At 38.0% G+C, this 72089-nt stretch overlaps 5 protein-coding genes across 5 annotated transcripts in view; 1 reads left to right on the top strand and 4 right to left on the bottom strand.

Annotated features, from left to right (window-relative positions):
* The window catches only part of LOC122658949 (kinesin-like protein KIN-6), an 18202-nt gene extending 11695 nt beyond the window's left edge, over positions 1–6507 (bottom strand). Inside the window, exons 1-10 of the mRNA XM_043854117.1 lie at positions 5812–6507; positions 5527–5720; positions 4974–5097; positions 4755–4849; positions 3071–3218; positions 2233–2298; positions 1983–2045; positions 1715–1765; positions 265–347; positions 26–140 (exon numbers count right to left, since the gene is read on the bottom strand). Of these exons, the coding sequence (XP_043710052.1) occupies positions 26–140; positions 265–347; positions 1715–1765; positions 1983–2045; positions 2233–2298; positions 3071–3218; positions 4755–4849; positions 4974–5097; positions 5527–5720; positions 5812–6354 (1482 nt within the window). The 5' untranslated portion in view covers positions 6355–6507. The remainder of the gene's footprint in view (positions 1–25; positions 141–264; positions 348–1714; positions 1766–1982; positions 2046–2232; positions 2299–3070; positions 3219–4754; positions 4850–4973; positions 5098–5526; positions 5721–5811) is intronic.
* Positions 6508–11639: 5132 nt separating this feature from the next.
* Positions 11640–14703, bottom strand: LOC122660566 (receptor protein kinase CLAVATA1-like). The gene is made up of 2 exons (XM_043855928.1): positions 12146–14703; positions 11640–12016 (listed from the first exon to the last, which is right to left on the bottom strand). Exons 1-2 carry the CDS (start codon positions 14673–14675, stop codon positions 11658–11660), a joined length of 2889 nt encoding a protein of 962 aa, XP_043711863.1. The 5' UTR covers positions 14676–14703; the 3' UTR covers positions 11640–11657.
* A 6292-nt stretch (positions 14704–20995) lies between these two features.
* LOC122658948 (amino acid permease 3-like) lies at positions 20996–25793 on the bottom strand. Its single transcript, XM_043854116.1, has 7 exons — positions 25637–25793; positions 24357–24590; positions 23261–23354; positions 22812–23026; positions 22562–22716; positions 22222–22449; positions 20996–21592 (listed from the first exon to the last, which is right to left on the bottom strand). The coding sequence occupies exons 1-7, from the start codon at positions 25791–25793 to the stop codon at positions 21170–21172; spliced, it is 1506 nt and encodes a 501-aa protein (XP_043710051.1). The 3' UTR covers positions 20996–21169.
* Positions 25794–39022: 13229 nt separating this feature from the next.
* Positions 39023–48862, top strand: LOC122659681 (proteasome subunit alpha type-7-like). The gene is made up of 3 exons (XM_043854782.1): positions 39023–39344; positions 40665–41079; positions 48391–48862. The coding sequence occupies exons 1-3, from the start codon at positions 39172–39174 to the stop codon at positions 48550–48552; spliced, it is 750 nt and encodes a 249-aa protein (XP_043710717.1). The 5' UTR covers positions 39023–39171; the 3' UTR covers positions 48553–48862.
* An 11154-nt stretch (positions 48863–60016) lies between these two features.
* Positions 60017–61318, bottom strand: LOC122657482 (myb-related protein 308-like). Its single transcript, XM_043852193.1, has 2 exons — positions 60787–61318; positions 60017–60679 (listed from the first exon to the last, which is right to left on the bottom strand). Exons 1-2 carry the CDS (start codon positions 61047–61049, stop codon positions 60205–60207), a joined length of 738 nt encoding a protein of 245 aa, XP_043708128.1. The 5' UTR covers positions 61050–61318; the 3' UTR covers positions 60017–60204.
* Positions 61319–72089: the final 10771 nt, after the last annotated feature.

The following is a 72089-nucleotide window of genomic DNA, read 5'->3' as shown; positions in this document are numbered from 1 at the left end:
TATCATAAAGAGAATGGTAAAATACCACAGAAACAACCCGATCACCAAACTTCCTTCTTTTAGGCTGCTCTATCTTAGATAATGTCTGAACATGTCTCTTCTGACCAAGCAAATGGGATAGTTCTTCGACATCATTAAACCTAAAAGAAAAAATAGATGGGGGGGAAAAAAAACATAATACCAAAGTTGTAAATTCAGCATCCTGAAACTTGTAAAAAAATAAAGAACTAATATAAAATAAGATAAAACAAAATAAAAATCTACTTGATTTTCATATAAGGAGAGGCCTGTCTGAGCAAATTGGCTGTATCCAGGTAATCATCTTCTCCTGGCTTTGCTGTCAAAATCTGCAAACAGGAAATATCATAAACCTCATTGAATTCTCCTCTAACGTCATTCAAAGGGAAAATCATGCAGAAAACCTATTATAAAATGATAATGTTATAACTAGCATGATCTTGGTACTTTTTCCTTTCACAGACCTCTTTGACACTCACTTTTAACGCATCTAACATCATCAAATTCTCTACATTGCCTCTTCCTTCATTCCAACATGACCACCTTAACATAATCAAAGTTTCCTCAATTCCAATCTTTTGTAAGACCTCTTAACATGGCCACCTTAAGCTAACAGGTGATGGTTGTTTGAACAATCCTCACTTCATCAACAACTATTTTAAATGATTGTCTTAGAAAACCATTTCTTCTAAGACATTTTTTCTGCTGTTTTAAAGACAAAAAGCAGTATATAAATACTAGAAAAATAATAGAAGTATACAGAGATTGCATCCACATATAGCATAAAGAAATTTCAATTTTGCATCGGATTAAAAAATAAGTGAAAATAAAAACAGACTTCTGACACTCACAGTACAGCCTTAGAATGGGCTAAAAGAATAAGATAGTGTCATCCCCCATCCCACTGAAGCACAAAAAAAAAAAAGCAAGGAAATGTGGAGGACCCCCTGAATACACCGTCACTGTTTGAAACTGATAGTATGAGTGAAGATGAAAAGATGGAATTTGTGATTCCGACACAGTTCTTCAAAGAGAAAGCTCGATGACTTGAAGACTACATTCCTAATGTCCAAGAGTTGGCAAAGTTTAGTTATGGTTTCAAGCTGGATGTGCACCAAACAAAGCTAATTTCTCGACTCTACAAAACTCGAGGACGAGTTTTTATTACACCCAGGAGAATTGATGCATTTCGCAGCCAAAAAGAAAGAAAAATATCTGTTTGATATTTCCGGTTTCCTTAAAAACCAAAGTCGGGGGAGATTCAGATAGGATATTAGTTTTTTTATTATTAACTTATTTCCTTATTTGTTGGTTTACTTTATCAGAATCCAATTTGTACCAGGTTACTCACATATCCAATTTAGGCACTTGGGTGGGCCCATAGCAATCCCAATGTGGGGTTTCACGACTCGGGATTTCATTAACTTTCATCTAATTCTTTTTCCTTCATATAGATTCCAGTCTTAAAGTTTCTTTATGCATCAACTACCGACCTAAAGAAAGATCTAGGAATTCCTTATCTAAAGGACAGGTTGAACGACCATGTCAATCAAGTATCAAAATCTGTTGGATGCATGATTTAATTATGCCTTATTGGTTTCACATTCAGTAGATTTGCATCACTACAACCTTTTTGTGCCCTTTTTTGGGTGGGGTTTCCAAAATTAGAGTTTACCAGAAGAAAAAATAGACATACCAGAGTCATTCTTCTCTTGCCTTCCAAATAATCTCTCAAATACCTGGTCAACTGTTCAATGAAAAACAATCGTCAAAATTTTATTGAAGGGCTCAGATTTCAAAAGACAACATCCAAGAGATCAAAACACATCAAAGGAGAAGATTTGTAGGAATCACGGAAAAGATAGAAAGGAAAATTCAATCATTTATTGGAATCACATTACAACTGAGAAACACAATACAATAGAGGTCAATGAAATATGAACTACATGGAGGGAAAGCATCACCACAGAGTTTTGGAAGTGCTTTTGTAATGGCTTCTTTGGGTTTTTTTGGTGCTCCAGCAATGACTGAAACAGGGAAGAGAAATGAGAATAAAGTCACTTAACATAAATCTTGCACAATACATTTTAGTGAAACATAACAGAATGACATTAATTGAAGGTGACAATGTTTGTCAAGATAATTATTATCATCCAAATTCAAAAGAATGCACAGAAAGGCTAGGACCAAAAAAAGAATAGATAAAACACATACCCTTAGGCAAAGCCCAAACACCATAGAAGTGTTATTGATGAAATTGCTTTCCAACAATCTTGCCCCCTGCATAATTATAGCACATCACAATAAATGATGGATCCATCGCATCAAAACAACTTCCACAAAAGGTCAATGAGGTAACCCCACACAATATAGTATTGAATTGCCCCCTCGCAATTTAGAAGGATCTTTTAAGACCAAATTAATTGCAGGGCCATCATTCATAACCCTAACTGAAAAGAAATAACCATACTAGCATAGCTCGAACTGTGCATTTTTAGTTTGCAGGTTAGTAAGCAATACAAATAGAGAAACTTATGAATGCATTAACTACAGAACTTATTTTAGTTTGTGAAAAACAAATGCACTATCGACATAAAGAACATCCCTGACAATTTAACTATCTCATTGTGCCCTTTATTTCCCATTCCATCTACCATAATAATTTAACTAAAGCCTGCACAAGCTTGTCCTATTTTGGCATGGGTTATGGGTATTGTCTCGACAGCTCAAATTAAACTTGATGACTAATCCATCTCCATCACAATTCTGTCCTTTAATTCCAAAAAAAATCACATTAAAACTTCCATGTTTCCAAATTTTCACCGAATAAATCCTTACATTCAATGAAATCTTATCACCATTCCTCTTCAAAAGCATTTCAGAGAAAAAAAATATAATAGGTGTGAAAATTCATCAGAATGTTCCAATCCAGTATGAGTGACCATGGCATCTACGCATAGTAATATCAAAATCTCTAAAAACAGTCTAACCTAGGTTTATACACTTACGCATAATACAAAATAACCCAATGACAACTGCAAAGTATGGGAACCTGATTTCCTGTCTTCCTTTCTCTTTCAGCTCCCGCAAGATCCACAATAGTTAAAACAGCATTACTTTCCTCAGTTTCCTGAACCTCAGCTTCTCCATCATTGATCTTCTTAAGAAAGGTATAAATATTAATAATGCACTGTGATCGACTGCAAGAATGAGAAAATTTCATAAATAAATATTACCTTGAAAAATGTTTAACAGAACTTTAAATATGAAAACTAGTAGTAGTGGAAGTGAAAGCATATTCCTTACACACGAGAATAAAGAAATCTGCACCCAGGTTCCATGAAAATTGTTTTAGCCTTTTAGGCCTTCATAGAGAATTCCTTTTCTTACATTGTCTGTGCATGTAACTTCTATAGCTGTGCATAGCACAAGGAATTTCAACCATTTCAACTGAATTGAACTTAGATTTTATATATTAGTTTTTTGGTTCCTCAAAATTAATAGATACGTAGAAGACTTGCTCAGACTTGCTTTCATGATTCCCAGAAAAGACAATGTAGTCATGCAGGAAGAATCCAATGCATGCACTAACTTACAAACAAAACCCCTATAGTAAAATTAGGGTCATTCTTTTACTTGGATTTGTCTTGGCTGAGACACAGAGATGACTTCTTCAAAGACTTACCAAGCAGTGGATTTGGGCCCTGGACATTGCTCACGGTGAAACCATGAGTCATTGGATAAGCCATAGATGATAATAACAATAGCTACTTATGGTCCCTACCCATCACTGGTTAGTCATGATGACCAGAAATCTATTAACCGGAAACCACAATGGAGAGCTCCCTGGTTTTCTCAATGATATTTGAATATTTTAAGAATTTTAAAACAACTTCCAAATTCAGTTTTCAGAGTGATACTTTTCCTAGTTGCCACCAGACTCTTTTGGTGACATTGTTCTATCAAAACTTGGGCAGCCAAGACCAACTATCAGTGGCTAGGAATGAATACCTATATACTCCATCACTGGAAACCAATGTGAGACCCAATTAGTTTTGGAACTAACAATCACATTTTTAAGTCTTGTTACCAACCAATAGCCATCATCTAACAATCTCTGGTTCTTAAAAAGCAGCAGCAAAATCTTTCTAACTAAATTATTAAAACTTAAACTAATCACCACAATTTAAATCATTAAGAAACAATAAAAAGCGGTCAAAATGCCTAAGGGAGCTAGGGAATTGACTGAGATGGTTGCATAGGCATTAACCTGTGATCCAAGTAAAACTCGGAATTTTCCAGAAACTTAACATTGACTCCTTTACCAGTAACTGAATACATGTTTTTGCAATGATTTGAATATGTAGGGCATTATATGTTTAAGTAGAATGTCATAAGAGTTGACTTCTTTTCTCTTTTTGTTTTTCCCCCTTTTTTTGGGGGGAGAGGGAGGCTCTGCGGAAGAAGATCTGAGAACAACAGAATACAATCCTTATAATTCGGCTTGAGTCAAATGAACAGAAGAAGAGACAAGAAGAGAGAAAAGAATGAAGTTCTTGCGATCATTCAAAATGATTACCAAGGGAAGCAAACACTTAAAATAGTTTTTATAAGAAAAATCTGTCAATGTGATGGCTATAACATGAAATATTATCGATAGAGGATAGAAATGGCTTTTTCAATAAAATTTTCATTAGGTTACCAGTCACGGCATTCTATCAATAAAGGATATGCACCTTGAGTGGGTATTCGCATTTGTGATAGCCGTAGCACGTTTCAGCATTGCACGTGCAATGAGACATTCTGCCTCTTTGACATCTGAAACCATATTCTGCAACAAGCATGCAGACAACCTTTAGGCATAACTGGCCTCAAATAGATATATTGTAATTCTACGGAGACAAAGATATCTAAATATGGGAGGGTGGGGAAGAAATAGAGAAATCAATAACTACCTCTCGAAGACCTTTTATGGCCGATTGCTGCAAGCACAAATCAGCTCTGTCGGAAGTCAAATCAAATATTTTCTCCCCTTTTCCTCGTTCAGAATATATTTCAAACACTGATATAGTGTAAGACCTGTGAATCCATCCACCGCAGATAACATTATCTAGATATTCATTGCAAACTTAATAAATGTTATTCGTATGAAGAGAACAGGGACAATTCATTGGCCAACTCTTCGTCCTTTTCAAAAATACAATACCTTTTGCTTTAGCCATGTTTTTCAAATGCCGAAAATAGCTAGCCGAGAAAAGGTTTGCTTCCAAAGTCAGTCCAAACAAAAAAGCAACTAGGGATGACTGACATGGAATCTGAGATTTGGCTCTTAATGGTAATCATTCGTGTCTAATTGAAAATCCCATCAATCTATACTTAATAGCATTAAATTGCCAACCCATTTGCTTGGATTGGTGAAGACTATCACATAAATTCTTTAAATAAAATTCATCAAAATCAAGAGAAAATTGCAACCAGCTCGATATGTGAACGTGAGTGAAATCTAACCTGGAAAGCTCTTCCGAACTGTTTTTCTCGAACAGCCTCCTGAGAGTAAGAGACACGATGCCAGGTTCCCTCGGACATCCAAAGATAGTGTGCGTCTTTCCTGAACCACTGGGGCCCAAAGCAGCCAACAATCCACTCTTTCCCCGCAGAAAATCCGAAACCAAAGGCTCCATTACCTTCCCATACACTTCTTCCTACAGGAGAATTTTGGGGAAAACGGATAAATGAGCAGTTCTGTTTCTGCAGTTGATGGGAAAGTGAATTAAGAAACCCTAAAATGATCACCTGAAGAGAACCAGGCGCAAAGACGTAGCTGAAGCCATCATAAACAACCGTCTGGGTACGCTTTGATTCCTGAAGGGACGCCGGTGGTGAAAGCGTCACAGATCGAGAATCTTTGACAACTAAGCAAATTTCCTTCTTCTTCTTCGTCTTTGATTTATCATTCTTCGCCACCGTTTCCTTTTTTAGCGATAATTCTTTGATCTTGTGTCTGCTTGCATTGTTGCCAGCCTTCGAGATCAGCTTGCTGATTTCGATAGGCCTAATCCTCAGAAAGACTTTAAGATTCTCGGAGATGTCATCCTCTTCCAGTGGATTTGGGGGTGCCACTGCTTCTGCCACGGAAGCGATTTGAGGGACATTGTCGTCGAGGATCTCCGGCAGACGAAATGGAGCAATCTCCCTCCGATTCCTATGGACGGAAGAAGATAAATGTGGGACGGCACCGGCGGTGGTGGAAGGAGTCGCCCTCGCTTTGCGCAGAGGGTTTCTTCTCACTGTTATGCACGTCCGGGGAGGGCTTGGACTCCTAATCGTATTCTCCATGGTTGCTAACTTGGTATCTCCGAGTTCACTTCTTCCAGTGAATAGTAGTCGACTCTTCACAGAACACAACTTCCCTCTTCCGCTTTACAAAGTCCAGACCGAGAGTGAACATTTGCCGGGAAGGCGGGAACTCTACGTCATTGAAGTTTAAATCTACGAAGAACGGATTGCCTTTATATAGCTCTGGTCAAAGGGTTCCTTGCTCTATTACCGAACAAAAAAAAATAGAAAGGGTTCCTTGTAATAAAAGAAGCACAGAAGAGCGCACCAATGAGGTGGAACCATTTTAATTTTTCTACATCAATCATAGGAGGGCAACAAGGTCATTATAATAAATAGAAAGACTAAAGGTCCAAGCGTATGTGCATATCGTAACTTGCTGCTACATAACCTTCAGATTTTAGACTTTAGATTTGGTATGATTTCTATTTTAATTTTCGATTGATTTCAAGAAATAGTTAACAAATAAATTTCCATGGTGGTTGCAGAGGATCGACTCCAAAACACCACTGCCCCACCCCCAACCCCTACAAGTTACTGAGAACCACCATTGATTAGTTGTTGATCATTGCTTTTGCATGCAAAACCACCACAACCAACATCTCACTTTGTTTATTTACTATCTATGCAAAACCTTTTGATTCCAAGATTGACGTCCATAAATCCATTTTTTACATGTATCTCAACATATGTTTAATCCATCAATATCAGCACAAAACATACACCAATGGGATCTCATCTTGAGTGTCCTTGTCAACTCATCTATGATAAAAACAAATAAATATGAACTTAAAGTTGAACCTTGGTATAATCCAATTGTTTTTCCTACCAAAAACAAAAAAAAAATCCAATTGTTTTGAAAATTTACTACCATGTCTCCTCGTAGTCCTTGCACTAGTCACTACATCATTATACATAAATTTAATTATTTTCATGTATTTACTTGCACTCTATTATAAACTTCTTCTTCTTCTTTTTAAATCAACAAAGACCATATGTAGATCTTTCCTATATGCTCTAAATTTTTCCATTAGTCAACATAGAAACTTAATGCAATAGTTTTCTTACTATTTTATTTTGGTTTCTCATTTATAGGATGTGGTTAGATCTTTTTTTTTTTTTTTTTTTTTTTTTGTCTCGAGTTTTTTATTGCTAGTTTGGTTCAATAAAAAATACTCTCGAGTTATAAACATTTTATTAAAGGAGAGGATTCTTTGAGCAAACAATATAGAGGAACTCACCAATGAGCTACGATGAAATGGTTTTATACATGGGAGGCAGTAAGGTCATTTTATGTGAAGAAGAGAGAGATAGAGCGATGGTGCCAATATACCCTCCTAAGTGGCAAAAAAATTTCCTGCACTAAAATAAATTTTTTAGCTCACATAGCATGCGGACTTCTTGGTTTTCAAATTAGAGGGGTCATCATTCATGCATGAATCTTCAAGTAGGTAAATAGTTCGGAAGACAGTTTTGTGTTATAATTACATAACTTGCACAAAAATATTTTTCCCTATAGGTGAGGGCAGCCCTCAGTGCAACGGTGAAGTTCTGAGTTTTTTCGGACCCTGCAGTGGCGAGAGCCTCTTGCATTTGATACATCCTATTTAATTCATAGATGATTGTTTGATTCAACTAAAGTCCACGTCTGGGTTCTTCTTTAGTTTAGTTTTAGGGATTTTAGCCTTATCGTGGGGGAAAAAAAAATCACGTTAAAAGGGGTAATCCAATTTTTTTTTAAAAAGAAAAATGTTCTTTGTGAAGGTCGGGGTGTAGGCCACGCCCAGACACAGTGGAGGGCGAAATGACTGCCTCGCCCCCATAAAAGGCAAAAATCCTGCTCCTGAGATGCCACTGTGCTCTCTCATTGAATGTCGCGCATGCCTAACCCCTTCAATCCACACAAAAAAAACATTGAAGGGAAAAGAGATCTATAATAGGTAGTGGTTTTCTTGGGAAGCACATCCAATATGCAACTTATGGACAATGCAAAGATTTGTCCTATGACTAGTTCGACCATTGAATGGAGTTGAAATTTTGTGTAGATAGATATATGTATATCTAGGTCGCCATCTAACATGTCCAATTTCAGCCTAGATTGTAACTAAGAGTAATTATTTTTTATTGCATAGACAAGAAAACCTTTGCTTCACAATCATATTACCTAAATTTTCAATACTATTTGATAAATCTCAATATAGAAAAGCTCTCTTCCCTCACACTCTTTATAGTTTATACCAAGATTATCTTAACACAACACCGGACATACTCCTGCGTAAAAAAAGAAACTCCAAATGCCAATATAAAACTACATTCTTATCAAATAAAAAATATATTATACTACATGTATTTATGCATTTTTTTGGGTTATGACCTTTGTCCATAATATAAAGACCCTAATGCCAATGTGCAAGAGATAAGAAATCGACTCATGTTCCCTGCCTATTCATGTTGATGAACCAAGATATTACTGACATATTGGGAAAAGACACGTGGCAACTAGATCAAGTCTGAGTCGACCAGGAACTAATCCGGGATCATAGAGCAACCGTGATATATATATATATTTTTTTTAGGCATAGGAGGTATCTGGCCTTCGGCCGACTACATCCCTTAGGGCTCGTGTATGACCCCATAACACTACAAACCGTGAACTACTGGGAGTCTAGGACCCCCATGTTCATCAGGGAGTTTCCTCTCAAGCAGGTGGCCCCAAGGGAGGAGGCGGAGTCAAACTCAGGACCTTTAGCTTCCTTAAGAGAGCAACCGCATTTAATGAGGCAATAGTGTGCCCAACTACCAGACCTCACGCATCAGGACGTATGGTTGCGAAGATCGTCACATAGCTAGTGAGAGGCAATCCAATGGTTTCTTGCCGCAACATATGTAGAATTTCAGCATGAGATAGAGAGACCATCATCGTCCATAATAAGATAAGATCAAAGTTGGAAGGAGCAAGGGGGAAGAAGAGTGGCATAAGTGAAAAAGAGATGAAGCTCTCTCTTTCTCCCCAAACCGACTATCATCAGATCAGCTATCCACATGCGGACAGTTTTGTCCCTAATTTTTTCTTAAAATTTTGTTTGTGACAAGTTAACCCGGACCTTTATCCGCCACTGTAATTAGAGTGCTGCTATGCGCATCGTGCGACGCAGCAGCAGCCATGTGTGCAAAGTGGCGCCCGCTGTACACACATGGCCATTGTTGCGCCGCAATATGCGCACAGCAGCGCTCCAGTTACAACAGCGGATAAAATTTGAGTTAACCCCTGGTCCGTACTGTATGCCTGTATGGTCGATGCTATACCGTCCAAGTATCAGTATTGGAGTTGCTCTATACTGATCCATCACCAAAAAAATAAGGGTTTTTTACAAATGTCCCCCTAAAAATGCCCATTTGTCCAAATGCCCCCTTACAATTTTTTTAATTATAAACTCCTCCTATTTTCAACAAATTGTAGTATTTTGGTCCAGTCCGTTAATTTGGGACGTTAGACGTTAGTTTTAGGGAATGAAATGACCAAAATGCCCTTATGGTAAAAACTAACAAAAATTAAAAAGTAAAGTGACCAAATTGCCCTCATCTTCCCCAAATGGTTTAGGGTTTGATTTTCAACCCTATAATCACCCATCAATCCAAAACAAGGAAGAACTAATCAATCCAAAACAAGGAAGAACTAAAATAGAGGTTTACATTGACACCTAAAAGAAATCTAGGGTTTTTCGAAAAGGGTAATCCATGAGATCATAAAAGATCAACGATATGCTTCACCTTGTACCAGCCTTTCTTGCAAGAGCTTTCAATGATCTTCATGAATTCCGCCATTGTCGTCAAAGACACGCAAAGCACAAAAACAGAGAAAGGGAGAAAGAAGAGAAAAAACTAACAAGAAACCCTGAAAACACAGAAGTACTTGAGGGGGGGGGGGGTAGCGAAAAGAACCGATTTTAGCTTTCTTTCTTTGTTTAAACCCCATTTTTAAAGGGAATTGAGAAGAATTAACTGTAGATTTACATTACCAGAAAGGTTTTCTCTAAAAAGATAACTGATGAAGAAACAAGTAGGAGTTGATCACGGGGATTCGTTTGTTACTCCAACAATCATCTTCAACTATGGGCCTACCTGAATTTTCCATAAGCCCAATTACCAAGCATATCTTTAAAACGCTTTTGCCCTGAGAGTTTTAATAAATTAGATGATGATATGCAAGGATCTGTCTAGCAATTCACTGAGGGGATCAATACCTTCCTCTATCGGAAATCTTAGACGGTTAAACTTTCTGCAAGTCTAAAATTGATATATCAACATGAATATGACTGGAAATAGTATTTGTAAGACCGACATTTCTTTATGGTGTTCTTATTCAATGCTATACATCTCAGGAACTTATCCATTAATTTCTTTTCTGATGTAATCCCAAACATTGGTAAGTTCTTCTGCAAATCGAAAATTCGAAGAGAGATGCAATTGGATTGATGGGTGATTATAGGGTTTATCTTCCCCAAATGGTTTGGTTTGATTTTCAGTTTCAAACCCTAAACCATTTGGGGAAGACGAGGGCAATTTGGTCACTTTACTTTTTAATTTTTGTTGGTTTTTATCACAAGGGCATTTTGGTCATTATATTTCCTAAATCTAACATCTAACTAACGTCCCAAATTAACAGACTGGACCAAAATACAATAATTTGTTGAAAATAAGGGGGAGTTTACAATTAAAAAAGTTGTAAGGGGGCATTTGTTAAAAATAAACCCACAGACCACAACCACACGGATTCAAATCTTCTACTACCAAGCTGCCCAGACATGGTGGGGCGTGCGATGACCGCCTTAACCCTACTCAGACAAGGCACTCGGGCAGGGATAAAGCAATCATTACATGTCTCGCCATGTCTAGACAGCACGGTCCTATCAAGCAGCTCGGCAGTAGAGGATCCAAATTGCAGCCGCACAGCACACTACATTAACGAAGAGAGCAAAGCCTCTCATATGTAATTCTTACAAAAATTAATACAAAAGGTCAGAATAGAATCCTTCAACAGTTCCCTGCTTCGAGATTCGAGAATCTAATATTATACTTGCCAGTTGCCACATATTTGGTTCTTTACTTCTTTACCATCAAGGGACAAGTGCAAAGAACAAGAACAGCATTTACATTTTGCAGTAGACACACAACAATTCGATAACCCATTAAACATAATGCTGTACTACTTACCCAGATTTACTTTTCTTACTGATACTCCCCCTCCAAGAGAATTTCTAATTCCACCACCCAAAAAAAAAACCATAAGAACCTTATCCGAGTCAGAGTTCAAGGAGATATTTAGGGCGCGGTGGAGGTGGGTTGGTGAGCAAATGAACGACTTCCCTCATCGTTGGCCTCTCTACGCTATTTTCTTCGACGCACCGCATAGCCACCTTGAACAAGTTTATCACCCCTCCCAATGGGTACCCACTTAGCCTGGGATCCACCACCACCAGCACCGCCGCTGCATCCGATGATGGATTTGGAATCTCCGACGTTATCTTCTGCACCCACCTCACTATATCCACCCCCTCTCCGAATTCCCCCACCGGCTTCCTCCCCGTGATCAGCTCCAGCAACACTACCCCGAAACTGTACACATCACTCTTCTCGTCCACTCGCAGCGTGTACGCGTACTCTGTTTTGACAATTTTCCACCGTTCACACACAAATCAGATTCCACCTTTTCGTGTGAAGTATAAGGACTAAAAAAATGAAGGGTAAAAGTGTCTTTTTATTATATTGATTCGAATGAGGGAAAACGAACCTGGTGCAATATAGCCGTAGGAACCAGCGATGGAGGACATACACTCCGATGCTCCAGGGGAATGCAAGAACTTGGCGAGGCCGAAGTCTGCAACATGGGCTTCCAAATCCGAATCAAGCAAAATATTGTTGGACTTAACGTCCCTATGGATGATCAGAGGAGAGCAATCATGGTGAAGGTAGCACAAACCCTTCGCTGCCTCCATTGCAATTCGATACCTCTTCTCCCACCCTAAATGCGCCCCTTTCGATCCGTGCAGCATCTCTCCCAAGCTTCCATTCGGCATGTACTCGTACAGCAACAAATTTGTGTCGTTGTTCGACACAAACCCTAGCAATCTCACGATGTTTCGGTGTCGAATTCTTCCCAAAGTCTGAATCTCGGCCGAGAAACCGTGATCGTTCCTCCCGTTGCTCCGTCCGACCAATCGCTTGATCGCAACATCAACGCCATCTGGAATTGATCCTCGGTACACGATTCCTGCACCACCTCTGCCGATGATGTTCTCTTCTTTCAAGCATTCGATTACATCTTCGACTTTGAAACCTAGTTTTTGGAATGGAGTTAGTTTCCAGGCCTTTGATTCCCGGAGCTCCTTCCAGTACCATTTGATCTTTAGAACAGCGGTGGTGAGCAATACCATACTTCCGACTACTGATACGACGACGACGATGATCTTCGAAGACTTCTTCCTTTCTGAATCCATTGCTGGGCCGGGGAGAGACGGGCATGGAATATGGTGTAGTGGACTACAGAGATTTGGGTTTCCTGCGAAAGAGCTGCCATTGAAAGCAAAGAATTGTCCATCAACTGGAATCGGACCTGACAAATTGTTGTAAGAGAGATCGAGCATTGTTAGGCTCGTCATCGATTGGATTTCACTTGGAATTTGGCCCCAGAATTGATTTCTCGACAGATTGAGAGTGTTGAGGATGTCTAAGCCAGCGATGTCGCTCGGAATTTCTCCAATTAGATTATTTTGACTGAAATCGATCGATGTGAGGGAAGAGCAGCGAGAGAATGCGCTCGGAATCGCGCCAGTTAGGTTGTTTCTGCTAATGTTTATCTTGGAAAGCAAATTTAGCTGGAATATCTCCGGTGGAACTTCTCCATTAAACTGATTTATGTCGAGGGAGAGAGTCTGCAAATTGGCCAGCTTTCCGATAGCGGCAGGAATCTTGCCAGTAATCACGTTGTTGGAGAGCGTCAGGAGAACGAGTTTTTCACCGGTAATCTCGTCCGGAAGTTCTCCGCTGAAGTAGTTGTCGCTGAGCTCCATTATATCCACCAAAGGCAGGTTGAGGAACCCAGATGGAATCGTGCCATTGAAGAAATTCTTCATGAGTCGAACCCGAGTCAACGATTTGCACTCACCGAGTTCTTCAGGAATCCGTCCAAAAAAGAAATTGTCCATTAGTATCAGCGTCTCCAACCTCTTTCCGGCACACAACCCTGGAGGTATCGTTCCGGTGAGATGATTCGAGGTCACGTCAAGATTTTTCAGCTTGCCATTGAGACCAAGATTACCCGGGAGTTCAAACGTGAAATTGTTCTCCCACACCTGCAAGACTTCTAGATTCGGGAGATCGGCGATGAACGGTGGGATTGGGCCGATGAGATGGTTGCGGAACAGATTCAAAAGTCTTAGCTCCTTCAACTCAGAGAAACTCTCTGGTATCTCTCCTGTGAGCTCATTGTTAGAGAGGTCCAGTGACATGAGACTTACTAGGCCGGAGAGCTCCACTGGAATCCGTCCTGAAAGTCTATTGAGTTGCAGGAACAATGAGTCCAATTGCTTCAAACCGCCCAAACTCGTTGGGATCTCGCCGGTGAGATTGCAGCTGCTGATATCTAGCTTCCGTAGAGAGGTTAAGAACCCAAACTCAGGCGGAATGCCCCCTTCGTACGTATTATAATACCCCAAGTAAAGCTCTTTCAGGTTCATTAGACGGCTTAAACTCGCCGGAATCCTTCCGGAATGGCTGTTACCATTCAAACCCAAGTATTCCAAACTCTGTAGCTCAGAGTATATAGCGGGGATTTCGCCGGTGATGAAATTACCGCCGAGATGCAGATGCTTGATCTGCTTGAGTTTCACGATTTGGAGAGGTAGACTGCCAGAAAAATTGTTGTTATAGATGTCGAAGACCTCCAGCTCGGGTAATCCTCCGGCGATTTCTTCAGGAAGCTCACCAGAGAGGACATTGTTGGAGACGTTGAAATGCTTGAGAGAGGTGAGGTTTGCAACCTCAATGGGGAGTTTTCCGGTGAGATTGGTGGAGGTGAATGTGAGGTTGGCGAGCATGCTTAGCATACCAATCTCCGGCGCAATAAAACCGAAGAGGGGAATGAATGAAACGTTGAGGGCAGTCACTCGAGCATCATTGTCACATGAGACGCCTGAGAAGGAGCAATGTGAGTTTAGAGTCGAAGAAGGTTTCCAGTCACCGAGTCCAGAACCTTTTGGTCCGATCAGTGCAGCTTTAATCTTCATGAGTACGTCAATATCTGTGGAGGATGTAGAAGACATGAAAAAAGCAAGAAGTATAGAAAGAAAAAGAGAACTGAAAAAGCCTCCCATTTCTGCGGCTTCACTGTTTCTTCCTTCTGGTTTTCTAGCTTCAGTGTGAGGATTGAGGAGAGTTCTACGCAAAGATGGGTGAGGGAGAGCTCCTGCAGAATAAGTACCAACTGCGCAAATGCTTCAAAGCATCGAATTGGTGAATCAAAGGAAAATGAGAGATAAGAGAGAGAGGTATTAGAGTCTAGAGATTGGACGTTGTAGACATGCCTGACTGGCCTACCCAGATGCCAGTCTCCAGTCTCCAGTCTTGAGCTGATAAGCTCTGATAGTTAAACGTAAGCATTAACGGTTGATAACGGAGGGTTAACGGGTGCCCTAAGGCAGAACGAACTCTTTATTCAGGCATTCTGGAGCTATTGTATGGGGCTAGTTTCCGTTACCGTGACTTCGTGAGCTTTATCGTGTTTTGTCGTGTGTAGTTCAGGGCCTGCTGACTTTGAGTGCGGCATCAGTGAGGGACGTCGATCAACGTGTTTTGACGGCGTGATCTGGTAAAATAAAATATAAATTTTCTCTTTCTTTTTTTTTTATTCATTTCTAGCCAAAACTCATTGACAGGCGAACCTGATTTCTCAGTTTGGCCCATTGGGGTTTGCCTGTCCAGTTGCTCAGTTGTTAGGAGTGAGTTGGCTTTTTCACACTACCAATGTCCGTGAGTGACGAGTCATGGGGTAAGGGGGGTCATGGACCACTGGGTTAGGATAGGGGTCCCACGCCAACCAGGCCAAAGGCTGTTCTTGTCTTTTCCCTAGTGGACAGTTTGTCTTTCTGAAAGTCGTCTCTTTTTGGATTCTTCTCTCCAGTTTACTTCTGGAGTCAGATCTTCTTCATCTTTCTATAATTTTTGTTCATTTCTTGTGGAGTTCTGTCTGCTTCTCGAGGTGATTTCAGAAGGTTGCCATCGTTAATATTCACTGGTACACCTGGAAAGACCTTCCACTTGTGGGCCAAACCCTACACTCGACGGGTGAATTGGATCTTGGGTCTACCAATAAATTCATCCACATCTTCATTAAGCCCGAGATCCCACGATCAAATGAGAATTTTTACAATCCTGATTTTGATACCATTTATTAGGAATTTAGATCTCATATTTAAAAAGCTAATAGTTAAAGAAATGATGTCCAAGTGCCTATTAACTTACTCATATCTCCATTCGATGTGAAATTATTTTTATGTCTTATGTATAGATATCTTAATAATCTTCTCCTATAAACTTTTAAAGGTGATTGTTCAATTTTCGTACAACCATTTGGTAACATTTTTGTTTTTTTGGGTAACTCATTTGGTAACATTTATCGACAATGATTCTAAAGATTTGTTGTTTCAAGAAATATTTGGACAATTCGCAATTTTAGATTTTGTTTTAATCAATTCAAATTTTCGGTATTGGTTAAGGTATCAATCAGTTCGGTTTTTGGTTTTTCAAGTAAGTTCAGTCATCAGTGTGGTTCAAATTCAATAATCGTCACAAATTCAAATCAAAATCAAGCCAAGTTGGTTTTAATCAGTTTCTATTTATTTTTTTATTCAATTTCATTTGGTTTGTATATTGTCTCAGTACTTCATTTTAACATTTGATTTTACTCGGATCGTTTTTTTGGTTCAGATAAAACCTGGGAATATATTCCCAAAAAAAAAAAAAAGAAGCTTGGAAATGTCTCGTATTTGCCTCAAAGAAATAATGCACGAAAGAGGAACACAGCAAAATATAGAATACATAAGAAAATAGTGAAGGGAGTTGATAGTCGAAGACAAAGGCGTGGAGTTCATTCCATCATCCGGTTCAAACTGACAGTTTGCAGCCCTAAAATCGAAGCCAAATCGACCAAAATGAAATTTCAATTTCCAGAACCAATTTAAAATGGCTGGTTTCGGTTCTTGTTCAAAATTTACACCCTTTGCCCTCGCCCAATGTTACGCTCGTGATTCTTTGCCCTCTACTCTATCGCTTAACTTCTTATTCTTCTTCTTCTTCGCTCTCCCTCTCTTTGTGAGCTCTCATCTCCCTCTCTCCCTCTTCTCTGGCCAATCGATTTGGAAATTCAAAAAATGGGATCGTGAGCTATGGAGTCTGAATCCGTAAACAAGTCATTGCAAAAAAGTCCATGGTCTACGGAAATTTGAAGATGAGCAACTGGCGAGCTAAAGTTGGAGAAAAATTCATTGCTACAACACCCGAACAGAACACCGACCTCGCCGAAGAAGAATGATCAATCGATTGAGCTCTTTTACTTCCAATGAGTACTTCTAAATTCTCACATTCAACAGTGATTTATTTATTATTGGTATATTTTCTTATAGATGTTTGTTTTACAAGAGAGAGTCAAGGAAAGGCTTTTCAATTTTCAAGAGTGCCTAACTGCCTATTAATAATTTAATATATTTAAAAAAGGATTTTTAAAATACCTCTCCTCCTCTTTCCAAAATTGGGTTTGGTTGTTTTATCTGCCAAAACGTTTGAACTTATGCCGTCTTTGAATTTGCTTTTAAACAAAGCATTTGTGTGGGAGATCTGTCTTGTATAGGAATGGAAGAGAAAGTAGTGAGGTTTATATATTGAAATGCAAACTACAACGGTAGATTTGCTTTCTTATTGGCATAATTATGTTAGAGTTCCATGCCAAGCTTGTGCTACCCCCATCAATCAGCTCATCACTTGTTTAATTAACAGAATTCATGTTGTGTGGATCAGTACAACTATAATTCCTTGATTGATTCAGAAGATCCAAGATTGTGAAGTTATATATATTCTTTTGTATCTTCTCAATTAATTAAGGTACAAAACCAAATTCATCTCTTCTATGCTATTTTTTTCTTAAAATTTCTTTTACAATGAATAAATTGTGAATAAGAATGTAAATTATTTCATATTTATTCTGTAAAGAAAAGCTATATATAGTGGAAGATGCATTATCAGCATAAGGGTGTCATTTTTTCTTGTTGAAAAATTAAGGATATGTTTGATTGGCAAGATTCTTTTCTATCCAATGGCTAACAATGAGTTGGAGAGCCCAATGAGCCATTCAATGGCTAGGTTTGCTGTGCACACGTCGTCACATCGGTGTTAAGAAACAGCGTCCAAAAGTGGCGATTTGCAGTATAAAACGAAAAATCGAAAGAGAAGAGGTATTACACAAACACACAACACAAAAGATTTACGTGACTCACCCCCACGATAGAAAATTACATCCATGATCTTGTAACAAAATGAATTTCACTATCTTTGAAATGTTACAAACCCTCAACTTTCTACTCTCCCTAAGAAAAGAACAATATATATAGAAATCATAATTCAGAAAGTATAAATATACCCCTAAAACCCAAAAATGCAATACAAATTGATTTGAAGGTCTCAACGGATCCTACACGACTTGACACCTTTGGCATTGACGTACACATTTTTTAGGTCATTTGAACTCGTTTCGAGGCCGAAACGACCTGCTGAAGATACTCAAAACCACTTCCTGGATCAAAATCTTTTTTCTTTTTTATAGAAGTCCTGAATCAAAATCAGGCTTCAATAATAAGAGTCACGATACATGTAGACACACATCCCAATGCGCATCCAATGAACCCAGCCTCATTGGGGATGCGCCACATTGGAGAGGATCCGGACTCAAAACAGAAACTTTCTTGTTACCAAATATAATTCTACTCACTCGAAATAACAATCACAAAATAATCATCCAATCACCGAAAAACATTTTAAATTGAGAACTACTCATCAAAAACAAAAGGGGAGAAGAGAGTTTTTATACACGGCCGTGTAAATATGTACAATCATATCCCCTCTCGCAAAGAATTGAAAAAATAATAAATTTTCACCCATTAATTAATGCCTTGAAACTCTCATCCCGTTCACATATACGGCTTTGATATGAAAACTTTCCCCAACAAAATGTTGTTAAACGGAACCGAAAATGCTTATTTTATTAAAGAAATGAAAGCCTAAACAGATGTGACATTTATTAAACGCCGGCATACGTCTAAGCATTTGATCCTCCTCCCCCACCAGGCACCAACACTAAATTCATTGGAAGTGGAATTGGGAGCATTTATATATTCTCTCGAGGTCTCTCCAGTCCCCAGACAATTGAATGATTTGAACTGGGGAATCTAAGATAGATAAAAATGCATTGCATTGTGCTTGGGTGCTTTAACAAGTACAAATTCTACAGCTGCTTCTAATTAGTTAGTTCATGTGCTCAACCCTCAAGCCTCCAACTGGGTTATACTGGGGCCTCGAAGGCTGGGAAGGAAGGCCAGACAGAGACCTTTTGTTGGAAACCTTTTATATTATATTATAATAAATGGACTCTTTACTCTTGGAAAAGAGCTACTTTTGGGGGCAAGAGATATTATATCATGATGATTCATCCATCCTCGAGAAGCAGTGTAAAAGACAAGGGCTGAGAGGCTGAGAGGCTGAGACAGATTTCCTAACTCTCCAACAATCTATTCCTTTCCTTTCCTTTCCTTTCCTTATAGGCAAAGCTAAGAACCTTTCCGGGAGAGAGAAGATGGGACACACAGAGACACAAAGTGCAATGGCCTCACAAATTTCAACTATCCAATGATGATTGATTGATTCCCTTTGAGATGATGATACTCTAATCCAATTCAGATCTTCTACTGTCGAGCTGCTTGATAAGACCGTATAGCTTAAACATAATGAGGTGTACAGTGATCACCTTACCCCAATTTACCTTAGACACAATTAGGTGTGCAATGACCACCTTACCCCAAGTTGGGCTAAGGTGGTCACTGTACATCTTATTTTGTCTGGGCTCGAAGTAAGATGATCACTACACGCCTCATTTTGTCTGGGTTGCACAATCCGACTGAAGAGCTCGGCAGTAGAGGATCACGATCCCTCCCCTTGGAGCCTTTGGTGATGATGGACGGCTGGCTTTTGTTGGGCAATGGTCCAATCCAATTCAATGGGCACAAGGTCTAACTAGCCTTCATGTCATGATAATCTGTCACGTCGGGGCCCAGCACAAGGTGCAGAGACTATACTAAGCCCTGGTCAAGTCACACCAGCGCCACACTTTGGCCTGGTAGTCGGGTCCACACCAGCCCAAGACGAAAGGTATAGGCCCTATAGGTACTAGTGGTTTTTTAATATTTGTACCTTTGGTCCATACTAATCCATCGATATAGAATTGGCCAAGGAAATCTACCGATTTGCACCGATATCGATACAAATCAATTGATTTAATCGATCCAATACCGATTCCGCAAACCATGACTGAGAGGAACCACGCGCCCTTGACCCCTTGGCCTCTTGGGCTTTCTTGAGCTATCCTATAATCACATCTTGAACCTTTTTCGTTGATTAAATATTATTTAAAAATGACGAATCTGGTCCAGGTCAGTCCCAGCTAATTCCGATCTTGATTAGATCTAATTGGCTTGAATCAGTCCGAATCAACCTTGAAATCGGCTTCTAGGGTTTTTTTCATACAGGATCAGCCCGAGCAAGATAAGGGAGAATTGGAAGTGGCCAGAATCAGCCAATCCGATTCTTAAAAGCCGAGGTAGTATGTAGAACAATATCGTTCATAAAGGACCCACAAGCCACAATGGTCGGAGAAGAGAGAAAACAAATAAAAAACCTTGTACAAGAGGTATGGAGAGCCAAACACTCTTTGCTGGGCTGAATTTTCCCGGAAGATATTTCCAAAGTTTTTTTATGGGTTTAATAAATTATTGGGCCCAGTCTTCAGATGGAGATCCTAATATATGGTTTGGTTCAAGCATATCAATCCATTCAAAAGAAATGAGCCAACTCAACTCATTGTAGAAGTGGGTTTGGGTTTTGGGACAGTACTATAATTACTAATCAGTCATGTACATTTATTTTTTCTTTTCTTCCACAAGAAAAAGTATTCTATGAGTGAAGAACGGGAGACTACAGAAGATCTTTGCATGGCTTGATTCGTCAAAGGTTGTAGAGAAGATCATTGGAGAATTATATTTTATTGTTTTTCATCAGCATACGAGGTGTAAGGTATATCTAATCCCTTCATTTATGTTTATGCAATCGTTGTTCTAGGTAATTGTGTGGAGTTAGGGTTTCAGATTTGAAACCCACATGTTTCTCATCTTACACCTCCTTCTCCCGCCATGGCTGGAGGAGAGCCAGGTCCCTTCCTCCGTTATGTAGTCTCAATTCATGTCTCTCAACCAATTCAGATATGAAGTAGAGAGAAAAATTAATCATTAATTCATGTATGTAAACAAAATTTAAAACGGTTGCTGCTGCGGCTACATTTTATAGATTGCGAAGAACAAGAGAAAAGAAGGTATAAAAGGAACTCCATTAACTGTGATACACACTGGACTGGTTTACCATACTATTGCTTAGACATGAAGAAACTGATATGCTTTCTTCTCAATGTGTATAGTAAATGCTATAAGATGATAGGTTCCCATCAATTAGATTGAAATGGCTTATAAGTTTTGAGGTCGATAAGTACTCCAGCAACAGACCCAACTGCTGCAACTATAGTGATAAAGAGGCAACCAAGACTCAGTATCTGAAGTCCAAGCCATCGACTTGTCCATCTTCCAATCTTCTTTTCTGCAATGAATATCTCAACTGGGAAGTAAACAGTGAGCGGCCAAAACCCAAGTGCTCCAAGTATACCAACAACATCGTTGAAGAAGGGCAGAAGCATGGCTATCACTGTTGTTGCCATAACAAAGACTGTCCTCCATATTAGACGGAAAAGGTTGAGTTCATAGGAACCATAGAAAGGAATGGGTATCTCATATTCCTTTCCAATGAAATTACTATTCGGCCATTTGTTTTCACTCCATTTTTCCACAAATGCAAACAGAGGCTGGCAATATACCTGCACGTAGCTAATCAACTAATTGGTATTATGTTATGTGCCTAATGAGGTTCGATCTAGTGTATGGATGTTAGATTGGACAAACCTAGTATGAGATAGGTTAAAGGACTTGATTTAACGCATTTCATCAGCTCTGGAGCTTTTGGCTTATCGATCCAAGTACCTAACATATTAAGTGCACATAGAGTCTCCTTAGTGTGTATTGTTGTTGTAACAACACACATGAATGGGTTATACACCAGTCATTGTGTGGGTTCAGATTAGTGGATGGGTGTTGATCGACAGGCTTGGTTAGTTGGAGCCCAATTGGGGGTGAACTCCTAATGAATATTGTGGGCTTCAGTTAATCAACTTAATGTGTAAAATATCATGTGGGTCTATTAGTGGATTGAACTTTATTATGGGAGAGGCTTAGTTACTATTCTTTCAGGGTTGGTCCCTACTCCCTGTCTATAGAAAGGTAGCAATGCCCAACTATTGCTATCACTGAAAACTTACTTAGGAGAAGGGAGAAAATGACATTTGAGGAGATCTTCGACAAACGATATGAATCCAGGTATGGGTCCTAATTGATCTGTCATATTGATCCTATAGAATAACTCTATCATGTATATATATAGCTTTATTACCTGATATGCTCCAATCAAATGCACCACAATTGCAATATTGGCAATGTCAAGAACCCAGTAGGCACTGAAGTATCCAAAACCTGTAAGAAGATTTCCTGGTGCTTTGTCTCCAAATGCAGCATAGCCCATGCATCCACAGAGCATGTAGAACACTGTAGTCACAGTGATACCGATCGAGGTAGCCTTTCTCATGGTTTTATACTCTGCTGGAGGAGATTTTACTGTATCCTGCAAACATAATTTTTAGTTGTTGCAGTTGTTAACAAACTATATATATATATATATATATATATACATACAGTGTTTGTTTCAATTCAGAAAGATTTCATAACAGAAGTACCTGAATCTCAATGAGAATAACAGAGTAAGAATAAGCAAAGGCAATAGCTCCAAGAGCTTGCACACTTCTCCACATTTTCTGCATTGAGGTTACACCTCCTGTGCTTGCTTCCCCTATGCTAACTCCCATCAAGCTTCCTTTAAAGCTCCCATTCTCTGCAGAACTTCATTTGTATAAGTTTCAAGTAACTATATAACATTCAGATAAGTATTATTACCATATCTGCTTAATTGCCTTTGACTATAGGTACCTGCTGTCTTAGTAATGCCAAGACCAAGGCCTATTGCAGAGTAGGTGAAAGACATGATTGCTGCAACTATGGATAACCACCATAGTTGATCAAAATCTGGGATCTGAGAAAGGATCACTTCGATGAGTCCGACTGTGATCATATACCAGTTATTTGACATTTTACATGGATCTTTGCCTCTACTCTTGTGAATACAACTGGACTTCTTAATTGCCCTGTTAAGAAACATTAAGAAAAATTTGGTAATGGAGCTCTGATCACTTGATCTTAAACATCTGCTTGTCCAATGTAAAAGTAGTTTTCAACTCAAAGCAATTTCTATCTGTAGCTAAAGAAGATAAATTTCATGTTAGTTAAAGCCTAGTTACAATTAATACAATGAGATCATATCAAGCTATTGACTTGTTTTCTCATGTAAAAGGTCGGGGAATAGATGGGTTTAAACTCACATAATACTTATTGAAGCTGCAATTGTGTATCCTATTGCAACCCCAAACAAATTCAAATATTGGATTGTTCCACAAACCATCACCTTTCGTCCCCCTGCATACACAGTAGATATATATGTAATCACAATATTAACAGAAAAAAGGATTTCTAATAACTAGGCAATTGGAAACAGAAAAAAAAAAATAAAAATTCCAATACATGGTGGACCCTTTACTGTAATCTTGTTCTAAAAGATGCCATTGGTGCATCATGGGAGATTCCCTCCACATCAACTCCGCGGGGAACCCTTCGCTTAAGAAGAGATATAACATCTCTGCTAGGGGTGCAAGTTTGCTCTTGACGCCCCGAGCCCGTCCTGAACCACCCTGAGCCCGAACAGGGCTTGGGTTGAGATACTTTGGCCCTGAGGGCGGGTCAGGGTAGGGAATTTCTGGCCATGAGTCAGGGCTGGGCCAGGTCAGGGTTGAGGCATCGGGCTGAGCCTGATCCGGCCCAAACTGACCCTATCTTCTTCTTCCTATTCTTTCTTCTTTCTTCTTCCCAGCTTGGCCAGCCCATACATCTCCCTTTCCTAGCTTGGCCAGCCCCATGCATATCTCCCTTCCCCCATGATCAAAGCCAATAAGGGTCAGCTCGACCCGACTTTGAGGGCAATCAAGGTTGGATTTTTTTGGCCTCGAGTCAGAGTCGGGTTAGGCCTAGATCCAATTAAGGGGATTTAGGGTTGGGCTGGGGTTTTAAGAGGCCCGGCCCAACCCGACCTTGTTGCAACCCTAATCTCTACATGGGGATTTATGGGAGTAGATTCTCTAAGCAAACGGCACACAGGAAAGGCACCCACATGATGCTAGTGTATCCTTATTGGCCGTTTAAAGAACCTTTTCCCACAAATTTATAGAAAGGCTGTCATATTGCGTGGCACCAGTGTCCAGACATAGGAAGGCTGAAATGATCGCCCCACCCCTTGAAATGACAAATCCCACCACTGTTTGGTGCCACCTCGTATGATCCCACTCGCGCGTCAGATTTATTTAGGTAATTTGATATGAATGTCACTGTTTTCTCAGAAAATTGGATGGAGCTATGTATATGGACCTAAGTTGGATTTGACAGCGTCCATGTAGGTGTAGTTTCTGGTTCCAGTGGTTGGATCGCCGGACCTGTAGCATCGAGAGAGTAGGTTGGAAGTGTAGAAGGTGACTAAGGTGAAAAGCAACATCGCAATGGGGCCTGCCACCCATCCAAGCTGTGCCACCGCCCACGCCAATGACAAAACCCCTGAGCCTATCACAGCTGTGATTATGTGTGAAGTCGCAGTCCAAACAGTGCCTGCATTATTACCACCACAAACAAGAATTCAGAGGTTATATCTATCTGCAGGTAATTAGGACATCTCTACAGGGAATAGAAATGGCATATCCTAGCTCCTAGTTTCTACCCTCAACAGAAGTAAAGCCCAGTGCTAGTGACGGGCTGGGCCAGGCCCATTGTCACACGTTCTGTTCTCTCTCTCTCTCTCTCTAATCTGCAGGTAATTAGGACATCTCTACAGGGAATAGAAATGGCATATCCTAGCTCCTAGTTTCTACCCTCAACAGAAGTAAAGCCCAGTGCTAGTGACGGGCTGGGCCAGGCCCATTGTCACACGTTCTGTTCTCTCTCTCTCTCTCTCTAATTCACTTTTAGAAAGCAGCCTTGTATATATATTTTGGGGGTGGATGCAATGACCACCCTGCCCCCTACACAGGCTGCCCATGTGCCTGGGCACAGCCTGCGCTGCGGCACAGAGAACATTCTCTCATATATTGTTTGAGAAAAACATCGGCACGCTGTTCATGAGCGAATTCTTTCCCATGCTCTTTCATGGAAACTGTTGACTTCACAGAATTATATTTTTTTATCTGTTTAAAAATTGTAGAAACCACATAAATTGATACATTTTTCAGATCACTAATTGATGGTAGCATGCAAAATCCTTTCCATGTTGATAACGCAAGATCGGTCTAAGGCCATGGGCCAATCACAAGGTCCCATAGTGGATTTTATATGACTGGCCCTAGAAGGCCTTGGATGGTACTACATGATCTGCTGTGATATCTATGTGACTGACCCCAGAGGGCTTTGGACGGTACTTGTACAAGGACATGATTCCCGAGGGGGAGGTTAAACATTTAAACCATGGGCCAACCCTTTCCAGATTGCTTTGGGTTCGGGTATGGGCAAAAAACAAAAACAAAAAAAAAAAACCCCCGAAGGGCCCCTGCCTGCCGGGACTGCGGGAGATTTTGTTCCTTCTTTTCATCTTTATAGTACTACTGTACTCAATCTGTACAACTGAGGTGGCGTTATTGAGTGGGAAAAAGAAAAATTATTACCTGATCGCTTCAAGCGGCCATCATCGTCGAAGCACTTGGAATAACCAGGCTGAGAGTTGATGGGTTCAGTCTCGGTGCTGCTGCTGCTGAGTATGGACTTGGATTTTGGTTGGATTTCTATTTGCAGGTATTTCCTTGGGTCTCGGGTTTCTTCCATCTAACGTAAAGGAAACAGGAGATAAAGAAAATAAAAAAGAAAAAGAAGAAGAAGAAGAAGAATTAACACAACCATAGTCTCAGTAAAGATGAGAAGAGACAGAAGATCTTACTGTGCCATGGTGGATTCTGCTTGGAAGTGTTCGACTTCTTGAAAACATGACTTCGACTTGCAGAGATGGAGAGAGAGAGGGGAGAAGTGTTGGATGCCAATGTAGTAATGCGCATTTGATGGGATTTTATAAGGGAGGATAATGGGTTGTGTAGAGAGAGAGGTAATGGGGTTTCTGAGAATGCTCTTTTTAGGAGATTGGGACGTGACATTAGAGTTTGTTGTGAATCATTTTTGGGCTCACCTGGGGTTCGAGGAGTCTTCGCACGAGTCAAAGGTTGAGCCCATCTCATCAGGTTCTCAATTTGCAGCTCGTGAAGCACATTTTAAGCTCTCCCCTCAGATGATCAGTCCTTTAATGGTAGGTTACTTCCTAATTTGCCTGGCCACAGAAGAAAATTGAAAAATGCTTGCTGACTCACTCCTCCACGGTTCCACCACAATCCACCAATCCACAGCAACAACCCAAAGAGCAGTAATTACCTTTCCTTCTCTCTCTCTCTCTCTCCAATAAAAAGGCTTGTTAGAGGTGAAGTTGGGTTTGTGTTTGAACCGCATCAACCGGTGCATTACATCACTGAATGAAATGAAATGAAATTGTCTGGTCGTGTGCAGCCTGCACCTTCACACAAACCCTTTGAAATGTCTGCCCTACCCCCTACAAAATGAAAAATCCCCCTAATCTCTTATGCATCCCCCTCATTGGCCCCCACATAGGTGCAGAGCCCACATGATCGGGCAACATTCTTTTTTTTAATTAAATATAAGGGTGTATGTTCTCTGTCCAGGTGCGCATCTAAGCACAGGCTGCACCCAAACACATGCAACAACGTTTGCGTCATTGGGGGGGGGGGGGGGAGGGGTTAGTCATTTCGTCCACCCCCCATGTGTCTGGGCATACACTGTGCCCCTAGTGCAGAGAACTTTATCCCTAAATATAATTAGAGGGGTACACTGATGGTTTTCCTCCTTATGTACAAAAGAGGGACACACTAGTAATCGACTTTAAGTTGATTTCATAAACCGACTCAATAACAAAGTGGAAGTAATTGTTGGGGTTCAATCATTACACAATGGATGTGAATACGTCGATGTCAATTAAACTTTTAAGCATAAATTCTACCAAAAGACAAGGGCTTAGAGGTCTTCATTTTTCAGATCTAGCTTGTGATAACTCCAATATTCCTCCAAGTATATAGAAGAATCTCAATTCTCATAAGCTTTCATAAAGACTTATAAAGACTTGGACACCTTCTCCTTAACGGATACAATTACCTTCTAAATTGAACGTTAGCCAATCACTTAAAGTTGGACAGGAGGGTCTTCATTTTTCAGTTGCAAGTCCTGAATCGGATTGGATCGCCCATAATTAAAGTGGGTTTAACCAAATTAGCCTGCACATATGTTAATATCTCATTAATTTTCGTTTGGGATGAAAGTATATAACCAGTTAAAACCCAGAAACCGGAACTAAAACCCTCCCATTTTGATGATTCGATCTCCGGCCGGCCACCTTTTGAAACTGAGTAGCACTACTCAATAGTCTTTGGATAACTGACAGATATAGTTCACACAAGTATACGAAAAAGAGAAAGGGATCTCATTTCTATCTCAACTTTGAGGTGTCTCCTTATGGCATTTCCTAAGAGATAGGATGATTGCATAAAGAGAATTTAACTTGGAGAAGACTAATCCCACTCTCCACTACAGTGAAGGGATAAGTTATTTTTTTGGTGAAAGAAATTTATTATAAGTGAAGGGATAAGTGATTTCCACATATTGGGGGGTGTGAAAATGACCCCCTACATGGTACACCCCACCACACACTTCCACAAAGGGAAATCCTTATAATCCCAACCGTAGTGCCATTTCATTTGTCGTATTCCTCAATCACCGATCCGATTCCTGATTCTTGAAATCATGGTTTCTATCAATTCTTATTTGTCTTGATTCGAACTCAATATGTATAGAATCGAGTTTAATTGGAGTCAATCCCAATTGATTTCAAGTAGACTCGGCCAATTCAGACGATTCCAATTTGAGTTTTAAAAAATCTGATTATAATGATCCCTTATATTTTTATGGAGGAATTCTCCTTCACCCACCATTGTGATGATCATTACTCCCATTTTTATTGACAAAGGTCCGAAATCCTTTTTCACAATTCTAAGAGTTCCATCCAGTGTCAAAACCCATAAGTGAAGAGATTCTCTTTTCACTCGTGGGTGAAGAAAAATTCGATTCTTTGTTGAAACCTGAAGGGCAATTTTCCTTCATCGATTACGAATGAAGTATTCCTTGTCAAAATGTGGAACAAGTATTTTCGACTTTCAACTAGATTAGTCCAGATTAGTCCAGATTAGAGTTATGCTTTTAGTTTTTTAGGCCCAACTTGGCTTAAATATCGAGTGATTCATATAGCTTCTTTGGCACTCAGATATCTTGAAAATAGCCCTACTTTCTGGTCCTGTGCTAAGTGCTTAGCTCAAGAAAAGCGATTTAGAAAGATTGCGGAAATTAAACTTTATTTCAAAATATATGATTAAAAATACACTAGGAAAGTCAAGAAGCTAATGGAAGATAAACCACTAAATGAGAATAAATAAAACCAACCGTGGGGTGCAATTCGTGCCAGCCCATGAGAAATTCGGGCTCAATTGGTTGGGCCGGCCCTTGGAGTTGAAGTTTAACACTATTACCACTGATTGTTGCGCTACCACTTTCCTTTTCATCTGCCACAAGTAAAATCTTTTTTTTGGCAGGCCACAAGTAAAAAAAATCTCATCAACATCAAGGGGATCTGTTTCGTTCCAATAGCCCAAGCCCTGAATCAAATTTTACATATTGGTCATTCCTTTCTATTTCTTATATATTTAATAAATCGATTTGCCACATCACCTTGGCACAATTAGGTGCACAGTAATTTGACTCCTATTCCAAGCAGGGTTTTAGTAAGCCAAATCGGTCATGTTTTCTTCAAAAACTTGAATTTTTTAACATTTTATCTTTGTCCGTATCGATCCACCGATATAGGATCGGTCAAGAATCGGCATCGGTCTCCACTAATACGGATATGAATCGACTGATTTAATACTGATTCCTCAAACCATGATCTCAAAATAGGAACAAAAACATGTTCTCAAAACCCTCCACTCCACCAGGGGAGACAAAGGATCGAGTTTCCCTTCACCTATGGTGATGAGAGAACCTTTTAATGCCCGAGATCTGACCCTTAGATTGGGCTGAGAAAGGGTATTCTGGATTTTCAAAAATACGGGTGGGAATTAATGATATCCATTATTTCAATAATTCAATCATAGTGTCGAATTACATTGGGTGAGGAAATTCTCTACTCACCATGAGTGGTGGAATACTTTCTTCAAAAACAAAACAAAATAGAAAGAACCGAATTTTCCTTCATCCACAATGAATAAGAATCCATTCATAGCCACACAGGTTCGGATGCACAGGGTATTGGGAGGGTGTTTTGCGGAATATACCAAAACTCAATAGGGGTTTGTGAAACCTAAGATGATGCGATGAACGTTCCAACTTGATGGAGGAAAACTTTTTCCAAACAGAAAACACCACATAGAAAGTGACATCAAAGATGAGAAACTATATGGTTTTGACATGAATGTACACATTTTTAGTCCTGATGGGCCTTTTACTAATTTTTGTGGGTAACACATGGGCCTTATACTATTTGGCTGATCAGTTATCGCACTCATGGACAGCTATCCTAGTTCCCATACTTATTGTGAGAGAATCCTCGAGGTGGAAGCATCATGGTTAGGGTTCTAAAACACAAAATCAGGGACAGAATTGGTTTGAATCGACGCTCAAGATCCCTAGAATCGGTTTTTAGATCCAAAAACAAAGAATTTCTAGGGGTTTTTTGGGTGTGAATCGGCCATGTTAGATCGGTGGAATTGAATCGATCACAGACAATTATGATATGAATTGGCGGATTCACCAATCTGATTCCCAATTCTTAAAACCGTAATCATGGTAGTGACTTTCATTGTCGTTGTCTTCCCCACCGGTGTACTTGCACGACTGTAGTCTTGCGCACATTTCGAGTTCAAAGACTTGGGGATTTATGGACTTAAGTAAATGGCTCCGAAATATTAACTTCTTTTGAATTGCAGATTTCAACAATAGTAATCACATAAGCTAGGGTTATCAAATTGAAGAACGTCTGTATTGGCGTTACCTCTAGGCTTCTACTAGAGTAGGTTGTGATAAGGGCTAAAACAATCCCACACAATACATTGAGACCATGCACTTGAACAATATATATAGCTTGGAAACTTATATTTCTTTTCTTTTCTTAGCTTCCAAACATAGTTAATGAGATAAAAATTGAAAAAGTACTAGTAATGAGGGGGAATAATAATGTACACAAAGCTGATAATATATACAAGCCATCTCACATTCTCTATTCTCCCTAATATGTCGGCCTCTAAAATGCGTCTCCTCCGTGCTTCCATTGGTTTTGTATGGGGGATTCCATCCCACACCAATAGTGTGTTGATCCCCATCAAGGGCCCATAGGCCAACTACAAACTACAAAGGAAAGGCTAAGACAAGCCAATAGAACCTGCAACCACTAAAAGGGAGGGGGGAGAGGGAAAGTGTGTCTTTTTAATGTGTACAAATGTAACTAGGAGAGTCGAACCTCTGACCTATTTGGGGGGGTGGGGGGGGCACGCACTTCAACTAGCAAGCCTTCAACCAACCCAGCTAGCAGCAAGGCTCAACTTCAATATAAGGCTTTGTACGAAAAATCTTACTTGGAGATGCATGCTAATACATGGAAGATTATTTGATTGAATTAGGATATAAATTTTAACAAGTGACTAATCCAGATCATGACCTCTCTATACAACTTTGGAACGTCTAATGGTAAAGAAAAACGGACTTTTAAGAAAAAAATCTTTTTTAAGCATATAAGGAACCATTTTCCCTGAAAAGTATATCATGATTAATTTGATATCTCAATTTACTGATTTTTAGTAGATTCCAAGAACAAAATTTGGAACCCACCTTAACTCCGATAAGATGCATTAGTATGTATGACCCAAATCCCATTACACAAAAAAAAATAAAAATGTATGACCCAAATCCACCACAAGGTCATGTTTGGTTGGAAGTGAGTGAAAATTAATAGAAAAACAATGAAATGGAATTTTGTAATCCACCCCACACTCCCCCATTCTCCTCATACCCCATTTTCCTCATACCCCGTGCTCACCAAGTGAACGTAGTAGATTTTTGTTTTCTTTCATGTGATGCGAAAACTATATTGTTCCTTCATCTAATTAGTATAGTAAGCTTTGGCTTTTAACTCAATTTTCTCACCCACTTTACATAGAGAATCTTCTCACCACGGTTGGAGAAAAACCCGAAAATAGTTGTTGGAATCTTCCATCGGTTCATAGCAAACCAAACAACTTGAAAACAGGGTAATGAAATTTACAAGGGGAATGAAAACAGGGTAATGAAATTTACAAGGGGAAAAAAACGTTATCTGGTCGCATGGTTCTGCATCTAGACATAGGACAACATGAATTACCATTCAACCCTCAGTGAAATAAAAGATCCAATTCATGTAGATCCCCTTGTGTATGCTCTCATTGGCCACCAAACAACCTGAAAAATAGGGTAATGAAATTTACAAGGGGAAAAGAACGCTATCTGATCGCATGGTTTTGCATCTAGACGTAGGACAATGTGAATTACCATTCAACCCTTAGTGAAATAAAAGATCCAATTCATGTAGATCCCCTTGTGTATGCTCTCATTGGCCACCAAACAACCTGAAAAATAGGGTAATGAAATTTACAAGGGGAAAAGAACGCTATCTGATCGCATGGTTTTGCATCTAGACGTAGGACAACATGAATTACCATTCAACCCTCCGGGAAATAAAAGATCCAATTCATGTAGATCCCCTTGTGTATGCTCTCATTGGCCACCAAACAACCTGAAAAATAGGGTAATGAAATTTACAAGGGGAAAAGAACGCTATCTGATCGCATGGTTTTGCATCTAGACGTAGGACAATGTGAATTACCATTCAACCCTTAGTGAAATAAAAGATCCAATTCATGTAGATCCCCTTGTGTATGCTCTCATTGGCCACCAAACAACCTGAAAAATAGGGTAATGAAATTTACAAGGGGAAAAGAACGCTATCTGATCGCATGGTTTTGCATCTAGACGTAGGACAACATGAATTACCATTCAACCCTCAGTGAAATAAAAGATCCAATTCATGTAGATCCCCTTGTGTATGCTCTCATTGGCCACCAAACAACCTGAAAAATAGGGTAATGAAATTTACAAGGGGAAAAGAACACTATCTGATCGCATGGTTTTGCATCTAGACGTAGGACCACATGAATTACCATTCAACCCTCAGTGAAATAAAAGATCCAATTCATGTAGATCCCCTTGTGTATGCTCTCATTGGCCACCAAACAACCTAAAACATAGGGTAATGAAATTTACAAGGGGAAAGGAACGCTATCTGGTCGCATGGTTTTGCATCTAGACATAGGACCACATGAATTATCATTCAACCCTCAGTGAAATAAAAGATCCAATTCATGTAGATCCCCTTGTGTATGCTCTCATTGGCCACCAAACAACCTAAAACATAGGGTAATGAAATTTACAAGGGGAAAGGAACGCTATCTGGTCGCATGGTTTTGCATTTAGACATAGGACCACATGAAATTACCATCAACCCTCAGTGAAATAAAAGTTTCAATTCATGTAGATCCCCTTGTGTATGCTCTCATTGACCATTGCGTGGTGCAGGTGTTACATAACCAGACAAGGATTTTTTGCCCAATTTACAAAATCTTGGTTTTTTTTCTTCTCTATAACCAAACCCCCTTGGTTTACTTGTAAAGCAGGGCTGAGGGGGGGCTCCAGTGCTATTTTTAAATGAAAACCATTCTACAAGGTAAAGTGGACTATGTTTTTTTTTACAATTACCACCCCAAAAACTTTATTATCTACCATTACCCCCCCCAAAATCTTTGAAACAACTGTTACCCCCCCATGCTGCAGACTAATAACCAACTGAACCCCGCCGTTACAGACCTGTAACGGTGGGGGTTAGTCGTGATGGTTTGCCGTTTTCATGATTTTATTAGGACCAAAATACCCTTAGTAGTGAAATAAACCATTGTCACAGATTTGTTAGGACTAAAATGCCCTTACTAGTGGAATAAACCCTATTCTTCACTTTCTCTTCACCTCATCCTCTTCACTTCATCCTCTTCGTTTCAATCAGCTAAAAGAAACCTGGAGGAAGAAGGATAAGCTCACTTCAAATCTCTTCTCGAGCCACGATTTCTTCCACCGTATAGAGAGGTGTCACCGTTAAAGGAAAAAATGTAGTTGATTGTTCTCTGAGAAGGGAAGAGAGAAGTGAAACCGGAGGAAGAAGAAGAACTTATCTCAGCCCTCTTCTCAGGCCACGATTTTAGCCCTCTCTGGTTTAACTATCTCCATCGTCTCAGGTGACATTGCAATTTCCGGCAAAGTTAAGGTTGTCTTCTTCTCCTTATTTTCTCTCTTCAATTAGGGCATAATTTCACAATGTGTTGTTGTACCCTTTTGATATTTGTTGTAGATGATCTCTTGCATTAGATATTGTTTATATTCTTCTCCTCCACCAGTTACATTTTTAATCCCATTCGTGTTCTATACACTCCAATGGAAAATTTCATTTGTGGTCTTCTATTTCGTCTCGTTCACCATGAATATTGTCTTTTTCTCTAGATCTAACCATTGTTCCTTGAAATATTTTAGGGTTCATATCTATTGATCAAACATAACCATTGATTTAGATTTGGTCCTGATCAAACCATTGAATTGGTATATCTTGATAGTTGCCAAATTTTGAAAATTTCAAGTTACTATTTCTGGGTAAGCATTATAATAGCCTATCCAACCATTGGATCATTATCAAAATTTGAAGGTTTTAAGCCCCAACCTAGCCCTATACTCGACCAGAGTTTGGGCCTAATCCGGACTGTTGATTTCAAGTTATTACTTTTCTCCTATCCTGCTGATTCCAAACACCCTACGATTCTGCTTGTTGGGGATATTTGCTATTGTTTTATTAGTTTGTGCTCTGTGTTCTGCTGTTGTGACTGATTTGGTGCTGCTGTTATATATTCTTTAATTCAATGGGTGATTCAAAATCCCCTGTGGACTTGATGAATGTCCAAATTACTATCTTCTGTGGCCACAGGTTGTGAATGTATAAATCAATGCAAAAGGGAAATTGAAATACTTGATTTCAAAACCTCCCTTTGTCAACTCTAAAGATTATGAGTGGATGTGTGAAGATGATACTATACTTGTGTGGATGTGGAATGGTATGAATACGTCTCTTGCTTGGTTGTAGGACTTGGGGAACAAGTGGATAGCGATCTTTTTTGTCAACTCATTTAGATCCCCATATACAAACATCCAGCTGCAAATGGGTTTCTAGAGAATGAAAAGCCAAGTAATTTCTAAAGAAATTATGGAAGTGGGTATTTGTTTGACAATTCATGAAAACATCAAATACTTCTTTGTTTAAAAAGGAAACAAAGGCTAATTAATCTATGGCTTGTTCTCCTGGAATGTTTGCAGGTAAGATATCATCTGAGAGTGTGAATACCGGCTGTGCAAGGTGGGTGAGGTTCCAAAACATGGAATGTTATTACCGGAGGAGATCTGCTGTGAGGATTTCAGAGTCAATGGACAACCCAGATAGGCTGTATTATATTTGTTTTAACAGAGACAATGGTGGTTGCAGATTCTTCAAATGGACAGTACCCATTGGTGAAACAAGCCAATCTGTGCATGCTAGTGATGCACCAAACAATGAGGGTGAAATAGAGCAGCAGAGAAGTGAAGAGATCGGTAGTCTGAATATTAGATTGAATACTGTAGAGAAGACTGTAGCAATAATGAAGATCACAAATCAAGTAGTAATAGCTTTGATTGTATTGTACTGTATTTGGAATGTAGTGATTTAAGTCTGAGAATTTCAAAGTCATTTTGTTGAGGTCTATTTTTGTTACTCTTGGGTTGTAATCATGGATGTTTATTAGTTTTGGGTTGTAATGATGCATGTTAATTATGGTTGAATATTGTAGTAAAGTAGCATCTCATCTGTCAACACTCAACAAGGTGGTTTACAAGTTGGATATTTTAGAGACCTGTCACTGTAGGTGCCAACAAAGTTCTTTTTGTTTTTTTATTTTATGGTGTGGAATAGGAAAGGAGAAAAATAAACAAATAGAGAGAGAGAGAGGTACATGATTAACAGAGTCCTGAGATTTTTTACTGCTGTGCTGAGAGACTCATTGTCATTATTTCCCCAATGGTAAAAAAAACTGCTCCTAATCAATGAATGAGAATGGCCAAGAATATCACATTTAGTTTTAAATCTAGAGGTGCTCAAAATTCTTTAAAAAAATTTCTGAAAGAATGACAAATCCTGCGCAGCCCACAATTCTAAAAAAGTCATAATGAAATTACAAAGACCCATTGTACTTAATATTGTTACAAAAAACCTATGACCCAGCACCTTAATACCAGCCCAACCCCAAGACATATTTGTAACTTCTAAAGACATAGTTGCAGCATCTCATTGAAGTTGGCTCCTCAGCTCAAGATCACCTCACCATACCTACAAGTCATGAAACAAATTCCAAGTGACCAACTATACTTAAGTAAATGTTAAATGTTTGTTTTAAACAAATCAAGTTAATTACGTTTTACACCCCATTGATAATTAGTAGGACATACCCATTATTGTTGTGGGTTTGTTCTTCTGAGTGTCATAATCCTCTTCCTCACCATTTGATCCCTCTTTACTGTTCTCTTCCTCTTCTGCATCACTTCCAAATTCTTCATAGTCTTCATCACAACTCTCTGAACTATCACTTAAATCATCAGATTCTCTAGCTACATAATCAGAATCTGATGTGTCATTGTTCACTTTTTGTTCCTCACCCTCAAGTACCCTGCTAGTTGATGGATTGGTTGGATCAGGTGATGGAATGATTGCATCATTACTTCCCAAATCTACAGTGGCAGTAGTAGTTGTAGTAGATCTCACAATACTAGCACTCCTACACCTACTAGACATACCAACTTCAGTAAAAGCAACCCCACTATCATGCATAACTACGTAACTCCTATTGTCAAATGTGACTCGGTTATGAGATGCATTACTTGATCTAAGAACAGAGTCATTCGCTATTATGCATCACAATAGCACCACCCTTCGAACATTCATGTCACCATCCCTTTGAATATTTCTACCACCATCCCTTTGAGGATTACTGAGGCCACCCCTTCTTATATTAGCTTTTGGCCTAGTACTTGTAGACATATCAGTAAGGGGAACAACTGGATATGGTGCTCCAATCTCTGGTCTATTTCTTGCAGTATGACCCACAAACTTGACATGGTGTCCATTGATGGTAACATTATCAGTGTTATTACCAACTTGGACATTGTAGACATACATGTGGATACAATCAACCTGAGTAGCAAGCATGTCTACCATTTCCATCACATCTTTATCTGTCTTCACTACCATATCTTTCATCTTGTCAACTGTCAAATATTTGACATTGAAGTCCACAGATCTCCCTTTGGGAATAGTACTCAAAAGTGAGTTATATATGTCAGATATCATATCTAGGTAACCATATCGTTCAACATCAATAATCTTTGTAAATGTGCCTTGAAGATAGTGGTACTGTACTTCAGTTGTTGTCATCTTAAAAATTAGAGACTGTTTGGCTACATGGTATATGGATTTTATAGAAAAGTGGGAGAAGCATCACATTAGTCAAGAACAGTCATTAAAATTCAAGTTTGACAAATTACATCCAAGTATCAATATTATTAGATAAATTTCTCAACTAAAGAAACAAATACAAGATTATCCATTAGATAAACTTCTCAATTACAATGAGGATTTCAGTTTCAAGAAGGGAAGAAGTTAGGGCTTTTAAATGGAAAAAAATTCATGCAAAAGCCTGAACCTTTGCCTATTTTTAGAACCAAATTTGCAGCACCCCATTGAAGTTGGGTCACATACAAGAAAAATGCAATTTACACAGTCAAACTACAACAAAGTTGGGTCACATTAAAACAAAATGCAAGTGACAATGAGTGTTGACTTGGATGAAATATGGTCCATATTTCTGGTGGGATCTATGAGAACAGTCTGTTTGCTATGGTCCATGCATTTTGTATTGGTCTTTCATTTGCAGAATAACCATGACTGCTGGTTTACTATGATTATGTTTAAAGGGAGGGCAGCTGCCTCCTTAGTTAATGAACTGAAATAGAATGAACATCATTTCTATCAACATAGAAGAGAATCAACAAATTTGACTACTTAACTAGCTAAATCCCATGTAACCAGGCAAGAGATTGATCAAGGAATGCATTCTTTATGTAGCATCTTGAAGAGAAAAACAGAAAATCTCTCTATTTTCAAGCAAAAATAGAACACCAGACACAGACGCCAAACATGTTTATGAAGATGGTATGAACAGTTTTTGCCATGAAGAAACTTACATTTAATTTTGTAATTTAGAAAGATCAGCCTCGGATTCTCTATTCACCATGAGCACCTTCCCTAAAAATCAATTCACCTAGCATGTCTAAAATGGCAGCCCCCATTAGGACCATACAGAAATGCACAGGGGGTTTACCAGGCCAGCTGGCCACCCCTCTCACCCCACTTCACTCTCTCTTTGTCTCTCTCATAAACTCTTTCCTCCTTCTTCTCTGCCATCATTACACTTTCTGGCTTATATCATGAATTCACTCTCATTTGTTTATCAGCTATGTACTAAATAGTTCAATTTTACTGCAAAGAAGTCCCCGCCAATAAATCAAACAACACCATTACAGAACCTCAGTGAGCTTTTATACCATCTTGTGCTTGATTTCAAGGGTGTACAGTTTAAGGCTAGTAATATACATGCTTTTCTACAGAGCTTAAAGACAAAACTACAAAAGAAATGAGCAAGTAAAAGAAAGGAAAATACTAGAATTTCTTACAATAGAATGTTAAGACAAATAAGACAAATGTGAATATGAGGGAAATACGCCAGATCAGAAGATAGGTTATCTGTTCAAGCACAATTATCTGTGACAAGGTTTCTGTACTGATCCTTACAGGAAATAGAGAAGGGAATCCTAAGCAAATGGGAGGAAATAAGGAAAATCGGTTGATGTGTGCCAATGTCATGAACGCCATTTACCATTGGATAAGGGGTCTATAATCTTCCCAAACGTCACCACCACCCCCACTTCAATGCAACATTAAAAAAGAGAAATTGGACAGATCTCACACAAAACAGAGACAGATCCAATAATACCATTATCATAATCACAAAAGGAACAATCCCACACTAAAATGGACAGATCTCACACAAAATAGAGACAGATGAGTTCAATAAACGACAGATCTATGGTAGCAACAAATTGACAGAAAATCTTTTCAAAACATTCACAACGAATACAAATTTGAGCCGAAAACCTTAGTTCTTAGCAAGTTTGAACCGAAAAATATACCTTTGTGCCCTTGCTCGCTTCTCTCTTCCCTTCTCAGAGAGCAATCTGCGTTTTTTCCTTCTGTCTTGCTCCGAGAGCTTTAACGGTGGCACCGGCACCTCTCTATCCTTTTATAGGGTGGAAGAAATCGTGGCCTGAGAAGAGGGCTGAGCTGAGCTTCTCCTTCTTCCTCCGGTTTGCCGCAACAGTTGAAACGAAGAGGATGAAGTGAAGAGGATGAGGTGAAGAGAAAGTGAAGAATAGGGTTTATTCCACTAGTAAGGGCATTTTAGTCCTAACAAATCTGTGACAATGGTTTATTTCACTACTAAGGGTATTTTGGTCCTAATAAAATCGTGAAAACGGCAAACCATCACGACTAACCCCCACCGTTACAGGTCTGTAACAGCAGGGTTCAGTTGGTTATTAGTCTGCAGCACGGGGGGGTAATAGTTGTTTCAAAGATTTTCGGGGGGGTAATGGTAGATAGTAAAGTTTTTGGGGTAGAAGGTAAAGTGGACTATGGCGGAGTGCTTTTTGTAGGAAGTGCCTTGTCGACCAAGCAGACGAGGCTGATTTCTCATAAATTCTCGTTCGAATCCCCGCCTCTTCCGTTTACTCAGATTCCTAGCTCCCTCTGAAGCTATAACAAAAGCGCAGACAGAAAATGGCTCGATACGATCGTGCGATCACAGTTTTCTCTCCGGATGGTCACCTGTTTCAAGTCGAGTACGCCCTCGAGGCCGTTCGCAAGGGTAACGCGGCCGTCGGAGTTCGAGGCACCGACACCATTGTTCTCGGTGTCGAGAAGAAATCCACCGCTAAACTTCAAGACTCAAGGTCTGTCCCTTCTGCTTGTGTGTGGGTTGTTTATTTATATTTATCCAGATCTTGATTTTAATTTCAAACTGAACTCGATTATGGACGAACACAACTGTTAGGGTTCTGAGATGTTACTGTTGAAACCAAGCTGGTTGTTCAATTTTTATGGCATATGGTTTGGTTTGCTGTCATTTCTTTTCCATCAGCTTATGTTCATTTTGAAATAGACAAATATGCAGCCAAGGTAGTTGTAGAGTGGCATTAGGTTTTCGTGAATTGGCATTCTTTCCCCCTCCCCCCCTTTTTTCTAGTTGATATTTTATGTGTTTTGCGTTGTTTTTGACCAGATTAAGAAATGGGTCATCTAGATGTGTAAAAAAATTGTGACTGCGACGGAGCAGCATCAGTGACTGGGAATTATATTCAAGATGTGCAATCCTTGATTCAAGGGGACCGTCTTTGTTTGAAAAGTTGTTCAAGTTCCCCCACCATGGAGCTTCCCTTTTGTTTTGTTTTTTTTTTTTTCAAATATTTTTTGGTTATACCTTTCTTGGTGGAAAAGAAATTTGTGTAGGATTCATTTTTCAATTTTCACAATGTCTGTCTGCTCTGTCCTACTAAGTTTGGTTTACTGGCACTCTTAGTTATGGTCTATATCTCTTGATTCTGGATTGATGAAGGAGTAATTCCATATATTGGGATGCGATATTAACTAACTCGCACAATCAGTCAATCTCTGCCTATAGAGAGAGAAAGAGAGACAGAAATGCATTTGACTTGATCGCTGCAACCACAATCATATTTATGCAATCTCACTAGAAGCCAAGGAGCTAGAAATGGAAAGTTGACTCTTCATTTAGTTCGATTGCATGCCTGTCTGTAGAGTTTCTAGGGATTTTGAGTTCATGGTTTCTTCTCAAGTATTTGCAATTACTATGGTTGTTATACTTTCATGTTTCTTTTTTCTACTTCTTTGGGATACCATCGGCTGGGTTGAGCTGGGTCTGGCCTTCCAAGTCTAAATACATTGGGTCTACCTCTATCTTGTTCAGCTCATGGCAGGTGTAGGACTGCTTGACCTTAGATATTGGCATATGGTTAGCCCCAGGGCCTCTATCCTATTCAAATCTTGTGCTGGCCAGCAAATACCTGATAATCATTGTTTGTTATTTTTTTTTAAAACTTTTCTGACAAGGATATCTTGTCTCCATTATTTGTCTTCGTGCTTTCATTATGCTATGTTAGTGTTGCTTTGTTTCTCTTTGGTTTATATTTCCTTCTGGCCATAATATTCCTAAGGTTGCTTATTCACTGGCTTTTTTTTTTTCCTTCCCTCAGATCAGTTAGAAAGATTGTAAATCTTGATAACCATATTGCTTTGGCTTGTGCTGGGCTAAAAGCAGATGCAAGGGTCCTGATAAACAAGGCAAGGATTGAATGTCAGAGCCATAGGCTTACAGTTGAGGATCCTGTAACGGTTGAATACATAACCCGTTACATTGCTGGTCTTCAGCAGAAGTATACACAGAGTGGTGGTGTGAGGCCATTTGGTCTGTCAACTTTGATTGTGGGCTTTGATCCATATACGGGTGTTCCATCACTCTATCAGACAGATCCATCCGGAACGTTTTCGGCTTGGAAAGCTAATGCGACTGGGAGAAACTCAAACTCTATGCGTGAGTTTTTAGAGAAGAACTATAAGGAAACTTCTGGGCAAGAGACTGTAAAACTTGCAATCCGGGCATTGCTAGAAGTAAGTGGATTTCTATTTCTGCAATTCTCTTTTTTCACATAAGTGCTCTCCATTTCCAGATAGCTTCTACATCTTTTATACTTATTTGAAGGCCCTTGATCTGTCCCATTTCTTTACTGGCACTGTCATAGAAAGCTTTTGCATGAATTTTTTTCAAAATGCCCAGCTTTGCTCAATTATGTTGGATGATATAGGATGGTTTCAGTTACAGGAGTCACTTATAATTGATGCTAGTTTAGCCTCTATATATTCATGTCTTTGATTTGGATATTGGATATGACTTGCTGCAAAAATGTGGAGTCTAGGAATGAGGTGCTGCACTGGAACATATGTGGATTCCTGAAGCATATTGGAATGTTTATTATTGGGAACTCAAACAATGGAAATACATGAAGACTGGAAAATGAATAATTGTATAGTGACTGGATGGGACAAGAGAGCATGGAATGCCCTCTAGGAGCTGTCTCCAATTTAGTCTCTTGGTGTTTGTATCAGGTCAAAGCTAGGGTTGGTTAAGGCATGCTTGGGCTGAACTTGATCCTTATCAAAACCAGTGGGATCAGTATACTAGCTTAGAAATTCCGGTAGATTGGTGTCTTGGCTCAGTAAATCCCACCGTCTTTGACTTCCCGTCATTCATCGAAATATGTAATTTTAGTTGCAATATAAATGCAATCAATCTATACCCTAGAAGATCATGTCATGTCTAATTCTAGACAGTTTAATATTGTCTTTGTTTTATCATGGTCTGTGTATGAACTATACACTGCTACCATAATTATACAGTCAGTATCTTATATGTCATGGTTGAATGGGATGGCTAGTCTTATTTCTTATCTATAAAGTCTGGGACGTGTGTATTTGGACATGCATGTATTGAAGCGTCGTCGTACTATTTTATTTTGTTTATTATATCTATTTCTATATGAGCTTTCTAATGAAAAATAATATTTTAATTGAGTGGGATATTGTCTGGATTTTTGTGCAATCCAATATTTTTATTTTCAATTTCAATGTCAGCTGTACTATTCACCTAAAGTTTTTAAGTCAGTCTCTTCTTCTTTCCTCAACTATTTTTATTCCTTCAAGTAATATCCATTGCTTGGAGCGCTGATAACTGTTGTAATGAGTGAGTTACCATGGCATGTTCCTTAAAAACTGTCCAATAATCATTGCCGAATTTCTATCCTTTGACCATCAATGCCTGACTGCTTTGTGTGCTTAGGATTTAAAGATTTCTCAAGGATGGATGATTTCAGAGTCCAGACTGATACTAACTGAATCTTCCTTTGGATTGTTATAGATTGTTGAGGATTATTCTCCTCCTATACTGAAATGAATATGATGAGTTGAGTGATCTGAGTTTTAAAACTATTTAATGCTTTCACCAATCCCAGAATGACATGTTGTTAAAATAAAGTATGTTTACATGCTTACAACTCTACCAGAAATGACCATTGAAAATTGAGCAATTATGTAGGCTGAGTAGTCGATAGCAGCAGATGTAGGGTCATAATGGAATTGATATATCAGGTTCTGCAATTACCATGAACCCACTTCTGGACTTCAGAATATGCTAGTTATCCTGAAGAACACCTAGTGGTGTAGCATTGAAAGAAATGATTGGGGCAGTAATCTTTTAAATGGGGAAAATAAATATGAAGGCAGTCAACAGGGATATTGAAGATGATAGTGAATAGCTTCAAATACAACTGAGTTGACTAATTGCTATGCTTGGTCATTGTGAGGTACTGAGGTTTTCTTTTCTACAGCAAAGGCACAACCAGAAAGAGAGTAATAAAATGATTTGGGAGTTGATATTTAAATTAGATTATCAGACAAGGGTCTTCGTGAGTTGCTCTTTAGAATAGTGCCCTGGTTACTTTAAGCTTGCTTTAGGCATTAACCAAGCAGAGGTTTATTAAATTAAGGATGCTTAGAGCAATCTACTTGAGAAAATCTTTTAAGCAACCAGTCCCAACATCTGGAGCAACTATTTTTTATTTTATAAGAACTTCTGGAACAACTATTCTTTAACTAAACTGGGATTTAGCTTTCATGTGACTTAGATTTTACATGGCTAACTTTTATAGGTTGATGCAGTTGCACTTGACTAGTTGGACAAGTATTACCAGGTTTGGAAACCCAAACCCAGACAGAACCGGTCCAACCCGGGTTTTTGGTCCAATAAGGGTTGGTAGTAGTTTAGTTACTCTATGTCTCTTTCTTTTTTATGTTTGCATTGGGTAGAATACATAGGAAGATGGTATGCTAGTTATTTTGAGCTCTATTTTAGTTTTTAAGTTGGATTAGGAGATAGAGTTTGGATGCAAGTTAATTTCAGTCTTATATTCTAGTTAAGAGTCTTTTGATTTCTGTTTATTTATACATTGTTATCCAATGATGGAAGAACAAAATTGATAGAAAATTGTTTGGATGTTGCCCAACGTGAGTGAGGTGTGATTCCTCTCCCCCCTGCTATCCTGAGTTCCTTCTTAGATTTATCCCTCTTCTCTAACTGGCCCACCACCAATTTCAAATCAGAGCTGTAGTTCCCCATATTCCCCCATCAATCTCTCTCTTCCCTTCCCTTGCAATATTTCCTTCTTCCTTTCATCCCTTCCCGTTATTTCTATTTTCTTCCTGTTTGCTCAGTTACTGGCACCTATTTTGCCGAGAGCTGATAGCCAAAAAAGAAAAGAAAAGAAAAGAATTCTTTCTCTCTCTCTCTCTCTCGCATCCATCCCTGTCCAGTACCTTCTTTCCACCGTGCTATCACTCCCCAACTCTCTCCGCTATACCCTTCCATCTCTCCCTTTGATTTCAATAGCAACCCCCGTATCTCCCTTCTTCCCCCACTGTTACAACGATCATTTTCCCTCTATAGGGTTCCACAAAAAAAAACCCCCGCAGCAACCCACTCCCATCTCCAGTGTTGCAACAACATCCCTACCTCCTCATCTTCCTTTCTCCCTGTGACATCGATCGAGCCCCAGGCCCCCCTAGGGTTCCTCCAGCAATGTGAGGAAAAAAAGAGCAAAAGATAAGTAGAACAAAATCATACCTGGTTCTTCGAAGTTGCAGTTCCCCCTGATTCTTCAAATTCGCAGTCCTCCCTGGCCGAATTCCTCATATCACAGCCTCTCCTGGTGGAAATTGAACTCCATCCATCCACCGCAAGTTCTCAAGAGGTTCGCTAGAGGTAGAAGATGACTCCGTTACATCTTCAGCCCCTCCCCCATGATAATTCCCTTTCTTTAACCTACTTTCCAATATTGCCTTACCTCCCCTTTTAAGTCTTATTTGCTTTTAAGCTTTATTCTCTTTTATTTCAAAATTGCCCCTTCCTATATCACCTACGTTAGAACAGTTAAAAGTATATTTCCATTTATACCCCTCCATCCTCTATTCTTTAAAAGCCATTTAAGATCCCTTATATTTACAGTTGTGACATTCTCTTCTAAACCTCTGTTATTTACTGTTTTGCCACTAATTCTTTGACTTGAGTTTTCTCTTGTTTGTGTGGTTCCATACTAATTCCGAACCCTAGGATCGCCACCAATTTAGAGATTCTATATGCTCACCATGGTGACCAATAGTGAGATCCTCTAATACCTTAACTCCTATAAAGATGAAAGCGGGATGGAGATTGTCAACCTCACAGATCGTGTTGATACCCTCAACAAAGCCGTTAGTTCCATCTAGACTATGATGGCATCTAGGCAAGCTTCCCTTGATCGATTGGTAGCTTCAGATTAAGGAAAGAGTCCTATGCAGTATGGGGATTTTTCCAACTCTGTACCATAGGGCCTGGCTCATGTTACACCACTGCCACATTACCCACCACCATTATATGGAGCTTGTTGACATGATGTTACTCTTTATGGAGCTGAAAGAGGAGCGAAGCTGGATGTCCTTGATTTCTATGGAGATAACAACCCAGAACAGTTTCTTGACTGGGTTCACAGTTTGGGGATCTTTTTAGATGGTACAGGTTGACTGAGGCCCGAAAGATCTTATTTGCAGAGGCTAAGTTGAAAAGACACGGCTCAAGTCTGGTGGATCAGGCACCAACAACAAAATCGGACTCGAGGCATTAGGTTAAGTCACTACTTGTGCTGGGATGAGTGAAGTCATGAATCAGAGATGCTTGCCTACCGACTATATGTAGCGCATGCATTGCATGTTTGCACAGTTGGGATAAGAAAGCATGACATTTGAGGAGTATGTCGCTAGGTTTTACTATTTAGCCACTTGATCTTACTTTTGAGTGGGATGTATTGGTGGCAAAATTCTGCAATGGTTTGCATCCTTAGATCCAGTGTTGCATTACCATCCAGTAGACTGCTTACGATGGAAGATGGTGTACAGGTGACATATTAGGTAGAAGAAAGTCTGAAGCGGCAATACACTTGGAAGGCTTTTACAAATACTTTTCCTAGGGGTAACAGTTCCATTTAGCAACAGTCTTCTCCCTAGGAAAAATTATTCAGCAAACCACATGCTAGTGGTTCATCTATGGCATCTTCGCGACCTAACCAACCATATTCTGCACCTCAGCGTGGTTCTGACAAACCTCTTGTGATGTTAAAGGCTGCCATTCGGTGTTGTACGTGCAAGGGATATGGACATATTAGTGTACAGGGTCCCAACCGTTTGGTAGCTTGTATTGATAAGGATCATTTTATACCTTATGTCCCAGAAGAGCACAAGAATGTCAAGATAGTTAATTTGGAGGCAGTGCGTGGGCTGGGTGACGTCCACAACAATGATAGTGATGAGAAGCGTCAATCTTGTTATGTTCTTCGTCTTGTTTTGACCACTCAAAAGGTCTCTGTGGATGAAGATTGGTGCTGCATTAGTATCTTCCAGACTTGTGAGAAGTGCAATGACCAATTATGTAGCATGGTGATCGATGGAGGTAGTTGCACTAATAACGTCTTTGAAGATGCAGTTCGTAAGCTGGGATTGCAAACAGAGCCACATCCAAACCCCTAGAAAGTTGCATCGGTGAATAACACCAATTTCAAGATTACTGATTAGTGTTTCCTCACATACTCTATTGGTGAGTTTGTGGATATAGTGCAATGTGACCTCCTCCCTCTGAAGGTGTGTCATAGTCTTCTTGGTTGACCATGACTGTTTGATAAGAAGGCACAACATTGTGGGTATGCGAACACCTACTCTTTCAAGCATGACAACAAGGAAATGAAGTTTCTTCCTGCTAAAGATCTCCCTGACATTAAGCTCAAGAAGGTAGTGGGATCATTCCTCCTCTAACATGTTGACTTAGATGGCCTCCTTGGTTCTTTTCCAAACATGACGAAGTCGAGTGTTTTTAGAGGAGAGTTGATGCAATAGCACTTGACTGGTTGGACAAGTATGACCGGGTTTGGAAACCCAAACACAGACGGAACTGGTCCAACTTGGGTTTTTGGTCCAATAAGGGTTGGTAGTAGTTTAGTTACTCTTTATGTCTTTTATTTTCTTATGTTTGCATTGGGTAGGATACATAGGAGATAGTAGGCTAGTTATTTTGAACTCTATTTTATTTTAGAGTTGGATTAGGAGATAGACTTTGGGTGCAAATTAATTTCAGTCTTACATTCTAGTTAAGAATCTTTTGATTTCTGTTTATTTGTACATTGTAATCCAATGATAGAAGAAAATAGTTGAATAGAAAATTGTTTGGATGTTGCCCAACGTGAGTGAAATGTGTGGTTCTTCTCTCTCCACCCCACCCCCCACCCCCCGCGGTCACTATCCTGAGTTCCTTCTCAGATTTCTCCCTCTTCTCTAACTGGCCCTCCATCATAGGTTCTTCAGATTTATTTATGAATGATTTACAGTTTGAAAGGCTTGGTTTGCCATGTGTGCATGTGTGAATTTTTGAGATGTCAGCAGCCTAGATATTGGATTTGGACCAATGATCTCTATGGCACGCAAGGTATTAACATACACTCGAATTTAGAGCATACTAGAACCTCAAGATTAAATCTTATCAGATTTTGATACCTGATGCTTTGCATAATATAAAGTGCCCTAGAGTCTGGACCACCTTGCATTCTTATGGCCTACAAAACAATTCAGTTATGTGACCGCCTCTTGTTTAGCTTCTGAGATCATAACTGTCTTCAGAGGCTACAAAAAAGTTACTGGGCCAGATTTTGGATAACGTTCCTACATCCATGGTAATAAATGTTGACCTATGTCACCCAAAATATGTCAACATGCTTCCGTTTCCATATGACTCTTGTGAATTTGTTCTGGAATATAATTATTACAATATTTCAGCAAATCATAATAGATGCTAGGAAAGATCAGGAAATTGATGCTCTATGGTTTTTATATCGGAAAAAATGATATATGATTCCTTATATTTTCTCTGAAATTGTTGCCTTTTTTAATTATTATTAAATAGTGTTTAATAGAAATATTTTTTTATGGAGTGCTATGCAGGCCAGTCCTTGAGAAAATCAGGCTTAAGTTTGGATTACATTGGCACAGTCCTTGGGCTTGGTCGTATACAAGTTCACCTAGTGCCCTCTATCAAGGCCCATAGTTGAACCCATAGTTTTAAAACCGGACCGGCAGTTGAATTAGAATAACTGAAACACCCCCTTTTGATCCGGTGTTTTGCAAACTGTCCGGTCTGGTTCATCAGTTTTATTATTATTATTATTATTACTACTACTTTATTTTAATATTTATTTATTAGTTTCTTTCTTTAGTCAAAACAATTCTCGTTCGGTCAAAACAGGTCTGAACCAGAACCTGACAGCATTTTGTTTCGCCCTCATGTCTGGTTTTGAAAACTATGGTTGAACCCTATATTTCTCACCATACCCTGTTTTGTAATATGATTTATAACAACAATTTATGGGGAAAAGAAGAAAGATTGGTGCTTATTCTTTTGATGAGCTCCATTAATCTTTTTATTAATATTTCCTCCATTTAAAATTTTTTTTTTAATACAAATTTTCCATACCTCTGACATATTTCCATTTCCAAAATGGGATCAAAATAATGACCTAACCAACAATTGATTCCTGTAGATGTTAGATTGACCATTATAATCATCTAGAGAGGCCTAGGGAGGTGAATCTAACTAAATGAGGAGTGTGAACCAATTGGTTGGTGAACCTTGTTTTTACACCTAGTGTTTTAAGCTACAATATTTTTCCTGTCCCCCTTTGATGCATGTGGTTATTCTGCCTTTATGTACGCCTTGTAATAATAGTTTTTGGCGGTCTGTAACTTCCTTTTTTCGTTTGCTGATAAAACTTCTAAACATCGTTCTTTTATACTTAGGTTGTTGAGAGTGGTGGAAAGAACATCGAGATTGCTGTGATGACAAGAGAACATGGTCTACGGCAACTTGATGAAGCTGAAATTGATGCCATTGTTGCTGAGATAGAAGCAGAGAAAGCAGCAGCAGAGGCTGCAAAGAAGGGGCCTCCAAAAGAAACCTAATTCTTTCCCAGCTTCTATTTTTTACTCGGGAGTTTCTGGAAAGTTGGATGGAGATTAAATATTTCTTATTTTGGATGATGTTGCTTTCTTTTGTGAATCTCAGATACACTGCTCTTATGTCTCATATCCTCTGAATCCTAGGTAGCACCCAAAGCAATTTCAATCACGTTCTGCTGTTGAAGCTTTGTGGGGTTTGCCATGCTCCAGGAAATGACAGTGAAGTTAAGTTTTAAAATAGTTTGCAAGGTCATGGTACTTAAAATGAGAGCTAGAGAATGTGACAAACAGTACAATTTTAAGGTCATATATGTTGTAACTGTGGCGTCTACCTCTTGTTGGGAGCCGTGATTTATGCCAATCGAGATTCTAAAGGGGCTTCTACCGAAAAAGGTTCTTAAGGGGTATTGCTCCCCACGAAGGTAAATTAATATTAGGTATTCACGAAAACTATAAAAAGTGTTTGAAAGATGAGATCTGTTGTTGGGGTATGATATTATTGTATTCCGTTGTTTGGTTTGTGGGTTGATTCCGAAGGGCCGTTAAGAAGCTTAAGGTGTCAAAGCCTATTGGAATCGGATCATTTGTGCGTTAATCTATTATTTTTGTAGGATTTCACTGAACTTACGGGTCCATGTAGGGGGTCTTAGGAAATTTTTTTAAGGATTATATGGGTATTTTGGTAATATTCTTATATAGGGTTTCGCTATAAATATGTGGCGAGGATTCTTTCTCTGAAACACAATCTGGAAGGTGTGAGGACGAGCGGTCGGAATCCTATTCTCCATTGATAGTGAAACAGATCTCATCTCACCGTGGACGTAGGTAATCTTGTCGAACTACGTAAATCCTTGCGTTCATTGTGTGATTGTTGTTTGCAATTTTCATTTTTTTCTACATCGTGTTGGGTCTTATTTTTTAACAATCTGAATTGTTTCTATGTCCTAATTTGCACATGTTATCTCTCTTATTGGTGCACAATCCTAGAAGCTAGAAATTGGTTTGTTGGAGGGAATGGATGAATAGAATCAAATAGGGGACTGTTTCACTCACAGCGTCAATTTCAAACAATAAAAAAATTAGCTCAACCAAATGCACCAAACAATCCATTTCCTCAAAAATCTTTTTTTGGATGGTTGGGAAACAACTTTAACATAGCTTCAAAAAATTTCCAGAAAATTGATGTTATTCATTACCTACACCTGTAACCTCAGACAAATTCCCACTACACAGGAGTGTGAAGGTTCTAGGAAGTGTGTTTCCATGTCTATATTGTTTCTTCTCTCTTGTAGAACATTTGACAGACTTGTCCCAGAGTGTGCAGGCAACAGAGATTATCCAAAATAATACTCATTTTTTCTTGGTTTTTGGTTTAAAAATCCACACATAGAATTATTCTTCTTTGTGAAAATTGTTTAGAGCTTAAAGCCGAACATACTTTGGGCCCTACTCCATTCAATACATGGCTAGCGTGGGGTACTATAGTGATCCACTTTCTGAAAGTTTGATCTTTAATCAATTAATGGGTGGGTAGGTGGTGAGTCACCCAATTTGCCATATTGTTATCATATGGGTCCCATACCCTTTGATAAGTCTCTATAGTGAAAGATCTCCCAGGCCCACAAACCCTAATAATTGGATGGGATAAGCACATATAATTGGACCCCACAACCCTATCTCAATCCAGTGCAGCCCTAATCTTCCTGGCGAGGGTTTCTTGGTTTGGGCCTCCAAGTGGGATCCACGATCCACAGTCTACACACACAGTGGTTGGTGTGGGTCTGCTACTCTGCTCTTCCTAACTACGTCGAGAAAAAAAATAGTAGAGTAGGGCCCGGATGAGTTGGACCAGCTGACCTGGGACCATGGGTGGTAGGTGTTTTATTTTATGTTGGCTGGGTTTGGTTTCAACACTTACTGTTGGAAAAAATCAAATCGAGAAGGAAATTATAGTTTGTTTTGAATGCATACTATCTCAACGGAGATATTTGTTTCTACACGTTCAGGGCAAAAATCAACATACTACAACTCACGTCGTACTCGCATATACATCGTAGAATGTCTCTTTTTTTTCAGTTTAACTCAAGAGCTACAGAAGGTAATATAATAAATACCATTTATAACTCTTGTAGTTTTTCGATGTGGGACTAAAGTACTTTACCCAAATAATATAATATTTATTTAATCTCTCATCTTATTATAATCTATCTAACACTTACAGCCTTAATTCCTAGTGAACTGTGATTATTGTTTGTAATTTTATTTTTATTTCATTTTAGGATTCATTTTCAACATTTTCTTATATAATTTGAAAAATATGGGGTTCACATGGATTGATACCTTTTTCAAACCACCCATTGATGGTATGTAGATCGATTCTTTCCCATGCTAATAGTGTAGGAAACCATCTCCCATGAAGAAAGTGTAAGAATGGAAAATTAAAAATCTGGTTAATGTCGGTGACATAATTAGAAAATGTTGAAAATTTACAAATCCCAAAGTAGAAATCCTCTGAACAACCAAACACTTGAATAGTTCACTTGAAAATTACAAGACAATGGAAGAAAAGATAAACCTTCCCCACACTTTCGTATCCTCTGGAAGTTCTCTTGACAATCACACATGAGAGGTTGAAATTAACATTAAACTATTATGGTTTGCTAGGTTTAGCAGTTGAAAGTAATTGAACAAGGAGTCAAAGATGGAGCATAGAAATCTAGATGCATTCAACGTAAATAGAAGAATGGTTAAAGTCTGATTAGACCAAGAATTGGCCCTAGACTTTTTTTGCATTACTATCAGATATTAAACTACTTTTTAAAAATTTCCACTTTGTAAATGTTAAGAAAGTTAGTAGATCACGTGTAAGTTTGGCTCATATTTTGTTACTTCAGCTATAGGACGTCTAAGCTCTCTCATAGCAAGATAGAGAGCATTAATAACATTTGTATTTCTTCATTTTATTTAAGGGAATTTCTTATTGACACCCCTAACTTATCAATAGATTTATAACTTGTTTATAAAAAAAAAAAAAAGATTGAAATTTGGAATCTAATAAGGAGACGAGTTTCTGCCATAAATAATAGGGTTGGAAGCCATTTGTTAGTCAGATATTGTCATATATAAGAATAATGCTTTGAGAATTGTTTGAGAAAATTAAGGGAGGGGGATCACTGTCAGGCTGCCTGGCCCTTACACTAGTGTGGGGGATCAATCAAAGCGAACGCGAGAGCATCCATCAAAAGTGAGATTTTTCATTTCATATAGAGAAGTGGGGGTGGAGCGATCATTTCTCCTTTCTTTTGTTTGGATGCAACCTGACAACCTTCTTTTTCCTGAAAATTAATTGTCCTTATTTGGTTAACATATATAAGATATTTTCTCTCGTCCTCTTATCCTCTCTGCCCAATTCCCCCCACTTCATGTTTAAGGTTAGCAAAGCAATTAACACACATACATAGACAAAACATACATGTTAAGATTGAGTTTGTGATATGATGGGTAAGCTTAACAAATTGATTTGCATTAAGCGTAGAACCACAACAACGACCACCACCTGACCACCACCACCACCACCATATAAGAAGACCATAAAAAGAGAGTAAGAACCACCAGAACCCACACAAAGATATTAAGAAAGTTAGAAACAGATATACTCGTGAGTCGTTTTCCGCTGCTTCCCTATCATATCATACCAAACCCCCCCCCCCCCCCCTTTAATAATTATTGTCATCCACACCCTACTTACTCTATCACGCATGGTGCGCACGTACGCACTCCCCCCCTTTTCTTTTCCTTTCCCCCAGTTTCTTTTTTCAAAACCAAAAAAGTTTCTGACCCCCCCAACGTCACTAAACAATGAATTCAAGCACTATTCAATCTTCTAGAAGCAATGCAATACGACACTATAACAAAAGAGAAAACGTCACTGAACCATGAATTTAAGCTCCACTTTTCGATCTTCTAGAAGCGAAGCAATACACAAGAGAGACCGTAGAATTTTTTTATTTTTGGCCAATCCTGCCTGAGAGGGGGAGAGGGGGAGAGGGGGAGAGGGGGGTGTGTTTTTTCTCGCTCAAATATACAACCAAGAGAGTCCATTGCCGAACCCGTATTTTTCAAGTTTCAACCACTGGGCGGCCAAGGTAAGACCATCGGAGTCAATGATACATATATCGTCACTCTACCCTAGACCCTAGCTACTGTAGGATATAGAATAAGTCCTTAGCCTCTATGTGGTCCTATAATATATGTTAAATATGTGCTAGCTAGAATGTAAGGTTATATGGAATTATTGAGGTATTCACTATTTCACTTTCAAATTCTTATGAGAATCTTTTCATTTGGAAAGAAAAAAAAAAACATATCTGATAGGTGGGGAATACATGAATGATCATATATATATATATATATATGGCTTTAAATGGAATTGAACAGTGAAACATAATTCGTGATCCTTGTAGCTGATTTATGTAGTTGGGAAAATAAATTTTAATGTTTCATAAAAATAATTTTTTAATATTCAAGAAAATGTTTAATTATACTCTTACTATTTTTGGTTTGTTAGGAAAACGGTATCTTAAGGACATGATGAAGCTTTAACCTAACCCTATCACACATATTTCACCCCTACAATAATCATCTGGTTAGTGGTAAGTACGTGAGAGTAATGCAAGAGCAAATGGGGTAAACAATAGAGGACAGCTGGAGGTTTTGAGTTCGAAACTTCCTGTTCTTCATCTAATTTAAGAATCCCCACTCCACCTCTCTCTCTTATCGTATCAAAAAGAGAAAAAAAAAAAAATCTGTGCGAGACGATGTTCTAACACCCACATTCTCTCACATGGTGGGTGTCTCTCTCTCTTAGACACCATGTGAGCCCCTTACAAAATGAAACCGTGTCTAATGTTGCGTTTCGTGTGACATGGGAGTTCCCCTCCACCCCCCAATGATATCGCGGGGGGGGGGGGGGGACCCTTGCCCAAAAAGTATATAAAGATAGAAAGTGGGGTGGTCATTTCAGGGGGCTACATATACATGACCAAATATCATTCTTTCTCCCACAAAGATATAGAAATTTTTTTCTCAACCAAACCGCGTAGCCTAGGCCTACCCATATGCTTTAATTTTTTTTAAAAAAGAACAAAAAAAAAATAAAGAAAATTTTTTTGAGGAGAAATAGGCTACAAAAAGAATCAATTCACCGCAGAGTCAGCCTCTAACTATAATCAAAATAAAACTACATACTCTTTACAACATGGATGCCATCCAAGAATTCCTTATTGTTTTTCGAAGGTAAAACTGTTAGGAGGAATAGAAGAGGAATATCATTAACCAAACAAGAAAACTGTTAAGAGCCATGATTGGTAGTTTGGCACACTCCTTATTTCACCCACCCCTTATTTTATTTTAAAACTTTTTTTAAATGAAAATAGAACATTAAAGTGATGTTTAATTGGCTAATCCCAAATTATAGGGACCCAAATGTTCCCCATGGGTTAGACACTTGTTATAGACTCCACCTAATACATCAACTAATGCAAATTTTTTTTGGGTTTTTGGAAAACAATTAATGCAAAAAGTCAAATCTACAACTACAGAACTTAAGAAAGAACTAATATCCCCATAATCCAACTTGCTCACATCATAAGCCTTCAACAGATCTTACCCCGAAAAAAAAATTAAAAAAAAAATCTTTGAAACAGAAATTGCATCCCTAAGGTCCTGACTAATAAATTAATTTCTCATCGATCCAGAGATGATAAAAAGAAAATTTGCTGTCCTTTCCTAAATGGGAAACTCTGTAGTCAACTTTTCCTATATAATATAAGGGGGAGAGTTCCTACACCGCCAATGTGGGACGAGGAATCTTTCATGCCACACCAATCACGGCACAAGAAACAGTTTCATCCCTATTAAACAATAAATCTGTTCACGAGTTTCAATTGGACATAGGTCTCACATGCACCTTTTGTGGAATTTATCCATCACCGATAAATTAATGCTGCGTTTTGTATGCATTCTAGGAAATCATATGCAACCTTAATTTGAAAAAATCGAACGTATGATTCCAAATGCTTTCAAAGTAGTGTTGTATTGTTCATTATCTTTAATTATGATTTAGGGTTAAAATCTTCAAGGGTTGGGTGCCTAAGACCCACAAAATATTGAGGTTAAGAAAATGAGATGACAAATGAATGTCTAGGCTAGGGCAAGAGATTGCTGCTTGGCCATGTAGCCCCTGCACCAACGCAAGGGCCAATGAGAGCATGTGCAGGGGGCATCTGTGTGGATGCGATTTTTTTATTTCATTGGAGGCTGAATGGTCATTTTGCATGCTCTAGGAACCATGCGACCAAGCAGATTTCTTTTCTTGATCCATATATATATTAAATAAGGGAAAAAGAAGATTGCCAAGCTGCATGGCACCTGCATCCAGACACAAGAAATGTGAAATGAAAAAATCCCACCCTATTGGATGCCCTTGCACGCGCTCTCATTGGGACATGCACTGGTGCTGGGGCCATACAACATGACAGCGATGCCCCTCATGATATATAAATAGTGGTCCAAATGTTTAAGATCATGGGTGAAAGACTAAAACTGCGATAGATATGTTACTTAGAATGCATTATTGACCTAGAATGCATTCCAGAAATGCATATAAAATTTAGCCTAATTGTATTGTACGAAGAGTACAACAAAGAACTAGAATTAAAAAGTTCCTTGAAAAGTAGTACTATGAAAGATACTACCTGATACTGAATCCTTAAAGATACTTTAGCATACAAAGTAAGTCCAAGTATATATCTATCTACCCTACTCCCTAGCAATAGCAATTGAAAAAGAACCAATTAATCCACTTGTAAGTAAAAGCTGTCTAAAGGAAAATTATCACCTGGAAATAAAGGGTGCCTACCAGTTTGCCAAAGGCAAGATTTTAAAAAGGTAACAAATACATTTTTTATTACTCCCAAAGTAATAAATTAAAGTTAAATTGGAATTAGAATTTTGTAAATATTCATAGAAAAAAACAAGAAAGAAACAGGACCCACAATCAGGTATTTAGGTTCATGCATGTTGTTGGTGGGAATTGAATATACTAATTAGATCTCAACAATAATTCTAGTTAGTTATTGATAGGGAAAAAGCAATACTCTTACCCAATAGCTGGGATAAAATTAATATGAAGCAATATATAGGGTTATAAAATAAAATAAAATAAAATAACTCAGACCCTTATTTCACAATTTTCTTTGAAAGTGAGGGGGAGAAAGAAATGTTTTAAAAAAAATAAAAATTCTATGGAAGCTTCTAATGTCTCTACCTAACACGTTTGAGAAGTGGGTGAAATGTTGAAAGCGACCTTGCATTCCTTTATTTAAAATTTTCAAGGGGCCTGGGGGGGGGGGGGGGAGGAGGGTCACTGCATTCTTGGGATTATGTTCCACACTTCCACTTCCACGGCACCTACCACCTACTCACTCATCCATTTGTTGTTCTTATTCACCCAATATTATACTCACAAGTAAACCTTTATTAGGATCCCCACTTACCTGTCCTTTTATCTAGAAAAGCATCTCAAAGGATAACCTTAGGGGTTTGATATATGAAGTTGCTAATTTTGTTTCAAAGAAAGCTAGGGACGTTTTAAGTGATTACCCATAACCTAACCCCTTTTTTTAGATAGGGAGAGAAATGGGTCGGGTTAATTGGTTTTTGGGTTTTGGGTCATTTGGATAACCTACTTTCCTTTTGAAATTTAGGTGTTGTTGGACTTAGGGACACAGAATCTAATTTGAAAATTAAGAAAAAGATAATTCACCTTTTGTTTTCCTTTCAAACTGACTCTAATATATATTTTATAAAAAATAAAAAAAAAAGACATATATATTAATGTGAGAGTTTCAATGATCAAACTGCACGTAGTTTGAAACTTTGAGGTTCTAATGGTTCTAGATAAAAGTCATGTGAGAAAATTTTAAGGGGCGATGTTCTTTGTGCCGCAGCATAGCCTGCATCCAGACACATGGGCCTGCCATTCAAGGGGGCAGGGTGGTCATTTTACCCACCCCATGTGTCCCGGCACAAAGAACATTTGACCTACTTTTTAATAAATTTTTTTTGCTCCTTTCAGGTGTCACTATGCCTAGTGAATTATAAAACTTCACTATTTATCATTTGGCAATACATGAGTTAGTCCATGTGATAGAGGACCCCACATACATCTCAATGACCAAATTTTAGTTCAAAATAAGTAAGGAGAATTGCTCAAACTTAGATTTAAATTTTTAATAAAATTAACATAATGTCATCAAATGGAGATGAATATAAAATACAAAATGACATCTTTTGTAATTTTAGTTACTTCTCGACCCAATTTAAGCTGAGATTTTACATCTATATTGTACCAATGAGATGGTTGCCAGGTCTCTAATCTTGTGTACTAACCTATGTACTACAATACCATATGGTAAATAGTGAAACGTTATACTTCACACGAGTTTTAAATTTTAATTTTATGTTATTTTCACTTGGAGACGAGTAGACAATATTTAACATGCTCATGTATGAAGTATACTTCTCATATAGTATAACATTAATCAATGCAATGCAAAAGTATAATTATACTACACCATATGTGGCATGCTTGTGTATGAAACAGACATCTTCCATCCGTGTATTTTAATTTCTAATATTGCCTTTTTGGTATTGAAACTATTAAATTAAAGATTAAGGTCATTTTCCTTTTTCTTTTTAGATGTCTATTGTAAATAATCAAAACCTCTAGTGTATTACATGTTATGTTTTGGGAAATAGGAGTAAAGATACCTGTTTTGAATCTAGGTCTAACACTCTAACCAAGTCCATTTCATTAAAGTTGGTGTACCATTGCACCTCTTCATTGCCATCGCCCTGTTATTTTATTGGGTTATTGGGTTTTATATTTTATTGTTCTTCTATATCTATTAAGTTTGAATATACCAACAACAATAACAACAACAACAACAACATAGCGGGTCGGCCACACCCATCCTTGCTCTTCAATCAGCTTTATCCAAAGTCATACATGAAACAAGGCTCAAGCGAAGCATGTCTTTTCACACCATTTCTCATATATATGGTTAATTTAGGTATGACCCTGACTCTTTTAGTTCCCTCAATCTAAATCAAATCACTCCTCCATAAATCGGCCTATCCCTTTCCTTTGAATTTGAAGTTCATTTTTACAGAAAAATTTATTACATCTTAATTATTTTTCTGTCTACTGACCTAATTATTTGATATGATACATTAACCAAATTTTATGAAATATTAAGATATTATAATTATAGAGATTACTAAAAAAAATAAATAATGACTATTATAATGTCAATAGAATTTTCTAAAAGCTACTATTTTGCTTTTCATTACTTACATATATATACATGACTTTCTTCCTCAATAAATTCCATTGTTTACATAAACAATTAATTTCCCTATCCAATTAACATCTACGTATTACACCCACCTACTCATTGAATTAGTTTTGTAAACAAGGAAAAAAATGATTTCTTTTTGTAGATGCCTAAAACTTGGCAAATGGCCTTAAGCTACCTTATTGTATTTAAATATCTTGCCTTACTATTTGAAAAAAAAGGGAAAAGACTGGGCACATCGTTGGAATATCGCAAACTAGTGCCTGCTGTGTCTATCTCTCTCTTCTCCCTTTGAAATGATTCTCTTGTTTCTCTTATATGATGCCTCCATTGGTTCTGTCCACTAGCTTACTACACAAGAGTGGTGTGCCTATTCCTCTCCCTGAAAAAATCATAAATTACTATTACCTAAGTTTCAACATGGAGGGGTGTGTGGGTGGTTGGGGGGGGGGTTATGTTTGAAATAGATTGTAACCTAATTTATTTTCTTTTCTACTAATAAAAATCATATGGGCAATTGAGCATATGCTTAGGATCCTTAGTATTTTGAGTAATCACAAATATGAAATCAGAAAGAAGGGTATCTATTATCCTCTTCATAAGACTCTAAAGCAACTTTTACAAAAACTCAATAAAGTCAGGCAACCTTTGTAATTTCTCATTGTTAATATTGTGAAAGCAAGGGAAGGTGAAGAGGTATCACTGGATCCTCATTTAGTGAAGGATAGTTATGAGTTGATTTTGAAAAAAATCTTGGTTTGATTTTGTTTTTGGTCCTATATACCTATCTAATTGCTTAATGCGACTTTAACTACAATTACAAGAGAGAAGGGAGAGTGTGGATAGGAAGAGAGGCGAGAAAGGAGGTACCTTATAACACAAGTTGAAGACAAGAGAGTAAATTAAATCCATGAAACAAAACCAATAAATCACACGACCTTTAATACTATGTAGGTTAATACCTTTTAGATTTTTATTTCAAATGAATACATAAAGGTAGCCAACCCTATTATCTAAAGTAATATTTTCACTATACTAACCCTATGAAGATCATGTTCAAGTCTATGTTATTGTAACAAAATATTTAACCAAAATGTCAATCCTGATTTAGACAATGTTAAAATTTTCTTACGTCAATGTTAAACGAAATTAACCATTGAAAATATAAAAACCATCGAAAAGACGTGTACAAGTATTTAGAGTGCGACACTCGGCATATTATTGGATATATTCCCCCCTCCCCCCTCCTGAATAGACATCTATGATTTAAAAAAAAATCCATCTTTCTACCTTGATCCCTATTACATTAATGATTAATATATGTCTATCCATCTAATTGGATCATCATGTGAATTAATTAATTTAATCATCCTTGCTTATTATAACATTGTACTTATTAATTAGTAATCATACTATGTATTAGTAGTACGAGCAAAGCATGCATAAAACCTTGATATGCTCTACACTCTACAGTATACCTAAAAGGTAGGGGGAATCTCTCTCTCTCTCTCTCTCTCATGCTCTCTCTATACTCTCCCTATACAAGTATTAGTGTTGGGTGATAGTATATATGTTTATATATTTCTTTTAGCCTTCATTCATTATTAAGGTTGTTTTGGTAAATTGTGGCAAGATAGGTTACCTACCCATTTTTCCTCGCTTCTCCTCCTCTCACGACTTATCCATCACCAAAAGGAGAAATCTTGTCGAAAGAAGACTAAACTAAATTAAAAAGAGTGAAGAGAAAAGGTTAATAAAAAAAACAAAGATAGGGTCCAATGCAAAACAAAACTTATTCTCATAAATGACAAAATCCCCAAGATTAATGTCCCAATTATTACAATTAAGTACTAAGTAAGTAGAAGAAAGAAAAAAAAAACAAACCCACTTTTCATAAAAAAAAATAAAAATGGGAGTTTTTTTTTTTTTTCTTTTATTTTTAAATATAAATGGAAAATAATGTAGGTAGAAATAAAGGAAAAAGATAGTATTTTCTCTCAATTTCTTTCTTTCTAGCTTCTTCTGTCTTTTATCAGAAAGAACCAGTGAGTAGTTAATTTATAACTGATCAGTATCTAATTGTACTATTTGGTAATATACTTGTACAAAATAGATTAGATTTAAGAGAAAGTTGTAGAGATTTACATCAACAACAAGAATCACTTCCTCTCTCAATCTTCTTCTCTCCATTCTATTCTATCAAGAAAATTAATTAAACAAGTCCAAATTCAAAATCTTATTTCTTACCCAAGCTTCTATAATCTAAAATACCACTTTTCAAGCCTAGGAAATCACTACCACTGCTGCTGCTACTACCACTACTACTACTATTACTTCTACAACTGCAGTCCTTACCCTGCAACCCCAAACTACAAGAGAAACAAAAGCTTCTCCTTTCTTCACTTTTGAATGGCTCAAGAGGTTCTTGAGAAGGAGGGCTAATTCGAAGTTCAAGATTGAGGTCTGGACATCTTTCTTCCCTTTGGTGATTCTCTTCTTTGAACCCAATAAGACCATCATCAACTAAATTCTCCTCTTTAGCAACAGCAGCAAAAGAGATGGTTGTGACATTCGAAGCTGGTTCATGGAGTGGCCGATGAGTTGCTGGGTCAATCCCTCGGCTTAATAGCTTTCTTCTTATATGGGTATTCCAATAATTCTTTATCTCATTATCTGTTCTTCCTGGTAATCTCCCAGCTATAAGAGACCACCTGAAATGAAACAAACAAAAAAAGAAACAATAACTGAATAAATTAATACCCATTTAAGGCTTTTTCATATTTGCGAAGAAACTGAAATGGGTTTATTAGCAGCATACTTGTTACCAAGGAGACTATGGAGTTTAATGATGATTTCGTCTTCTTCTTCTGTGAAGTTTCCACGTTTAAGGTCTGGTCGGAGATAATTGATCCAGCGAAGTCTACAGCTTTTACCACACCGGAGAAGGCCTGCAGCCTTAGGAAGGGAACGCCAACAACCCTCACCGTGTGCTCGGATATGGGCTATAAGCCGATCATCTTCTTCTTTGGTCCATGCGCCTTTATTTGTGTGAGCTTTCTCACAACAAGGAGATCTACCCATCAAGTACTACTAGTAGTAATATCAGTAGTAGTTGCTGTTCTCTCTTGTTAGTGGTAGATGGAGGAGGATGAGAAGAAGAAGAAGAAAGAAGCTACCAGAAGGTGTTTGTAGAAATGTGGTAGAGAGAGGTGGTGGTGGTGCATCATCAAGGCCGGCTCTTTTGGAAGCTAGGGAAGGAGATTTATAGGCCTTTGACTAGAGAGAGAGAGAGAGAGGCTATGGGCCTTATTGCTTCTAGATGTGAGTTGGTGAGAAAGGTTTTTGAGAGACTGGCTGTGGCCGGTTGCCTCTCTCTCTCTCTCTCTCTCTCTCTCTCTCTCTCTCTCTCTCACTCACTTGGGTGATGATATAAACTACCATTCAGGTAGGTGTAAAGTAATGTATTAAAGTATAGCATGACAAGGCGTGATTCCTGCCTTTATTTTATGTGTAAATTACTATGGATAAACAAATTAAATTACCTTTCAAAATCCTCCCCAACATACAGAGGTAACATATTTATTATACTAAAACATACAAATGCCCCAAATTCCCAAATGGCTCTCTCTCTCTCTTTCTCTCTCTCTCTCTCTATCTCTCTCTCTCTCTCTGTCTTTTGTAGAGAGATTTCCTCCTTCAGTATCTTTGTCTTTAAATGTTTGTTGAATTTACCTTTATTTCCATCTTTAATGTAAGCTTATTCATTCGGTATTTGTTGACTCAGCATTGACTCACCTAGTTATAGAAGATTAACTCAGATATACTTGACAGTTGACTGTAAGTAGTGCCACACCAAATATATTTGACATTTCTTCTCAAGGAGAATATAAATATAAATGTCGAAATGATAGATGGGTAGGTTTGAATAAAGATCCTTAATTGATGGGGTTATGAGTAAATATGGACTTCATCTAGTCATGCAAAAATCAGAACAAAGGTTTTTATGAGTTAGGGAACCAAACAGTTTTTTTTTTATTTTTTTTAAATAAGTTGGCTGAAGTGGGCCTAACCCTTTTGAGAGGGGGGAAAAAGCGTTAGTGGTGTTCTCTATTCGTCTAAAAAAAGCATGGAGAGAGAGAGAGAGAGAGAGGGTTTCTAGAAGAAGGGTTAGGGAACGTAAGAAAAAAAAGAAAAGGGGAGAGAAACGGATGTGGATGTGGATGTGGTTGAGGTTGTGGTTGTGGTTGTAGTTGTGTGTGGGCTTTGGTTCACCTTCCACTTTTCTTTTGTTTTTTTTTGGTTTTTCCTCTCAACCTTGTGGTGCAAGTTTGGGCAATGAGTGTGGGGTTAGGGAGGAAGTTGGTTCACCTTTTATCTTCTCTCAATTTGCAAACATTGTATTGCGCATCACACCACACCAGAGAGATCCTCCTCCCTCGGCTCCCAAATGGGCTAATGGCCACTCGTTACCTTGATAACAACTACTCCCTATGAACTTAACCCTACTCCAGGCCCTTAATCAACTTGACTATGATCTTTTCATTTGGTGTGCTTTTATTCTGAAAAAGATGATTCTATAATTTACCCTAGAATCATTAATGGCTCTTCATCTGCTAAAACTAGCCATTTTTCCTCACCAGACACCCCTTCCAATCGCTCTCTCTCTCTCTCTCTCTCTCTCTGTTTTACCTACCTCCATTCACCATTTCAATCTTTCTGACTTTCCATTTTCCTTCCTGCATGGATGATGAATAAATTGAAATTTAGCTACACAAAATTGTCCTATACTGTTTACAGATAGCGTAAAAGATTATACATTTTTCTTTCTTATTATATTTGAAGAAACGAAGAGGAACATTCCAAAATAAAATACCAAAGCTTTGTTGAGATTGTGTTTAGATCGAGGACTTTTGACATATCAAATAGAATTTAGTTTTCCTTCGCCCGTTGGTGAAATAAGAATCTCTTTAATTACCAATGGTGATTTGAGTTATGATGGGACTCTTGAGAAGAATGAATGCCATCTCTAACTCCTGTCCCTTATTGTGGAAGGTCCAAAATACCCCTTTTTAGTCCAATTAGAGGGTCAGATCTGTGAATGAAAATATTCTTTTTGTTAGAGATACAATGTAGTCCTTTATATTTTGTCGCTTGCATAAGTGGGCTCATTACGAGGGACTGTAGGCCTCGAGGCTATACAGGTATTTCGGTATATTTTTCGTAGAGGGTTCCGTTGTATATATTTATAGCGAGAGTTACTTTCTCTATAATCAATTTGAGAAAGGTGTGAGAAGGAGTTGTTGTAATCCTATTTTTGATTGATAGTAAAACAAATCTCATCTTATCGTGGATGTAAAATCTTACCGAACCACAGAAATTATTATGTGAATTATTTGTGATTGTTTGTTTGCGATTTTCATTTCTTTTCTACATCATTTAATTTAAATTCTTTTCTACACTCTTTTCACCATGGGTTGAGAAAAACAAGATTTTATCAAATACTCAATTACCTATCTTTACCTTAACTTCCATGTTCATTGTATTTGTAAGGCACGTACAAATTCATAGAAAGAAAAACTGCTTTCATTTCTTCACGGAATGGCTTATCTGACTCTAGGGTTTCCTATTTAGGCAGTCTTTATATAGTCATCTTTCTTTGGTTTCCAATGGAATTTCCTCATTTCAAACAAAAAAAAAGGGAAAATCGCAGGCCACAAACAGGAATCAGACATCAGTAGAGGTACAGATAGCGTAGACATTAGAGAGTATGAATGCGCAACCATATGTTGCATGGATCTTTATCCTCTCTAGTTCTTTGTCCGATCCAGTTCTCCAGTGCCCCTAACAAGGGAGACGCAATGACCACCCTAACCCTGCCCGAATACTCCGCTAATCTTGTACGAATTTGTATATTTGTAGTTGCAATTACAATGCTAGTGGGAGGCCGGGTACGCCCCCTTGCTCGCTCTCCCCTCTTTGCTATGAAAACTGGTCAGGTCCAAACTCCAAACTGAATTCGTGTGGTAGTGATCTTCCCAATCAATTAGGTCGTTTAGTCATTGTCATGGTTGTCTATGCCACTACCCGTTTCCCCTACCAACACTCAAACTAATGTGTTAGATTGAACAAAAAGATTCAAAGTATTAAATTACTGATTAAGACACCCTAATAAAGGTATTTCCATTGCAGTTAGTTCATTAATAAACATACACACACACATGTATGTTGGGGTACGATGTCTAGTATTCTGTCACTTGTGTTTGTATGTTAATTCCGAAGGGCCGCTAAGGTTATATGGGTATTTCGATAAAATGCATTTATAGAATGTTGCTATGAATTGTAGCGAGTTCATTCTCTTTGTAATATGAGAGAAATCAGACGACAAGTGATTGTAACTTGGTCTATTCTCCATTGATAGTGAAACAAATCTTATCTTATCATAGATGAAGACAACCTTATCAGATCACTTGCATCATTGCATTGGGAGAGAAAGAGAGAGAGAGAAAGAAAGAGGTAGGCAATAATGGATGTGATAAAATCAGGGTTTGATCTAATAAAATCTCCTTGAACTCGGCATAGAGGCATGTGGATGTCATCATGTGTTTAGGTAAAGAACATGACTTATGAGATTGTACGAAAAGCGTTTACCACCCACCATCTTTTGTTTGGTTTCCCTTCCATGTGGGAACATTCATAAAACCTTTTGTCAAGTAGGGTTATTTGGCAATGACCCACATGAAGGAGGATTAGCTATGAAAATTAATTGCTTTAATTTTCCCACTTCAATAATTTTGTGTAACCAGCTTTTCCTAATCCTCACTTATCTTCATCTGCTTAATTAGTTTCCCTTCTCTTTGTCGTTCCCAAGTGCCACAAACCCACTCAATTAATCGAGATATTTATGTTGAAGGGCATTCTAGGAGGTTGACATTAGGAATTGTTTGACCCCTCACGTCACTTCTGCCCTACCAAACCAAACCTAAATAATTAGTTGTGGACCCTTTAAATTAGTTGATAAGACAAAACTATCGATCTCCACGTTAAAAAGGGGTGTTTGGCTCTTAGTTTTGGTGGAAAATCATTGTATTAGTACTCTTGGCCGATTAATGAGTTTACAAAACAGAAATTTAGATATCAAACCAAATGAATCAGGGTTAGGTGGGGGGGGGGGGGTAACTCAAAAGAAGTGGAGCCACGCATCCTCATCTCTCCATTCATTTAAAAGTACTGGTTAAACAAGATGGGGATGGGTGCAATGACCACCCTGCCCCCTCCCGTATAGGCTGTCCATATGCCTGGGTACAGCCTGCGCTGCGGCACAGAGAATATTCTCCCTTGTTTTATATATATCTATGAGATATGGGATTTGTAGATATATTGTGGTTTGAAATGTTGCATTCAAGCTTTTAACAAGACGAGCATGATATAGCATGGCATGGAAGGATCGCTAAAGTGGTTGGTGTGTAGGTGTGTATATATTGTCTTGCTACTCTGGGGAGTGTTTGAATTGAATGCCAGTGTTAGGTATGAAACTATGAATGGTCACTGACAAAGTGACTATCTTGTTGGGACTAACTGGTAACCTGTTTGGCCAGTTTGGTTCACATACACCCATTAATTTTCTTGCTTATTTGTGATATGGGAGAGGATTCTATATAAGCAAACGATATTGAGAAACATACTAACAAGGAGCAAGGAAATGGTTCTGTACATAGGGACAAAGGGGTCATTTTATATGAGGAAAAGAAAGGGTGAGGGAATTAACATACAAGGAAATGGTTTTGTACATAGGGACGACAATGTCTTGTATCCGTCGCTTATATTTGTGGGTTGATTCTGAAAGATTGTAGGGCCCGAGGCATAGAGAAATCAGCACACCTTGTGAATTATCTTTGTACTAGGGCCTCAATGAATTGACGGGTCTATGGCAGGGGTTCAGGAGCGCCAGCCCTCGGCCAAGGGAAACTTTTTTAGAACTACATGGGTATTTCGGTAATATGTGTCTCTGCAAGGTTTCACTATATATTTGCATTGAGATGGTTTTCTATGTACTGTGAGAGAGGTGTACGGACGAGCGACTGTAATCTAAGAGAGAGGATGAACGGCTGTAACCTATTCTCCATGGATAATAAAACGACCATTATATCCCTCATGAAATGCAAAATTCCATCTCTATTGATGCTCTTGCACACGCTGAGATTTAATGACCTGATATCGGATCGAACCAACCATTATTTGACACTGAAGATCAATAAATTAAGCAAAAGAATCGAAGGAGTTCTTCCCCTGCATCACTCATTTTATGATGATCGATCACATTTTCTTTTACCCTCATTAGAAGGTAATTGCAATTGTCAATGACTTTTTCCTTATTCCTTGGCACTTTTTGAGTAGCACCACTAACTGAAGTGGATGCTGCTTTGCGGTGATAGGAACTTCACCTCTTCAGGTGGGCCTTACTTAACCTACCAGGCATAGATATTATTTAATAAGAACGATAAACTATTATAATAATACTAAGGGTAGTTATCCATTTAACAATATAATTTGATGTTTTCAAAAATCACAACACAAATCTAAGTTATTTAATCTTACATTTTTCAATCTAAATCATCTATTCGGTCGGACTCAGAGTTATTGGGAGAAAAATATGGATACAAATGCATGAAGATACATGAAATGTGTGTCAACACAAAAAAGAGTATTTACACTGTACTCTCCATCCAACGGAACAAACGAATATATCAACAATTGGTTGATTTCGATTCGATCCAATCAATTTCCGTCGATTCAATTGATCCGAACTCATATTTTTTTCCCCTAGTTGATCCCAATTTCAAGTGACATTGGTAGCCATTAAGTGAGTTTGGGTCATTTGAAATCCTTTAGCTACACCTTCGAGTTTCAACTAAGTTCCAACATGAATACCTAAATCCAAAAAAAAAAATTTCACTTCCAAGGGGGTGAGAGGCATTTTATCAAATCAAATCTGAAGCTTCTTGGTGTGAGAATATTCAAGGGACATAAAATAATAGTAAACATCAGGCTCCCAAGATGTAGTTGGAAGTTGAAACTTGCAACTGAGTAGGATTAGTAGTATTGTATTAATATTAAAGACAATGATCAAACTTTGTTTACTAAGTCCATAATTATAAAAAGAGGTTTAGGTTGTCGTCTTATGAAAAAAAATTACTACATTGCCTTTGTACAGTTTTTTTTTTTTTGTTATACCCAATCTCTTTATATAATAAATTATAGAATCCGATATTTCTCTATTCTATTTTGATCATGTGAAAGATTTCATACGGATGATACCATTTTTCAACCCTTAATTGGTTGTTGTAGGACACTCTCCCCATACATAATATCCTATAGAGAGTAAAGACAAAGAAGAAACCAAACCTCAAATATGGACGAGGTCAGTCTCATTCCCATTTTCCACTGACCTTCCTAGGAGGGTACGTAAGGGGTGGGGGACAATCTACCTACCCCTTACGTGAACGCGCAAAGATCCACGTGTTGTGGGACCCAACCCACCTTAGGATTGATTTTTATTTTTTTATTTTTGGTAAATATTTTTTATCTTTCTCTACCAATTTTTTTATTTTTTTTTTTTGTTTTCTATCTATCTATGTTCTTAATATTAAATGATTATAATTTTTCCTCATGGGGCTACACCTAAGTGATGCGACCACATTAAATGTAACCGTCCGTATTTTATGCAAGTCCCCATCGAACCTCCACCGCTAGAAATGTTATCCAATTACAATTCACAAGTTTAAAATTAGAATTTAAAATATAACGAGGAAGATGATTTTTCTATTTGGTATTTTAATTTTAATTTTGGAAATTTTTTTTTTTGATAGGAACAGTTTTATATATCAGATACGTACCTACCACTGCGTAAGTGTATCTTAGTGCTCCTTTTGCCTTAAAAGAAGAAGAAATAGTGTGTGCCCACTTGGCCTAAAATACACCTTAGTTGTCATGAGTAACAATATATGAGGTTTGTTACATCACCATCATCATAGCTAAAATTTGCATCCAGTCACCGTATCTTTTCAATCTATTTCATTTGATTACTATTAAAGATTTGGATATTTGAATAAAAAATATTCTGTTAATTTTTGTAATATATAAAAATTTGAAAAAAACAAAAAAGGTTCTTACACGTCTTTTAAATGAATCTTCCTAACATGTTTTATCATGTGGATAAATGATGTGACTATTTTGATTATTAGATAAAGAGATCGTGGTCTATATTAGTCATTTGTCAAATTTCAAAATTTAATTGAATCAAATATCCTTTCATAAAAATATGTTAGCATTTTATATCAAGAAAAGGGGCTGGACTAGACCAATCTGATTTCAATTGACAGATTGATCCAAGTTAACCTAATGAAGAATCTCAATCTGTAACACATATCCATGATAATGATGGATATCCTCTAGACTTTCTTGAAGGAGCTTTATATCCATGATAATGGCGGATTTCCTCTAGACTTCCCTGAAGGAGCTTTATATTCATGATAATGGCAGATATCTTGGTTGGAGGTTGGAGTACTTCATCAGTCAAGCAGCGAACCAAGATTTGACAGTCAATAAGGATCTTTTGTTGACACTTACGTTAGTATATATTCTAAGATGAATGGATGTGTGTTAAGGTTTTTGATTTCAAACATTAACCGTGGAAGGAAGTAGATAAATAGAACTGGAAGAGGAGACGAACACCACCACGAGTTACGTGGTTCAGGCCATAGGCCCTACGTCCACGGATCCAAGGCCTACACAGTCATATCTTTCATTATTTCTTAAATGAATTTTACATCAAATGGCATCTACATATATATAGATGGTGAATGCACAATTACAAGAAATAAAAATGGTAAAATATCTTAGAGATAGAAGAAAATCAAGGTAGCCTTATCATCGGCTATTCTTGGTGGCCAAGTCATAGGCCCGGTCCACCCTTATCTTCAACAATGTGCAAGGTTAATCTTTTATGTTTTCAAGGGATTGTGGTGTTGAATGTGTGGATGATGTTGAGATAGCAAAAATATGGTGATGGAACAAAAGAATATAGAAAAATATAAAATTCAACAAACTAATGGTGTATGTATAAATTCATTTATTTATATTTTACTAACATCAAATTAATAATTTTTTGTTAAAAAAAAAAACTAATAATTATAAAACAGAAAAGATATATAAAACATTAGAAAAAAGAAGAGGAAAAAATCTTAGTAGATGATTTCAAGGAAGGAATCTCTTTTGTGGTCCTTCTAGTTGTGCCATGTATAAAATGATGCGGCAATTTTGACCATTGAATATTTTATAGAATGATTTAGTTGGTCACATACCAAATTTATTTTACGCAAGAACCCCACGAGCCACGAGGGGATGAAATTTTATTTGTCCTAAAGGGGGAAAATGTATTACAATAGATACGAGATAATCCAAACAAGATTTCTCCCACCAACTGAACTTTATAAAATAAACGATTCATTTAGCATTGGCTTTTCCCTTTATATGCTTAGTAATCTATTTCATTCCCTTCATGTTAGGTACTTGACCAATACGCCAAAAGCTCTAGCATTGATGGAACACGTTAAATCAATTCCTTTAACCTATCCCGTACTAGGCTGGCCCAATCTAGTGCCCATAAAGTAGATCGAGTCTCATTAGGCATATAACAAATCATTTTTAAAAGAAGGTCGGGTCAGCCGATGCATTTCCTTCCCCCTCCCCATGATCAGGGTCAGCTCGGCCCAACCTTGAGGGGGCCGGGCAGCCGGTCAAGGTTGGATTTTTCAGGCCCTGAGTTAGGGTCGGGTCGGGCTTGGGCCCAGCTAAGGGGACTTAGGGTTGAGCTAGGATTTTATAAAGCTAGGCCCAACCTAACCCTGTTGCAGCCCTAATGTCACTAAATAATATATAACTGAAGTATAATATATGTGCTATTTTTTCTATTTGAAGAAAAAAATATGTATTTTTCTCAAAATATGGCATATGCCTATATAGGGATGGTATGCGAGTTTACAACTTTGGAAGATGTTGTTTTTGGTTTTAAAAGAAATCCACTCGTTCATTATTAACCCATGTCCTTGGTTCATATAGGGTTCCAAAAAAAAAAAAAAAAAAAATTTGGGCCAAGCTTGTGGTTTTATCCGTTTTTAGGCCAAGCTTGTAGCTCATGTGTTGTAGAGTTCATACTTTTTGTTGAGAGCAAATGCATGAAATATAGAAAGATATGTTTACCTAAATGTTATTTTTTTTTAAGTATAATTGTATATTACCTAAATTGCAATGTGAGGTTCCATATTTTGTGGCCCCATTTGGAGAGTCAAGCTTAGGATGGTCTCATTCATGGGACATTCTTGGTTGGTTCTTGTCAAAATTTAATTTCAAGAGGAAAAACATTTGTCTTAATTTTTTATTTTTTTTGGCTCCTTCTGGGGGTCACAAGCTAGTGAAGTATAACGTCTAATTATTTGTGATGTGGCAATACATGGCTTAATCAATGTGATAGAAGACCATATTTAAATTTATCTCAATGACCAAATTTTAGTCCAAAGTAGGCAAGGAAAGTTGTCCAAAATCTAATTCAAAGTTTTAGTAAAATTATCAAAATGCCATCAAATGAAGATTAATATAAAATAAAAAATGGCATCTATTGTAATTTTAATCACTTCATCTACTCATTTTAAGCTGAAATTATACCCATGAAATGCTTGTCTGGTCCTCTATAACATGGACTAACCCACATATTGCCATGTAGCAAATAGTGAAGTATTATACTTCACTTGGCATTTTGATGGGGAAGAAAAACCCCTTTCTTTTTTTTTTTTTTTTTAGGTGAGGGGGGGGGGGGGTGAGGTTAGGTGTGTTAGGTAGACGTCTGGAGGTGTTCTTGGCACAAATTATTGGAAATTCTCTTATGTCTCATTAGATTCGATTAGATACATAAAATAAAGAATAACTTATGTTCTTTTTAAAAAATAAAAATAAAAAAATGCAATAAAAAAAGGATTGAATATCTCTACATTCTCATTGGTATCATTGTATTACATTAGGGATGGGTATTTTTAACTTTGTTAATAAACGATGGGAGTATATTGATGATCCAAGAGTTTAATCACATGATCATATCACCAACAAAAAAGAGATTTATCTACTCCACAAGTGAAGGAAAACTTAATCCATAAAACCCAAGAATCCAATCACATTTTGCAATGTGTGTTTTGATAAGTGTATACACACCAAAATAAAAATATTTTTGTTATTGATTACTCATCTAATTTGACTTTGATTGGACAAAAGTTTCACAACCCCTTAAAACATGCTATTTATTATCTTGATAAAACATAAAGTAACTTGGGTGACAACATTAGGAGGAACAGAAAATGCAACTATGCAAGTCAACCCCCTAATTAGTCTTTTCTTTGAAAATTTAAAAGAATGTTAACTACAAACGAAAAGTTTAATTTTTATATAAAAATTTTCAAAAAAGGTGAGGGATTTATCCATACAATTGTCTTGGGCTGAACCTACCATGCATTCAGCATTCTTAGATACTTTTCTTTTACTTTTCTGCCATTATTTCCATATAATCCTATGTTTATAATACCCCAAGGCTCTTCTATGGTGAACTCACCTACTTTGTGCAAATTATGCATTAAACAAAAAATGGGGCATAGATGGCCTTCAATTTTATAGGTTTCTTTGTGATAATAGGTGACCACACTACGTATTAGTAGACACGTATCGTAAATAAGAGAATACTAAATATTCGAACCCTAAAATTTCTCAATTCTAACACTAAGTCCTTTCAACCTAGTCGATGCCATTTTGGTTACACCGAATTTTAATGGGAAAATTTCCCTTGGGTTAACCACATGTCAAGTTTTGCGTTTCATCCCACAACATGATCAATCAAAATAAGGTTACTTAGAAAGTTTTTCATCATCCATGGTCAAAAACAGAATCTTTTCATCCAAGGTGATATGATACTATGATTGGATTTCTGGAACAATGAGTTCTATCGTTAACTCCACCCCTATTAACAAAGGTTTGATATATTTTTTTGGGTTCAATCAACGGATCAGATCCCGTGGGTTAAGC

Source organism: Telopea speciosissima, chromosome 4 (genome assembly GCF_018873765.1).
Source record: "Telopea speciosissima isolate NSW1024214 ecotype Mountain lineage chromosome 4, Tspe_v1, whole genome shotgun sequence".
Lineage (NCBI taxonomy): Eukaryota > Viridiplantae > Streptophyta > Magnoliopsida > Proteales > Proteaceae > Telopea > Telopea speciosissima.
Note: the sequence above shows the minus strand (reverse complement) of the source record. Positions and strands in the feature narration are given on the sequence as shown.

Excerpts from the sequence above, each read along its gene's own strand:
- LOC122657482 (XM_043852193.1), bottom strand. The coding sequence starts at position 61,049 with ATGGGTAGATCTCCTTGTTGTGAGAAAGCTCACACAAATAAAGGCGCA. Across the intron at positions 60,680-60,786 it reads CATAGTCTCCTTGGTAACAA|GTGGTCTCTTATAGCTGGGA; the intron begins GTATGCTGCTAA and ends GTTTCATTTCAG.
- LOC122659681 (XM_043854782.1), top strand. The coding sequence starts at position 39,172 with ATGGCTCGATACGATCGTGCGATCACAGTTTTCTCTCCGGATGGTCAC. Across the intron at positions 39,345-40,664 it reads GCTAAACTTCAAGACTCAAG|ATCAGTTAGAAAGATTGTAA; the intron begins GTCTGTCCCTTC and ends TCCTTCCCTCAG. Across the intron at positions 41,080-48,390 it reads CAATCCGGGCATTGCTAGAA|GTTGTTGAGAGTGGTGGAAA; the intron begins GTAAGTGGATTT and ends TTTTATACTTAG.
- LOC122658948 (XM_043854116.1), bottom strand. The coding sequence starts at position 25,793 with ATGGAAGAAACCCGAGACCCAAGGAAATACCTGCAAATAGAAATCCAA. Across the intron at positions 22,717-22,811 it reads TGGCATTACTAAGACAGCAG|AGAATGGGAGCTTTAAAGGA; the intron begins GTACCTATAGTC and ends GAAGTTCTGCAG. Across the intron at positions 21,593-22,221 it reads ATTTGATTGGAGCATATCAG|GTATATTGCCAGCCTCTGTT; the intron begins GTAATAAAGCTA and ends AGCTACGTGCAG.
- LOC122660566 (XM_043855928.1), bottom strand. The coding sequence starts at position 14,675 with ATGTCTTCTACATCCTCCACAGATATTGACGTACTCATGAAGATTAAA. Across the intron at positions 12,017-12,145 it reads CTACGGCTATATTGCACCAG|AGTACGCGTACACGCTGCGA; the intron begins GTTCGTTTTCCC and ends TTGTCAAAACAG.